Genomic DNA, 72089 nt, shown 5'->3' on the forward strand with positions numbered 1-72089 from the left:
TTCCTGTCATGTGAAAAGCTTTGTAGTTGTGTTGATCTTGGGAGGAGGTTCATCCTCTGATTCTTTCTCATAGAGTTGTCTTGTATAGCCAAACCATTGATTGACTGTAATATTATTTTCAATTTGCTTTTTCCTTGGTTGAAGTTCCTGCCAAAAAAGCTTTGGGTTATTCTTGCTTAGATATATTAACTCCTCGCCTTGTTTGCATGAACTCATCTTTTTTCCTTTTTAAAATCTGCTTATATAACTTTACATTCATCTTCCCTTCGCTTACCTTTTTCAAGGTTTCCCTTGCCATTTTGCATTCCGCATCAAACCAAACATTTACTAGAAAACAATTTGATTCAGGTTTCCTACTTTTTTCTCTTTTGCACTTCTCAAATGTACCCTGAATTATATTTATTAACTCATGGCTATTGAAGCTTTGGGAACCACTCTTCCCCTTCTGAATTGATCTCTCCAACATGTAGTGCAATTTTCTTGTGTTAGAAGAATATTGCCCCTTGATATCGATTGTCGAGAACATTGGGTTTCTTCTAACCAAGATAACTCTATATAAATTGGGTTATGGTATGATTTTAAGTCCCACATATGCTCTCCAACCTTAACTTCATCTATCCTTTCTATTAAGCTTTGTGAACAAATAACGTAGTCAATAACACTTGCCCCATTGTATGTGTTGCAAGTGAACTTCCCAGGCCTTTTCCATCTATCTAGACCATTGCAGATAATTAAGTTGAAAGCACCACACAACGTGAACAACTCCTCTCCAAAATGATTGCCAACTTTGTCATCTTCTGAACATCTCAACCATTAGGGATTCTCCTCTTCAATGAGCTAGATAGGATTGTGATCCTCTTTGCAACAAAAAAAACTAACTTATTGATTTGCTATTCTAGCATTGAAATCTCTCACCAAAATTATAACATTGGAATCTCCCACTAAAAAACTTTGGTGTGTGTAAATATTCACTCTTAATATTTTTAAATAATTCCACTTCTTGGTATGGTTAGGTTTATCTTTCTTAAAAAACAAGGAAACTTGGGTGGTGGGAAGAAAAGGGTAGCGGTCCCACTTAGACGGCAAGTACTTGTCACAGATTAGTTGTGATAGCGTCAACCTTACAAGCTTATTCAACCAATCTAGTCTCTATCCATTTAGTGGGTAGGCAGGAAAATTGTTTTTAAAAAATAAATGGAAACCACATACTTGCAATCTCATGGATGGGTTTCATGGATCCGACGGCCGTAATTTCAAGTATCTGCGTATGCGCTAACAGCTATACACTGCTTTGCGCTTTCCAGTGATAAAAAGGGGATAACAGGTGCTCAGTTGGAACGCTATCGTCCATTGCCTTCTTTCATAAAAGGCAAACCCCCTTGTGGGAGGGGAGTTGTTTTAGTAAATTAGATTGAGATCTCTGGTACCAACCTGCTCAAACAGGCAGGTAAAATAGGTGTTTTTTCTTAAAAAGTATTTTACATTCTGTTCAGATTGAGATCTGCCGAAACAGCCCACTAGAAAAATGAGTCGTGAAAAGAAAATTCTCTTCAGTTTTGGCTCATGTTAAATAAATATTCATTACTCAATCTGCAATAGAAAAAACAACAACTTTATTGCCCCTGGCTGATTTGCTATAACATTTGTAAGATCCGTTGCATAAATTGCAAGTCAAGAGTTATTTTACCCTTGTATTTGTTCTGAATCTGTTGAAAGGAGTTTTCCCTCGTTCTGCATTAATTATGGTAATAATTTCAAAGTGCAAGGAGATGAGTTTCGTCCTTCCATTTGCATTGTATCTGCATTGTCCATTGCAAAATTTGGAACACAAAGGTTGGCTTTATTTTAATTGCTTCCATGTGCAAAGAACTCAGGGAAATGCAATTTTTTTTTCCTATCACAATATTCATCTTCTGCTTATTTTAGTAAATGGATGGTATGTGAACGAAATTGTGCAGGATGAGGATGGGATTATGGCAATTAGGCAGATTGGTAAGGCGGAGTGCATCTCAGGTGGAAAACAAGGGTAGATGTTCAAGCATCGCCCGAAGGTCTTACTCTGATGAGGCCTCCTTGAAGAAAACAGCCCTGTATGACTTTCATGTTCAAAATGGGGGCAAAATGGTACCTTTTGCAGGGTGGAGTATGCCCATCCAGTATAAGGACTCCATAATGGACTCCACTGTTAACTGTAGGACTAATGGAAGCCTCTTTGATGTGTCTCATATGTGTGGATTAAGCCTAAAGGGAAAAGATTGCGTTCCTTTCCTTGAAAAGCTCGTGGTTGCGGATGTAGCTGGGCTTTCTCCTGGAACTGGAACTCTCACTGTTTTCACCAATGAGAAAGGAGGAGCCATTGATGATTCCATCGTTACTAAAGTGAAGGATGACCATATTTATATAGTGGTGAATGCAGGCTGCAGGGATAAGGATCTGGCACATATTGAGCCCCATATGAAGGCTTTTAAGAATCGTGGAGGTGACGTTGATTGGCATATACACGATGATCGATCTCTTTTAGCTCTCCAGGTCAGTATTTTGCATTTGCACAGCTTTCTTCCATTTTCATGGGGATTAATTTTCTAGATTCTAGATTTCATGATTGATCCATGATGTAGCTATACCCTGATGCTATGCTTGGGATAGGATGTCTAGTTCCTGTACAATGCGTACACAGTAGAGTGCGACACAACTGCTAATTTGTTATCTACGGCTTTAGATATCATTAAAAGCACCAATTTCTCATCAGGCATTTCTTGTGAATTATAACATGTTTCTGTTAACTGTTTTAAGCGAGGATAACCGACCTTTGTTGTTGTCCGTGATTCTTAACCCCTTGTAGCTTCTTGTTTATGATATTAAAATAGTCATTTTGTGTAGATTATAACTGATTAGACTAAGCCTATTAAACATATATGAACATGTATTATATTTTTACTTTCTATTTTTTCTTTTTCTTTTAGTACACTTTGTAATTTATCCTTATATCTTTTGGGTGGCTTTGTCTAAATTGATCTCTTGCCTACTTTATTGTAGATTTGAGCAGCTTTGATTACTCTCCTAGAATTTTGTACTCTGCATATAGTAATACAAATAAGTGTAATGAGTGTACAACACGTACAGTTCCAGCAATTCTTTTCCACTTGAATATGTGTCTTTGTTTATTCATTTGTATGCGAGTCTCTTCCATTACTGGTGTTGTGCTCATATCAATGGGTATTCAACCTTTAAGGTTAGAACATAGGACCTCTTTAGAGCTTTGACATTCCGAACTCCTTTGGGATTTGCTTTCTACCTGGAATCTTTTATCAAGCTCTTCTCGAGTGATTTGTGTGATAAAGAGAGTAGCCAACTGGAAACTTCCCAAAGAAATTTCTTTTTAAGCTGTGGGACAATGCTTGTAAATTAAAATTTGTCCCTGGGGGATTTTAAGGGGACTAGAGCCAAAGTTATTAGAACTGGCATTGGCCAAGAGTCAGATAAGGACTCAACTGAAACTGGTTGCAAAACTGAGTTGAATAAACAGGTGACTAAAAATATCTAAATTATGCAAATTTTTAAATATATGAATATATTCACGTTTTTCAATGTAAATCCATGCCATTAGATACCAAATAGGCAAAGTTTGCATGTTTATATAACATGCAAATCCTTTTTCTTATTGCCTATCTTTTCAGGTTTTGGGCATAATGGTGCACAGGTGGCACCTAAATTTTTGAAGGGACAATCCACATCAGAAGTGAGCGAAATGTGAAAATTCCACAACCGGAATCCCTACTGCAGCAACTGATGATATTATTCCTATTTGTTAAATTCCTTTAAACAAATTACTTGTTGTTTCCTACGGCAAATATCGTAATACATACACTACAACCTTCACTTAATTAAATATTATGCGAAAACAAGAGACTGAGCAAGAAAGAAAATACAACACAATTGACACTGTTATTTTTGGACAAATGTCCCCGGAAAAACCCAATGCGGGAAAACTGGTGCAACAAATCTGAGGGTTTATTATTATTAAGCAATAGCAAGTTCTGAATACATCTCTGCATACCTCTCCAGTTATTCAGTTACAGAGAGAAATACTGACATAAAGATTTGTGAGATTACTTCACACAATTACTGAGAAAAAATCTTGACTCATTCAGACTTTGGATGAAGTGCCTCTGGCAGGCCCTACGCTGCCTCTGCGCAGTCCTCACGCAGTCTCTGCGTCAACCTCTCTAGGCATTGCATCACCCAGTTTGCTGATCGATTTGTTGCCTAGAGTCTCCGCTCTCAGCCTCCCGGTCTCACACCTCGACTCCCGACTTCTGAAATTGACTCCCCCCAGCAAAATCTTGAACTCTCTCTCAACCTCTGCACTGCCTCTGCGTGGCCCTTCATGGGCCTCTGCATCTGGTCTACTGGATCACTCTTTGCCTCTCTCTGCTGATGATTCTCTGGGTGAGAAAATCTCTCTCTCCGGATGCTATCCCTACCTCTCAACTGCAAGAAATCTCCTCCATCAGAACTTCCTTTTGAGAACTTCTCACTTCAGAAATTCGATCTCTTGATCTCTCGGTGTGTTTTCCAAATGACCCCAAGCTTTCTTAAATAATCTTTTCGTTGACATTCAACGACCCAGATTAAAAGCTAAGTAATGGCTAAGATTATTTTAGCTTGATCCTCGTCTTCTTCTAGAAGTTACACCCACAACTAGATTAATACCCATTAATATTTTTAATTTCCTAAGTTTAGACTTAGGGTCCCATTAAAAAATATTAATTATTTTAATAAAATCGTTTATGGGTGGAATTTCCCAAAACGCTTTCTGGGCTTTTTGGAATACATGTTCCCAAGACTCCTTGCAAAATTGGAGGCCTAGAGCACATCCGATGCTACCACAAATCAACACTCCCTCTTGGCGAGGAATGTGCTCTAGCAATATACGTTGCTGCATACTGCTCTGACTCTGAAGCATCGTCCTTTGCGTTGTTGATGTCTGACATGTTGTCCACCAACTACTACGTTGCTGCTGTAACTGTACCGCTGTTGACACTGCCACTATCAACACTGCATCCGTACTACAACTCCCTCTCAGGTGTTGCATCTGCGCTGCTGCTAGCACTGCCATTGCCAATTGTCACTGCACTGTAAACTGTGTTGTTGCTAGCAATGGAGAAACATCCAAAATTACTGAACTATCTGTATTCAGTATGATACCACGTGAATGTTGGAGTCTGACTGCTGCTAGTCTCTACATTGACCCTTTGAAACTACTGTGTTGCTGCTGACCTCTGCTCTGTGCCATCTGCACTAATGTCAACTCTGCTCTGCGTTGTTCAGTCTCTGGTGCTCCTAGCCACTGCAATTGTCTCCCCGACACTCCTCGGCACCATTTGACACTAGTCCATCCTGCTACTTTTGATCTGGGCTCCCGTAGCAAGGTATTGATCCAAGAGGTGGACTCCTCAAGGATCCTACCCATCTGTAGCTCTTTCGAATTACAGTTCTAAATCATCCCACCTCTCTCCTGGAGGTATCTCAACTGTCATGGCGAACTCCTCTTCTTCGATCTTCGCGGGCGCAGCCTTTAGATCGTGTTTCTCATCCTTGTCCTTCTTCTTGAGAGGACACTGTGTAGCGTAGTGACCCATCTCACCACACTTGAAACACTTGATCTTCGAGACGTCCTTCTTACGTCTCCGCTGCTCCTGTTGTCCCTTCGATGCAAGGGCTGCATTCTCCTCCTCCTCCTTGGGCTTTGACCCACTGCTGCTGTTGCTTTTGTCAAGTTTGACCTTGACTAAGTCTCTCCTCAACTCCTCTTGTTTTAGAGCTGCCCACATCTCATCCCAATTTGGCAATGCTGCTTTGCCCAGGATACTCTGGACAAAGACTTGCCACTCATCTGAGACAAAATTGAGGGCCAGTCTAACCAACTCTGAATCCTGAGGTGTATGCCCTGCAACAAACAACTCATCATGGGGTTTCCTTCAACTTTGTGAGGAATGGATCCACACCCTCCCCCTTTTGCATCTGAGCAGATCTTAGCTTCTGCCCCAAGTACATCTTCCGCTGTTCAGAAGATCCCTGATATAACATGGCCAAAGCATCCCACATCTCTTTAACAGTCCCTCTCCTAGCAACGTGACACACCACGTGATCCTTGACTCCATCCAGGATCATCCTCTTGGCCTTTGTCGTCTCATCTCGATATTTTTGCAGCAGATTAGGATTTGCAGGGACAACCACCACGTTGTTGACGTATGTCTTGAGGGCATGCTCGTCTAGAAGGAATGACATTCTAGCCTTCTAGATGACATAGTTGGATGCTCCGTCCAACCTATCCTGATCCCTCAAGCCACTGGTTGCCATTGCCACAAATGTCAAAAATTACCTCTCTGCTTCTCACTGTTGCTGCTCAGCCAATGAGAAAACGAACTTCGCGGCAGGAAGTCTGCTGAGGACAAATTCCCTCACTGTGCTTCTCTTCTCTCTTATGACGTCTTTCAGCTCAACAATCTGCCTGTTGAAAATCTGCGTCCCACCAGCTCTCCTCACGCTGAGGCTTTTACGCTGCGCCCTCTGCCCCGACAAAAATTCGAACTGTGAGTCCTTCTCTTTGTCGACTCACTGGGAGAGAGACTACCTCGAATTTTTAGCCCTCCGGCTAAGAACTGCGCAAACCCTTTGTGGTTTCGAACTGCTCCCTCTTGCAATTTTTTCGAACTCCCTCTTCTGCTCAGCGCTGGATCTACTGGCTTTTCCCTTCTTGCTTCACCTGCACCTCTGATACCATGTGAAAATTCCACAACCGGAATCCCTACTGCAGCAACTGATGATATTACTCCTATTTGTTGAATTCCTTTAAACAAATTACTTGCTGTTTCTTGCAGAAAATATTGTAATACATACACTACAGCCTTCACTTAATTAAATATTATGCGAAAACAGGAGAATGAGCAAGAAAGAAAATACAACAAAATTGACACCGTTATTTTTGGACAAATGTCCCCGAAAAAACCAGTGTAGCAGATCTGAGAGTTTATTATTATTAAGCAGTACCAAGTTCTGAATACCTCTCCGGTTATTCAGTTACAGAGAGAAATACTGGTAGAAAGATTTGTGAGATTACCTCACATAATCATTGAGAAAAAATCTCGGCTGATCCAGACTCTGGATGAAGTGCCTCTGGCAGGCCCTACGCTGCCTCTGTGCAGCCTTGACGCAGTCCATGCGTCAACCTCTCTAGGCACTGCATCACCCAGTTTGTTGATCGATTTGCTGCCTAGAGTCTCTGCTCTCAGCCTCCCGGTCTCACACCCCGGCTCCTGACTTCTGAAACTGACTCTCCCCAACAAAATCTTAGACTCTTTCTCACCCTCTACACTGCCTCTTCGTGGCCCTGCGTCAGCCTTTGCGTTTGGGCTGCTGGAGCACTCTCTGCCTCTCTCTGCTGATGATTCTCCAACTGAGAAAACCTCTTTCTTTTTGGATGCTATCCCTACCCCTCAACTGCAAGAAATCTCCTCGATCAGAACTTCCTCATGAGAATTTCTCACTTCAGAAATTCAATCTCTTGATCTCTTGGTGTGTTTTCCAAATGACCTTCAAGCTTCCTTAAATAATCTTCTCGTTGACATTCAACGACCCAGATTAAAAGCTAATCAATGGCTAAGATCATCTTAGCTTGATCCTCGTCTTCTTCTAGAAGCTACACCCACAATTAGATTAATACCCATTAATATTTTTAATTTTCTAAGTTTAGGCTTAGGGTCCCATTAAAAAATATTAATTATTTTAATAAAATCGTTTATTGGAATTTCCCAAAATGCTTTCTAGGTTCTTTGGAATACATGTGCCCAAGCCTCCCTGCAAAATTTGAAGCCTAGAGCACATCCGATGCTGCCCAAAATCAACACGAAATTGTGGAACTGGTTAGTTTGGGACAAAACTAGCCTACTTGTCCTATTTGGCCCCTTTTTGGAGTGAACTGGTCTAGATTGATTTCTGATAACACTAGAAGCTCCCAAAATTTATCTGCGTCATAAATTGCCTTTTTTTACAAATTTTGGCCCTTGATTTTTTGAATTGCTTTCATTTTTCTGCATTGACAAATATTCTTAAACTTAGTTGAAAAATGTATTTGTTCATGCATTTCCTAAGTCTTACTGGCTCCTTGTAAAACTTCTAGTGATTTGGGAGACTCCTGGAACTTTAGCCTTGCCCAGAATCTCAGCCAAACCAATGTAGGACTATTAACGCCTCTTGCTAGACACCCTTGTTAGTCAACAACAACAACATGTCCAAAAACAAAGAGTGTTCTAGATTGAAATAAAGCATGATATAATGAGTATGTTCCAAGTTCCAACAACTCATCACAACTCAAGAACAAGCCCAACCTAAACATTAAACCCATTGTTCATCATAAATTCATGCCGGACGCTAAAATATTGATGCTTAAGTTTGATGGGGCTCTCAATAGAGAGAAGCTCAACTTTCGAATATGCAATATGGAAGCTTATTTGAAGACGCAATGGAACTTGACAGAGGCCAACAAAATTATGGTCGTTGAAGCTCACATGGAGGATCAATCCCTCACATGGTGGCAAATCCACCTTCAACAACTAACAACGAACAATTAACCTTTGGTAGGTACATGGGAGAACTTCGAGGATGTTGTTCATAGGTGATTCTAATAGTTAGGGTACAAGGATATATGCACAAAGCATCCAATATTTCATAATATCATCAAACAAAATTTCCTTCGAGCTAGAGAGAATTTACTTTGAAGACATTCTCCATGTTAAGTTGATACTCTGACTTATTGCCAAAGTCACTGAAACCAGAATTGTCCGAAACATTGGGTTGACGAACCAGTCTACTAAAAATATATAAAAATATACGATTTTTTTCAAAAAACTGTATATATACGCCAATGTAAACCCAAGCCATTAGACATTAGATATGCAAAGTTTGCTCATTTATATGATATTCAAAGCCTTTTTTTCTTTTCTTTTGGTTGACTTTTTCATGACTTTGGGCATGAAGACAAATGGGTGGGATTCGGTTTTTTGAGGGCCATTCCAAATTAGGACCAGCTGAATTGGCCAAACTGGTCGAATGGATTGAATTGGTTAGTTTAGGATGAAACTAACCTAACAATTTTGTTCAACAACCTATTTGACCCCTCTCTAGTGTAAACCAGTGTAGGTCGCTTGATTTTCATATATGACTTCAGCGTTGGAAGGAACTAGAACTTTTTCTTGTTAGCTCAAAGGAGCATGGGTTTCAATGCCACCTCTAGAATTTTGCATTTATTATTGATGGGTGCATATCACACTAATGCCATTATGGACAAGGGAAATTAAAATAATTTGGCATCATTATTACATTTCATAAGTGAGAGAGAATGATCAAATGGAACCACCTACAAACCCTAAAACTTGCAATAAATGGAGAAATATAACACTAGAGTAGTGCATTCCTTACAGAGAAAAGATGCCCTAGCATGCGCTAGAGAAAGAAACCTACAGTAATAGTCAAGATAACCTCAAAACAACAATGCTTTAGATGATCACAAGTGCGCCAGAGAGAGTGCACAAATATGCTAAGGAGAAAGATAAACAATGCGCAAAGAAATGCCAACCACAAGAGAATGCCAAAGATATAGGTGCTCTTAGGCACAAAACACTTAATAAGAGAGATCAAGAAGATCGCAAGATGACTTTACAAATGACTCTTGAATGTGTATGTATACACAAGTTAGTAGTTACGGTGGCCCCTCTAAGAGGGTTTATGTGCCCACATATAAGTTGACTAGGTCAGCCTTTAACCATAAGCTAGTATCACAATAAATGAACATAAGCTATTAGGCATAAAACACTTTTATGAGAGATCAAAAAGGTCGCAAGATGACTTTACAAATGACTCTTGAATGTGTATGTATACACAACTTAAGAGTTAGGGTGTCCTCTCTACGAGGGTTAATGTGACCACATATAAGTTGCTAGGTTGACCTTTAACCATAAGCTAGTATTACAGTAAATGAACATAAGTTGGTCTTAGCTACATATATTAATGATATAATATGGGTCCACCATAGCTACATGTGAAGATTACACCATTCTCAACACCCCCCCTTAAGCTGAATAATATGTTAGTGGTTTTATGGGTACCCAACTAAATAGAGTTGACCTTGGCTGATATACTGAAGTGAATGGGCTTATGAATACCCAACTAGCATACAATAGAGAGAGCCTGAATACTGAGAGTGGATTTATGGACCCAACTCAAATACAACTGAGAGTGGGCTTAATAGTTTATGGATACCTAGCGTGAATACAACTGATCGAATACATCTGACAGTAAGTGAATGGATACCCAACTTGAATATAAGTTGGCCTTGACCAAGATACATAAATGAGTGGTTTTATAGATACCGAGCTCAAATAGGGTTGACCCTGTTCACAACATCCCTCCATTTGAATAGGAGACCTTGGAGAGAAGGCATTACATCACAACTTCTCCACTTAATACTAAAAGTGGTCCTTGTAGGAAAGATATAATCTCCCTCAAATGTCATCTCTCGCACACCAACATGGTTACAAAGTTGGTAAAGGTGACCTTTGAATTATAGAAAAAAATCTATTGAAATATGCTGGTTAACTAAAGGTACAGAGAGTGTCAATAGTTGCGCGGAGAGGTGCTCTCCAGCCCAGTATGGAAGAGATTTTGTAATGTCCTGTCCTGTCCTGTCCTATCCTGTTATGTAAACTTTTTGACTCGGTCAGATTACATAAAAATAAAATAAAAAAAGAAGAGGTGCAAATCTCTGCATAATTAAAATTATAAAAATAAAAAAGTATAATAAATAATCATAATTTTAACAATAAAATTATAAAGTTAAATTAAACCATCAGACTCTGGTTTTGACAACCCATGGTTTTTCCCATGGTATTCTTCTCTAATGTAGCCTATTTAAAGGCATAAAATTCCGAAAGAATTTTCCAATGAGAATAATTTGAGTCTTTGAAATTTCTCCTGCCGTAATGATTTTCTTTAAAAAACTATATATGGTTTGGTCTACATTGTAAAATTATTTAAATAATGAAAATAATTGGAGCCTTTGATATTTTATCTTAGAATTATTATAATAGAGTCTATGTTATGTATATAACATTAAAAGTTCAAATTAAATATAATAATTAGCCTAGATCCATCTTAGAGGGATCAAATTTCTTGAGGTGCAAACATCTTTTAGAATAAAAAGAGTTTTGATCCCTCTCGGCGCTTGGTAGTGGATCTAGGCTGGTTATCCTTGAGATTCAAACAAACGAATAGATCCACTGTAATAGTTTGAGACTCATCTGTGGAAGAATCATTTATAAAAATTAGCGGGACAGATCCTGCAGACCTTCAAATAAAAATCATCAAAGATAGAATTTGTACTTGAAGGATCATATAGACAATACTAGAATATGGGCCCTTGTATTGGATCTAAAAAACTTGAAATGTGAGGTTGAGGAAGTCATATATTGAATATCTGGATTTTGGAAGAAGGCATTTAGCCATTTGTATTCACAAACCCTTGCTCTGAAGAAAGGCAGTGTTGTATAAAAGATCCCTGTTGCAAATTGTTAACCTTGCAATTCTCTAATTATCTGAAGACAAACCGTACAATATTTGGAGGCATGCTCCTCCTTATGATATGTAGGTTTCTTCGGCATCTGATCTGTCCAAATTTTCATAAGTAGCCCCCTGTAATTGGGAAAACATCCACTTTGAGTCCATTACAGAGAAAGATTGTGCAAATAACTCTGCAAAAGTCACATTGATTAAACCCAGGTAAGTAAGAAATATTACTAGCTCCTTTCAAAAAATCTGTAGTGCGCTGAATCTGCACTAGGATAGTGCAACCACAGAGAGAGAGAATTTTATGCAAATGAACAAGAAATATAACGCTGGATTTGAAAGACAGGTTAAACCTAAAAAGAGGGGATGATCCAGAAGTCCTAGTTCCACAGCCCATGGGGCAATGCCACTAGCCAAAAGTCTGTCAATCAATTGCTTAGAAAATCAGATCTGGAAATCATGGTTCCGTAACCCTTAGGGAAATGCCACTAGCCCAAAATCAGATCTGGAAATCCTAGTTCCACAACTCTTAGGGCAATGCCACTAGCCAAAGTTCTCTGATCTGCTTTATTATGTGCAAAAGTGCTGAGGGTATACGAGATTCTAGGCTGATATAGTGCCAGGGCACAATTTTGAGGGAGAAATCTGCTTAACGGCACACTAAATCAGCACTAGAAAAACACTGAAATAATGGATGGTCCAGAAAAACTAGTGTAGCAGCCCATAGGTGGTGCAACCAGTCAAAAAAGTTCCTGATCTGTCCAAGAAAATCCCCGAAATAAAACAACAGTGAAGTTCTAATACTGGGTGCTTCAATATTTTGCAACAAAATGCATAAAACATGCTAAAAAAAACCCTAAATGAGGTGCCCAACTTAAGTCAACAAGATTGCCATGAAACAGACCAAATACTTGGTAAGTTTTGCAAAATATTATTGTGGAAAATTCTGTTCCCTGTGAAAAAACAGCTGAGAAACCCTAATCAGCGGTAAAAAGGGTGAGGGAGGTTCACACTTGCCCTAATATGATAACATGTTGAGATCCATAACAGAGAGAGAAGGATTAAATGGACCACCAACAAACCCTAAAACCAGCAATAATTAGAGAAAATAACACCTGGGCAACACACTCCTTAGGTAAGATAGATAAGATAATTTGTTATTTTATTAACATTAAATGGTCAATGGGACTACTAAGTACATTAATATCAATACATTGTAAGGGCCAATCCTATATAAAATCCAAAAATAGATCTATCTAAGATCGAAAATCTAATAACTATACAAGAAATGTTGTTGGAATATTTGAAGTAATACATGCATTGCTAAATGGCTAGATACCAAATAAGCACAAAACTCTTTGAAGTGATGCCCTAGAGGAGAGTACACGGGGGAAGGAGAAGCTTCAATGTTCTTTTGTACTTGTCGCTTGAAGAATAGTAAGAAATGCGGCTTTGTAGGTTCTCCACCTTAGTAAATGTGTCTCTCCTAATGTTTGAGGTCGAAAGGAAAAGATCATGATAGAAGACTATCCAAAAGAGCTGATTTGCGATGTGTCTCATCATCTTAAGGGAGGTTCCTGCTATTGCTATTTGGATGTCGAGGATTTTTTGTAGGAAGGATGTCTATCCTGAATCATGAATCAAAGACTTTGCGTGGGTCTTGTTGGTGGGGACTCAGGAGGGCAAGAGTCCCCACGGGGTCTCACTAGTCTAGACCATGCTAGTTGGAAACTTTGCACGGATCTAGTTTGTGGGGAGGGTAGGAGGCCCCTAGGTGTCTCAGTAGTCTTGATCATGCTAGAATGGTTCTATTGTCCACTTGTTCTCAATGCCTTCACTGCTAGGATCACCGAAAAAGGGATGTGATCTTTCAAATAGTGTTTGGTCAGGAGGGTGGTCGAAGCATGGAGGATCGAAGAGACAATGTTTCCCTCATGAACAAGTTTAAGTGCTATTGGTTCATGTATTGAAAGAAGATGAAGAGATAGCTTTGAAACTTCTTGAAGAGGTAGTAGAAATGCCCTTATCTTGTAGTAGATAGGACACCACGGAATAAAGAGCTCCTCCATCCGTGTCTCTTGCATAGGACATAGTTGCCTATCCCTCTATGGAATTTGATGCTCAACCTATGTGAACCCACTCCAAACTAATATAGAGAGATTATGAGTGCATACTTCTAATGCTATAGTGTGTAAGGGGGTTGAACAATAAGGCTATCTCTCAACTCGAAGAAGTGCTCTGTGTGGAAGGCCATCTTGGGCTTCAACCCCTTTGGTGGGTTGAGACAAGTGACCTAGATGTATTTCTTGCAGATGTCATATTTGATAATCTTCTTCATCTCTTGCTTATTAGTGAGAGATGTCCAGTTGCACCCAAAAAATATTTGAAAGATGGTGGTTCATTGAGATTTCAATTGATTGGAGAAGGCCTGAAACCTCATAAAACTAATAATCATGAAATTGTCTAATAGGTTTGTTTGATCCACACCCTTATAGGATCACTAAGCTATGTATGGATATTGGTTGCTATCGATTGCCAAATCAACAAAACATTGGATATGATGCAGAAAGAGACCAATTTGAAAATGGTCTTGAGTCAGAAAGGATGGGTTGCAACTTTGCTCGAATGATGGCATCGAGATTTGTCCTTTTTCCCTTCATGTTATAATAGGGAATGAGGGTTTGTACGGTCTAGTCTAACTCAAGCAAACTACGTTGCCACACCTTTGAACCATAAAGAACCATGGGACAAATGTTAGAATCCCTGAGATCCATCTTGGATGATGTGTCCTAGAAATGGGTTTGAAACATTGCCATCTAATGAGAGAAAGGGACCCATGACCTTCATTGATTTGGTGTTGGAGTGCCTTTATAAATCCAAATCTAGGCCCTAAAAACTAGACTCCCAAGAACATATATGATGTGGTGATCTCAATCTCCCTACATGGAAAAAAGAAATAGAAGTTTGTGAGGATATTTTTTGAGATGTTGGAGATTATCACCTTAGCGTTATCCAAGTTGACTGTTCATTGTGGAAGACATCAAATTGGATAGCGCTTTTAATTGCCTTTGCAATCCCTCTAGGGTAGTAGCCAAGGGGATCACATCATTTGTGAAGATGAGGATGGAGATCAAAACGTGGGGGCAACCTTACTTCAACCTAATGGTGCTCTAAATAAAACTAGAGAATACACGTGGTATTGAGATGGTTGAGGATAGAGTCATAAAGGAGCATGATGAGAGTGATAAGGGTCTCATATATGATAATGTCTCGAACTTATTGAAAAAGGGCATCCCTTAGAATTGAGTCAAAAGCTTTCCAAAATATTCAAAGTAACAAAAGAATCAAGACTACTGAAGAGTGGTATCTGTCTTGCACAGTGATGGCTTTGAGAGTGAGGATATGGTCAATTATCTAATTCCCAATATGGAAAGTTGTTTTCCCCATGGCTTTCAAGTTACGTCTCTTTGGCTCTTGTGATAGTAGTAGCATAGAGCTTGAATAATGTGTGTCCTACCATGATCATCTCATAGTTGTTTGTAAGAGATGCCCTAGCACAACTGTGATCGAGAGAGAAACCTGCAACAACAAACAATATAACTTTAAACAAAAATGCTAGAGTTGATCACAAGTGTTCTAGAGAGAGTGCACAAATATGCCAAGGAGAAAGATAATCAATGCACAAAGAAATGCCAATTACAAGAGAATGCCAAAGATATCATTATAGATCTCTTGCTTTGATGGTGTCCAAGAAAGAGAAACAAGACTGATGACTTGGCACAAATTATAGGGCTCTCAACAAGGTCATTGCTAAGCACCTTTACCCTTTGCCTTGGGTTGATGATCTTATTGATCAATTCAAAGGGGCTAAGTACTTCACTAGGTTGGACCTCTCTTGATTTTCACTAGATTTGGAGGGATTGTATGGATGTATAGAAGACAACTTTCAAGACCAAGTTTTGTCTCTATGAGTGATTGGTTATGCCCTTCAATCCCAACGCCCCTGCTAACTTCATTGATTCATTGACTATATATTTTTCCAACATCTAAGTAGTTTGTAGTTGTTTACTTAGATGACGTGCTAGTGTTTTTTTTTTAATAACAAAAATGAGTTCTCTTTGCATTAAATCTGTGCCCAGTTGCGACAAGTACCCAGGATAATTACATTGCCATGCTACTCAAGGACATCTGGGATGTCAAACTGTATCTAATTACCCTTACTCACTTTACAACAAAAACCCATAGCCTATCAATACTCTTATTTGCCGAGTATGTGAAAATTTCACCATTGAAATTCTATTGCAGCAACTGGAATTAATTCTTCTAACTGTAAATTACTTTAACAATTTATTGCTACGACAACAATGAATTAATCACACTGCAATCTTTACAAATAAAAAATACTGCGAAAGATAAACTGGAAATTGAGAAAATACTGCCACACACAAAAAAATATAACACCGTTATTTTGGACAAAAGTCCCTGGAAAAACCCAACTTGGGAAAACCGGTGCAACAACTGAGGGTTTTTATTATTAAGCAGCAGTGAGAAATTTTGAATACAACTAGATGCCGAAATCTGACAATCTTACAGATAAAATATTGACAAAAATATTATGAGGAATTTTCCTCACCCCACAAGCAATCCAGACTCTGACTGCCAGCTCCAAGTGAGCCGTCCAAACTGGCCTGTGCCGACCCTGTCACCTTAGCGCAGAATTGGAATACACACTGCTTGGAACAACTGCTACTCAAGCTGTCCTGTCTGCTGCTAACTGAGAAACTGCCTCTTTGACACTCTGGAAATTCTTCTCAGTTTCTGGAATTGAAAATAAGCTTCTCTCCAACAAAATCGAATTGCCCTCTAGAGACCTCTACGCAGCCCTTGCGTTAGCCTCTCTGTGGCTATCTTTGCCTCTCTGCAAGCTATTCTCCGAAACTGGAAAACTTCCTCCGAACTCATTGCTTCTGCCCCTCTCTGCCTTTGCTTCCCTTCTCTGGATTGAACTCTTCTGGCAAAATGTTGTTGTTCTATGGAAAAATCGCATTGCCCAAGGAAATCGATCTCAAGTATGTTCCTCCATCTACCCATCAACTTCTTCTTATAATCTCATTGTGGGACTCCAATGGCCAAGATTAAAACTTAATCAATGGTTGAGATTATTTCCTAGTCGATCCGTGTGAGTTTCTAGAGAAATCTCACCTTCCTTAATTAATTCTGTTAATTAATCATTTTCCCTAAGTTAGACTTAGGAAAAATTTAATTATTGATTAATTAACTTAATTAAGGCATCTCTAGGTGGATTTTCCTGAAACCTTTTCTGGGTTATGGAGTCCTAGTGTTTCTTAGCCTCTCTGACAACTGTCGAGACTAGAACACCATCTGATGCTACAAAAACTAACACTCCCTCTTAGCGAGGAAGGTGTTTTGGTGCTAAACTGCTTCAACACTCTGTCTTTGCATCATCCTCCCATATGTGCTACTAATGTTTGGCCACTGTGATTGCCTGCCACTGCCCACCAACCACTGTGCAACTTTGATGTTGCATCTTTGTGGTTGTTGACACTGCTATATTGCTGTCACTTTGCATCTACACTGCAACTCCCTCTCATCTGTTGCTGCTGCTATTACAACTATTGCAATTGAGAAGTATCCGAAATACTGAATCAACTATTTCTCTGTGCTGCATCTGTTTCCGGAGCATCTGACTGCGACTAGCCTCTGCACTGTCCACTGAGGACTTGGCGCTATTGTCGACTCTGCACTAAGCCTCTTGCTCTGCTACCAACACTATAACTGCACCCCTCAACACCTGACTGCAACTAGTTTGCAACTGTCAGTCTAGAATCTGACTGCATCAACTGGCACTGATCCATCCTGCTATTGAATACTGTGGGCCCCTGTAGCAAGTTAATGTTCCATGAGAAAGACACCTCAATGGACCTTGCCCAAACCTTTGTGCAACTTTGGGACTATAACTCCATATCGCCCCACCTCACCCCTTGGAGGTATAGCTGCAAACATGGCAAAATCTTTCTCCAGCTTGGAGGAAAACTTGTCTATTTGTGCAGATGCTACCGCCTGGTCCTGCTTCTCCTGCTTGTCCTTCATTTGAGGACACTGAGTACTGTAGTAGCCAAACTCGCCACACCTGAAGCACTTGGCCTTAGATAGGTCCTTCTTTTTCTTTTTCTCCCCTGTCCCTGATTGGGACCCTTTGATGCAAGGGCCACATTCTCTTCCTCCTCACCTTTCGATCCCTTAATGTTGCTTCCGCTGATGGAGGCCTTCACTAGTGCTCACCTCATCTCCCCCTGCTGCAGGTCTGATCACATCCTATCCCACCTAGGTAGAGTATCTCGTCCCAAGATGCCTTGGACGGAGATCTCCCAATCCTTTGAGACACTGTTCAGTGCCGAACATACAAGCTTTGTGTTTTGAGGTGCCTCCCCCAACTGCTGCAAGCTGATCTCAATTTTCTTGAATTCTAATGAGAAAGGGATCAATGCCTTCACCCTTGAGGTTTCTCAGCTTCTCTTTTAGGAACATCTTCCGTTGCTCGGAAGGATTCTGATATAGCTAAGCAAGAGCATCCCACATCTCCTTGGTAGTGTTCTTGCCGGATATATGTGAAACTATATGGTCCCAAACTCCATCCAAGATCATTTGCTTCGCCTTTTCCATCTCTTTCTTGTACTCTTTCAGCTGATCTGCATTGGTCGGTACTGCCACAACCTTCTCTGCAAAGGTCTTCCGGCCATGTTCATCTAGCAAGAAAGACATCCTGGCCTTCTAGATGACATAGTTGGAGGCTCCCTCCAACCTACCTTGATCTTTAAGCCCAGTTGTGGCCATCTCTGGAACTAGAACAAAAATATCCCTCTTTTACCTGTTTGATTGCTAAATCTACTATTCGAACTCCCTTTTGGAGTGAGAAAATCTGCTTGCAGCTACTGTAGACCGCCGCTGGAAATTTGGATTTCTAAACTAGAAACCCTCTGAGAGAAATTCCCTTTGTGTGTGTGCTTCCTCTTCCATCCGACGCAGATTCAACTATTGCAAGCTGCTGCAAAACCCCTTCTACTCCCAAACAAGGAATCTGCTCAATGAAGATCTGAGCTACTGCTGCTCCCTTTGCCTGCTGGAATCACTCAACCTGGCAAGCCAAATTTTTCTGCCAACCTGCACTGAAAAATCAAATTGCCTAGCAATTTGCATTGCCTAGCTAGGCACTGTGCAAACCCTAGAAAATTCGTCCTGTTGCTCCCTCTAAACAACGAATTTTCTTCTTCTGCTTCTGAGCTTCCCTGTCTGATCAAAATCGCTCTGATACCATGTGAAAATTTCACCACTAAAATTCTATTATAGCAACTGGAATTAATTCTTTTAACTGTAAATTAATTTAGTAGTTTATTGCTACAATAACAATGAATTAATCACATTTCAATCTTCACAAAGAAAAAATATTGTGGAAGATAACTAGAAATTGAGAAAATTTTAGCACGCACAAAAATATAACATCGTTATTTTTGGACAAAGGTCCTCGGAACAACTGAACTTGGGAAAACTAGTGGAGCAGTTAAGGGTTTTTATTATTAAGCAGTTGTGAGAAATTCTGAGTACAACTGGATGCCGAAATCTAGCAATCCTACAAAGAAAATACTGGCAAAAATATTATGAGGAATTTTCCTCACCCCATAAGCAATCTGGGCTTTGACTGCCAACTCCAAGCGAGCTGTCCAAAGTTCCAAACTGGCCAGCGTAGACCTTGTGTCAACCTAGCGCATAACTGGAAAACTTACTGCTTGGAATCGCTGCTACTCAAGTTGTCTTGTCTATTGCTGACTGAGAAACTGCCTCTCTAGCACTCTGGAAATTCTTTCCGACCTTGGAACTGAAAACAACCTTCTCTCCAGCAAAATCGAATTGCCCTCTAGAGACTTCTGTGTGACCCTTGCATCGACCTCTCTGTGGCTATCTCTTCCTCTTTGCAAGCTACTCTTAGGAACTGGAAAACTTCCTTCGAACCCACTGCTTCTGCCCCTCTATGTCTTTGCTTCCCTTCTCTAGCTCGAATTCTTCCTACAGAATGCTGCTGCTCTCTGGAAAAATCGAACTACCCATGGAAATCGATCTCGAGTATGTTCCTCCATCTACCCATTGATTACTTCTTATAATCTTACTGTGGGACTTCAACGGCCAAGATTAAAACTTAATCAATGGCTGGGATTATTTCCTAGTCAGTCTGTGTGAGTTTCTAGAGAAATCTCACCTTCCTTAATTAATTATTGTTAATTATTATTGATTAATTAACTTAATTAAGTCATCTCTAGGTGGATTTTCCTGAAACCTTTTCTAGGTTATGGAATCCTAGTGTTTCTTAGCCTCTTTGACAACTGTTGAGACTAGAACACCATCTGATGCTACAAAAACTAACAAAGTAGAGTATATATGGCAAATTTCGAACAAAAACCATAGACACTTGAAACTAGACGTTACAGAGTTGATTAATCAGAAGGATTTGCTGGGTAGTTGAGGTCGAAACCCGAGGCGGTTTTGCTGCTGGGCTATCTGGCTGGGCACCCTGTAACTTGAGGTTCGAAATGATGCTGCAGAGTGCGTCAACCTCATCCTCTAAATGCGGAATTCATTGTTGCAGAGCCACAATTATGTTCAAGGTATTGCAATCAGAGTCCCTTTGTTGGTATAGCTTAACATGCAGGTCATAGAATTCGGAATTGATAGCTGCATGTTCTTTTTTGTCGTGGTCACATACACATGAGGCTAATGAGTCGAAAGTCAAAGAGCTGAATCCATGGGAAGTGCATACTGAAGCGGGAGTCGAGAGAGAAATGAAAGGCCAACTGAGGAAAGCAAAGAGTTAGGTCGGAGGTGGCCAAGAAAGAACTCAGTACTCGGAAAATTTCGGCAAGACGACCAAATAACACCAGTGGTGAGTGCAAGACTAAATATAGAGACAAAGCCCAGAGAAGAGGGGCAAATCATGCCTAATTGTGACTCCCCGCTGCTGACTGGGCTACGAACTGAGACCACAAAGCTATTAGAACTATTCCAAATTCTCGCAAAGCCAAGGGAAAAGAAAAGTGAGATGTTTATCTCAGACCTAGAGAGGGTAAGGTGCCAAATTACCCAACTGCAAGGGTGCTTAGTCCACGATTGGAGCTCATAGTGGAAGAAGGCTTGAAGAGTAGTTCGAAGCTCATCACTGAGCTTCCAAGTGCACACATGTCTGGGTGCCACTCTTGCTGCCGAAGCTTCCACTGCTAATTCCTCAGAGGAGAACAGAACTAGAACCCACTCTGCTCGCAAGGAGTGAATGCTATAATTCTTCCTCTCCCTAATTTATTCACATTGCAATCTGAGAGCCACATACGATCTTTCAATTACATATTATGAAATCTAGTGCCTCGAGATAGTGCAATCATCACAAAACAATCTGAGAAGACGCCTTCCTTGTATGCCATGAGCTTAGGATTAAGAGCAGGTCTAATCTTCACCAGTAAGATTAAATGAGGCATGCTTGGAAAGACATAACCTTGGCACACCATAAGATCTTGATTAAGGGTGAGTCTTATTTGCGCAGGAGCCATTAATTGTGGCATGCTTGCATGAGGCCAATGTTCAAATGATGCCACATTGGGCAGGTGTGAAGCATCCATTGTAGTCATTCTTGGATAAGTGGGATTAATACTTTGCATTAAGTTTTCATATGAAGCAAGAGGGTAGGTGGGGGGAGTTGGGATAGGGAGGGGGCTCAACGGATCATGGGAGGGAGGGGTAGGTCTATGGGGCATAATGGAGTCAACCATGGGCAACATTAGGGAGTGGAAACAAAAAGGTCTAGGGAGAATATGGGATTCAGCCATAGGCATCATTAGCAAATGGTGACATAACCATGGATACCATTTATTTTAGTTTGTCCTTCGCCCAAAAGACATGCCTTATTGGCTAGGAGATCCGCTTTTGAATTGAGATTTCTGAGAATGTGGAAGGAGGAGGTGCTCGAGAAAGATAGAAGAATACCTTTGATTTGATGGAACAACAGACTTAACATGTTATCTTTTAGAGGAGTGCCGCTTCTCAAGTGTCAAATAATAAGGAAAGAGTCTCCCTGGATGGTAATGTCTTGGACACCCCGGTTATGAGCTATTGTTAACCTTCAGTAGAGCCCATATATTTCTGCCTGGTTGTTGGATTTTCAATCAAGTCACCATGGAAATTTGTCCACAGTTATTCCTTCGGGATTTAGTAATATCCCTCCCCCTCCTGCTAGTTTTTAACTGAACTTGGTTTGATCATTTTCAACATGTCCCAATCCTCCACCAACACAATTGCATATCAAACTGAAGAAGTCATTCTTTTGCTAAACTTCTATCCAATTCCTAGGTTTTGTGATTGATGATGCAAGAGTTAACATATATTTGAGGAATTGGTTGATACCTACCAACATTACATATCTGCAGAGTTTATTGGGAGGCAGGAATTTCTACAGAAAATTCATTTTCCATTGCTCCCACTTTTCTTGCCCACTGAATTAGGCCAATAAGTAGAAGACTCTTTATTAGACTTCTGACACAGAATGAGCATTTCAAATATTAAAAGGATGCTCTCTATGTGGCCTTGGTGTTTGCTGTCCCAAACTTACAACAACTTTTTGAGATTGAGATAGGCACTTCCCAGAATGCCATAGCTATTGTTCTTAAGTCTGGAGGATGTCTAGTGGCATACCATTGATAGACCTTGCCCCAGGCCAAGATCAACTACAACACTTACAGAATGGGGTTTTATAGACTTTTTCAAGCACTTTAACCATGATTACTCTGCATCCTTGTTAAGGGGACTATCTTACACACAGATCATTAATCTCTTTAGCTTTTGATTCCCAATCTAAAAGTTAGGAATAAACACTACATTCAACGGCTCATCTAGTCATTAAACATAACAGGGTAGCTCCAGTAAAGTTCCTAATCTCCCCAGCAGACTCTTAGCCAAGGCCCTTTCCATTTTAGATATCAAATGTGCCGCCTATGAGGATTGGATATCCCAGTAGTATATAGACCCTTATTTTGGTCTGGTCATGGATTCCATCCAACAACTGAACGTGGTTATTCAAAGCCCTTTCTCTGACTACACAGATCATGATGGCTTTCTTTACAAGCTCAATCAATTGTGTGTTCCAACTATGTCAACTTGCCATCTTCATATCAACGAGGTCCAGTCTTCATTCTATGGAAGGACATTTGGTGTGCATAAACTTATGTTGCACCTGCAAAGGTACTTATCTTGGCTTTCCATGTGTAAAGAAGTGGAAGATTACATCCGGAGTTGTTCGAATTGTAGCCAAAACAAACCCGCCAACCTGAAGCTTGGGTGTACAAGTCTTTTCCAGTTCCCTTCATGGCTTGGGAATCTTCTAGCATGTTTGGAGCCATTTTGGATTACCATTGACCATCATTTCTGATTATTTCTTTAGATTTCATAATGATTTTTGAATTTCTTATGGAAGCCTTTAGGTTATCAGGATTAGTTCTCTGCACAAATTGATGGCCAAACTAAGGTAGTTTAACATAACCTTGGTGTATGCTCTCTGCATCTACCATTGATATAACGAACAATGGGATTAATACGTTGCATATTTTGCAACATAGTAACCCCAAAGCCCCCTATCCAAGACACTCTCCTTTTGAGCCTTGTTTTGGCTTTCAACCTCTTAGCCTTAGTTTTTCTCCCAAATCTATCCACATCCCACCAGCAGAAGTGGGAAGACAAAGCTTATTTTTTTTTTTCATGCAGAACCTGGCCAAGATCCATAGTTGTGTTCATGACATCCTTCAGTAGATATATGCCAAATACAAAGCACTACAGGATTGCAACAAGTTGCTGTGCATCTTCAAGTTGGTGATCGAGTTTAGTTGCATTTAGACAAGTGTTGCTTCAAAAAGAAATAGTCCTTGCACCATCATGCAACAAATGGGTCCTTGCACCTTCTATCACAGTTTGGCATCCGTGATGTGGTGAATGTCAACCAGTGGAAGCTATATGACATCAGACATCAAGTTGCCGTGCATCTTCAAGTTGGTGATAGAGTTTAGTTGCATTTGGACAAGCATTGCTTCAAAAATAAATAGTCCTTGCACCATCATGCAACAAATGGGTCCTTGCACCTTCTATCGCAGTTTGGCATCTGTGATGTGGTGAATGTCAACCACTGGAAGCTATATGACATCCAGTTGCTGTGCATCTTCAAGTTGGTGATCATGTTTAGTTGCATTTGGACAAGTATTGCTTCAAACTAAATAGTCCTTGCACCATCATGAAACAAATGGGTCCTTGCACCTTCTAACACAGTTTGGGATTCATGATGTGGGGAATGTCAACCAGTGAAAGCTATATGAAGTTATGAACCACCTCATTTGGAGGAATTGCTCCAGTCACACATCTGGAGGCCACAATTCCAGATTTTCTGCCTCCCTTTCTTGAAGATACTCTTCTTGATTTCTACAGTGGATCCACTAGGTAGTGTCACATCACCTTCTATTTGGTGCGCTGCAAAGGCACTTTGAGGGTAAGTCGCTGCTGCAATCAACATATAAGCAGCACTGTCCCCATCTTCAGTGGAAATTGGGGATGATTTCATCTAAGCAGGTAGGAATTGATGAGATTTAGTCTAGTAATATGAGCGAACATGTATTATATCCATACATGAGAAAATCACCTAAAAATCAGTGACATCGCAATGTCAAACCTCAAACAAAAAATTGGCCTGAGCAAGATACCAATTTTTTGAAAAAATTGGCACATCACGATCTTTCAAAAGAATCGAAAAAAATTGGCAAAAGGGGAAAAATTCAGCAAGCCAATTTTGATCCTCTTAAGTAATTCATTTGTCTTAACAACTGTTGGGGACTGAGAGGGAAGACATTTACCATCATCAACAACCGGTTGTTGGAGGCTCAAACCATGGTTCTCATTGCCATCAAATTTTTTCTGGAGCAGGGATCAAGGTCATTGCAGAAATAATTTTGACAATGTACTTTATTGCATTCCAAGGCTTACCCTGCTTGTTTATATTGATTTTATCATCCATTATCCTTTGTAATTCATGAATTTGTTTCTTCGTCAATCTTTAGACAATTTCTAATGCCCTAGGAGGTGACAATCCTGTAGCACTGATTTGAGGAGTATGGGAAAGGGTCATGTTTGGGTTAATGGGAAGAGTTTACGGAGGTACTGGCCATCTTACTTTGCACTCAAGACTTGTAGTGCTGTATGTGATTATTGAGGAGCTTATAATCAAAATAAATTTTTAAGCCACTGCAAAAGACCCTCACAATGTTGGTCAATCTCTTAATCCTCTCCTTTGATGTGGATATGTTGATTTTTCTACAACTAGTAGTCGTTTATGCATTATTTTGAGAAAATACTACATATATTATACAAAATACAAATATGTACAAACAAAGAAGCAATTACCTTACTGCAGCCACCCTGCATGTTAGAGCTGTGAAGAAAAGGCCACACTGTTGGGAGGTTTACAAATTTTTTCGATCTTTACTTTGTTGATGGATATTATTTAATTTTCTTTGACAACTATTCTTCCTGATGTTGGTCAATATGTTTATTTCAAGTCAAGAAGTCCTTCAAATGCCAACAATTTATTCTCAAACTTGTATATTATTTTAATTCCCTTTATTCCAAACAGCTGCTGTGGCAGTATGATGCTATGACTGTCTATAAGGTGAAGTCAGTTGAATGATCAAGTAAAATAACATCCATGAACTATCTTGTTTATCACTAGATCTTATAAAGTCCTGAACAAACTATTTATGTAGTTTCTCAACATCCACTCAGAAGGAAATGGGGGTCAGAAATAATATAGTTGAAACTTGAGGCAGTCTAACAACAAGGGCTTATAAAAATAACAGTTTTATGTTGATTCATGATGACTAGCAAAAAGTGATATTTCTTCTGCATGTTTGTGCAGCATATGTTGCAATGAAGATTTAAATTTTGATTGGAGGGTTGGATGGGAGTTATTGAATTAGTGAACATGGATATATTCTAGAACACCATCTATGTCAAAGGAAAATTTAGAGACATAATTGTCTTGCACACTTTAAGTGACCACCACCTTCACCTTTTCCAACACTACTGTTCAACAGGAAGATACCAAAGCAATACCATATACATATACATTCATCCTCGTGGACGTAGGTTTTAAATTGCAACTGCTTTGTGTTTGTATTCATGGGATGGCTCAGATACTTCCAGTGTAATCCTTGAGAACCATAAAGGGCTTATGAACATAGCTAAAAGGACAAAATTTTCCAAGTACTGGGCTGTTGACTATCCACCTACATGGTACTCCTCTCCTCTCAATGACCCTATGCAAATGCCAAATGGTACACCATGATTTTGACTTATGATGATGAGATAAATTTATGTATTTGATGACATTTTGTATTGGCTGTCCACTTTTGAGTCCTTAATTGGACAGCCATCAGGGTTCAGTATTCAGTATCGACTATGGTGTATCATTTTTGATTTGGCATCCACTACATCATATATATCGGTGTGTTTTCCATATTTATGTGCCAATGTGTTTATTTGATATTGTTCTTGGTTTATATGTTTAAAAAATTGAAAATAATGAATTTATCTTGTATTTTTTATTCCTTGCATGGTTTGCTGATTTTTTTTGCTGAAGTTGCAGATAAGTATTCTTGATGCTTGCTGTTTTTTTTGCCGATGCCATTTTTTTCAACAATGATTATATCTGTACATTTCTATTTTGTACTGTAGCACACTTTGTTTTTTAGCCTTGTCTCTGTTGGGTGACTCAGTCAGTTTTGTACTCTATATAATAATATATAATAATACAAATGACTGTAGTTACTGTACAGTGCATGTACAGTTCCTCCCCATAGTTTTGACTATATCTATAATAATATTACTGTACACCATGTGTACAATTCTGGCAATTCTCTTATACTTGAATACTTGTGGCAATTCTCTTATACTTGAATACTTGTCATTGTTTATTACTTGTTCACTTGTTCTTCCATTGCTGGTGTTATACTCATACAATAAGATCTTCATATTGATTGCTGTTCTGTCTGTCTCTATGCTTGTGCATGATGGAGTCTCATCTCTGTAATAGATGCATGGGTAAATGCAATGCAGTTGGTTATTTATGATTTCAATTACGATGCAAAGAATATCTTTACAAGGCATTTTATGTGGTTTGTTGCATCTTCTAATCAACTTAACTGTGTGTATGTCATCTTCTGTATTAGTAGCTGTGTACATGGCTAACTGCAAAGTAGTTGGTTGTATATGATTAAAAGGATTATATTGATATGTTAGAAAGTTTCACAGGTTTCTAAGATATGTTTTTGGTTTGCATCTTGCTCTTCTTGATTGTTTGACATGCTTGATTATTTTTGATGTTTTGTGCTTTATTGAAGTTGTTTGTTTGCCTTTGATAGGAGAGAGAACTGACGATGAAATTTTCTTTTAATGCAGGGTCCTCTTGCTGCCCCAACACTTCAGAAACTGACTAAAGAAGATTTGAGCAAATTATACTTCAGTGGTTTTCGAATGATTGATATCAATGGATCCCCGTGCTATATTACCAGAACAGGGTAAGCGAAAGATATATCTGTTATACCATTTAGTTGAGTCAATAATTTTACTGTTTAATATGGAATTGGAACTTCTGAACAGTAAATGAATTAAACTTCATAAAGGTGTGTGGATAAGTTTAGAGTCCAAGTGTGTTATTTGTGCAAAACTGAAACAAAATTGAAGTTTGAACCATTTAGCATGGCCTCAGCAGAAAATAGTTCAGTTTGATCCTAAAACCAAACTATAGTTTTAGGATTGTAGGTTTTAGAAAGGTGAAATTTGCCAAATATTAATATGTTAGCATGTGCCATCAAGAGTCAAGAGACTTCATCCATAAGAAATGCATTCTAGTTTGTTGAAGTTCACTAAACTTATGGCATTAGCTGCACAAAGCAAGCAAGCTCTAGATGGCTAAATTAGAAGCATCATTTAAAAAATTTGCTAGGTGGGGAGTGATAAAAAGGGTTTCAAATACAATCTACCGTGAATGTCAAAAGTGGCATTTCAAAAGTTTGTTAGAAGGTTGGGTGTGATGAGAAATGTTTCACATAAAATCTCCATGAATTTTCTAGAGTGGGAAGAACAGAAGGAAAGAAAAAAGCTTTGGGAAAAGGAACAAATAAGAGGGTATGGGTCTCAGGGTCAGGCAGAAAACTGCACTTGGCATGTTTCACGAGATGCACATGGTAGGTGTAGTTGGTCTGAAATAAGCTAATAGGTGTAATTTTGGCTAAGCATAACCTTGCCAAAGACTAGAAGGATTGTATCAAAATTCCAATAGACGAACTTGAAGCTAGTATCCGAAAGGAAATCTCTAATGTAGTGACAATTGGAAGTAAGGAAGTGGTGGATTAGATAGGTACAACAAAAGTGTGGAATTTGGAAGAACACAAGTTTGAATGAAAAGTTGATCATAGAGTTAATGGTGTACACCATGAAGTCCAGAGGTGAATTATGGTGTAATATGCAGGCCACCATAGCCACCTCTTACAATGAATCGAGATCTAGAAATGTGGATATGCATTGGAGATTTAACCAATTAAACCCCAGATTTATTAGTATAAATATGATCCATGCATGGCAACAAATCTTATAAACTACATGAAGAATGGCAACTCTACAATAGGCTAGTGTGTCGTACATGTAATAGTGGTCAGTGAGCTGTAAACTAGAAGTTGGTCTTTGATCTGTAAGTTCTTTTTAGGATAGTCTGAGTATTGTTATATTAGTTGTAATTTACATGAAGAATGACAACTCTACAATGGGCTAGTGCGTCGTACATGTAATAGTGGTCAGTGAATTGTAAACTAGAAGTTGGTCTTTGATCTGTAAGATCTTTTTAGGGATAGTTTGAATATTGTTATATTAGTTGTAAGTTTTGCTATATATATATATGATCCAATTTAAAGATTTCAGATTTGGTATCAAAGCTGATGGAAGCCTAATCTGCAAAACATCCAATATTTTGGACATGGTATCACACTAGAGCTATTCATTCTCTCACATGGTATCGGAACCTGCAGTGAAGATCTTGGGTGAGCAAGGCAGATCCAATGGAAACAAATTTTCGAGTTTGAGCATGAAATATTAGAAAGTATAAGAATGTTAGTGTAGCTGACATGTAGTAAGGCTAATTGAAGAGAGTACGCAACAAATGGAATCAAGAGAAATGGCGTCTTCGATTGTCATACCAATCACTGAGAGTCAAGGCAAAGCCTGGTCGTAAAAATTATGGTATCCAGAAATATATGAGGCAAAATATGTTGATGAGATAGAAGCTGTTGAAACTGGTTATAGGTCAAGATCAACCTCTAATAGGCAAAACAAAACTAGAGAAGTATGAGTTAAGGATTAAGGATGCGATGGTGATTTTGGGACCATCAGTTGTAGACCATATAATCCCTCAGATTCCAAGTGTGAATGGTGCATGCAAGATTTGGGTTCTGTTGACCACTCTGCGTCAACTACCCCATAGCAGTGCACATTTTCGCAAGAAGATTCCATCATGCTTGAGCATTCAGATCATCTTGGATTCATCATCATCAGTCGACAGTTTGTCAGAGTTGTAAACCCATTCAGCAAAAGTTTATAATGTAAATGATCCTAGTAAGATCGCTTATGTATGTAACAACCTAGGTAAGCCTACCGTTTTGATGACGATTTCTATCATAGGAGGTTTTTTGTCTTACCGATTCATGTGTATTTCTAAACACAGATGATTGGTAGAGTTTTTCCCTCCACCCTCATCCCAAAGCTAGGGTGAATTTTGTCGTCAAGATTTTAGATAAGTCCTAGTGTTCTAGTCGAGTTTTCTGTAAAGTGATTTGGGAATAATTTTAGCTAATTGGATAAATTATTTTATTACAAATCACTGGGTCTACTAGATCATATTTGAGTCACAGAATTGGGTAAATAATGAGGGTCTATAACGAACGGGTTTCCCCCCTTCATGTATTAAAATGTAATATCTTGATGTAAAAAATATCTTAGTGCATGGTCCCTCATAGTTAGACACCATGGCTAAAATATTTGAGGGTTGGAAAAATTATTAATCCCCTCATGAGTCAATTAATTAAATTTTCTGGCAAAAATTAATTAAAATCCTAAGCCAGAAATTTAATTAATTTTATGTCCTAGGAAAAATTAATTCTCCAAAAGGTAAAATTCGTGGGTCTCAGAGAAATTAATTTTTGGAGGTCCCCGACCAAGGGAATATTGAAAATTTCAAGAGATTTTGGACCCTTGGGCCTTGGTAGTTAAGTCAAAGTCAATTTTTTGAGGAAATCAACTCAAAATAATTAATTTTGAGTTGATTAAAATTCAATTAAATGAAAAATTCGAATTTCCTTAAAAAAAATAATTTCGACAGAAGAGATTAAAAGATAATTAAATCTTTTTCAATGGTCGAGATTACTTTGACGAGGATCAAACCAACTAGCCATTGGAGAATTTATTTATAAATTAGAGGTCATTTGTCACATCAGATGATCCGATCATTGAGTCGTGTACTAGCTTTTGAAGTTCTCTTGTAATCTTTTTTATGGAATAATACAACGCAAAATCTTTGGGGTTTTATTTGATGGCAGTGTTCCTCTTTGGTGTTTTATGGTAACATTGTTTTTTATATTCTATTGATTTTATTTGATAAGTTGTTAGTTAATAACTTTATAGAGTAATCTATTGCACAGGTATCTTGCTTAGATTATTGGGTTTGAGGTAGCATTATAATTTGATTTGATTAGCAGGTATTTCTAATATTTGAAAATTTAATCGCTATTTTGTATCTTTATTGATTTAACAACTTAAATTCTAAGTGTGCAGAAATCATTCGTATTCAGAAATTGAGCGTTTGGGGAAGTCTTTGGTTGGACCAGGCGACTCCCGAGACATAAAATTTGGAGAGCGTTCCTGATTAAAATCCTAGGATTATCTGACGAATTTCTTCTTGCAGGGATTTTTTGGGCTAGTACCTAAATTAATTTTTTTATTTATCTTTAATAATTTGTGCTAAATAGTTAGATCTGGCTAGCAAGAGCTTGAAATCTACAAATCTGGGAGTGGAGTCGGACTCATACTCCTCGGATCTGTAATTTAATTGTATAGTCTTTGTAGAATAATTTTGATTTTCTAACCTTTGAGGTTTTGGATTTTGTTTTAAATTTTATGTTTTAGGGTTTTTAACATACTTGTAAATATTTATGAAAAATAGTTTGTATATGTTTTATTTTTAAAATTAATTTAAATATAATTTTCAGTACTTTTTTTTTTTTTTTTTATATTCTGCTAATATACTTGTAAATTACTTGTAAATTATTTATAAATATTTTTCTAAATTTTGTAAATAGATTTTGAATATTTATCTAAGCCTTCTAAAATAATTCTTGTATGTATATTTTTTTATGGTTGTCTCTCACTTGTTTCTTTGCAGATTTGAAGGAGAGGGTTTTTCTCTTTTTTTAATAAATCTTACCTGCTTGTAGATTGACTGAGCATTAAAAAAGGAAAATTGATTTTTTTTTTGGCCAAACCCTCTCACTACCTAAGTGGCTAGGTTTCCTAAAGCATTATTCTTTGAGATATAAAATTTAAAATCCTCTCTTCAGGCCGCAAGATTTTATTTCCTTGTTGAAGCTGCAATCATTGGAGTAAAACTATTTCTGAGATTTGAACATTTGTGGCTCATAATTTCCATTAAAATTTTTCTGAGGAAGCCACGAGGGTTTTGGGATTAGTCCTCTGTTCTGCAAGTTCTTAGAGGCTCGGTTTCTCTTCATTGTTAAATTTGTTAACCTTTGAACTCTGTTGCGGAGAATAACCATTGTTATGACAGGCATTTTCATCAATGTTTTGCAAGAAATTTATCATTTAACACTTAAGAATTTCAGATTTATTTTGAAGGAAACCATCTTCATATTTCTAAGAGTCAAAAATCAAATTTAATTTCCTGGAAGGTCATTTGATCAAGGGCCTATCTCCCTATGCCACTAGCTTAGCAGGAGTCTCGTCTTTTTTCTGAGCTTAAATCCCTCAGGGGTTTGAGGAAATTAAATATTCATCCAAGAAAAAAAATTCAAATTAAATTCTTTCACTTCTGTAGACGTCATGGTAAATCTGAAACGACATCTTTGTCTTTAAATATTTGAGAAATCGATCATTCAGAGGTTTGGGAATCTTATTGTTTAATTTCTGCAATTTTAATTCTCTAAGCTGAAAGGTTTCCTCATTTCCCTTTGTGGGTTTCCTCTTTAAAACTAGACACAAATATATTTTGGAGCATATGTCCCCTTTTGGCAGAAAATCGATTTGCTTCGGGAAAGAATTTCACTATTATAAGGATTGTAAATCATTATTGAATTTTTTCCCCTCTTTAACATTTTGGGAAAAGGGTATTTAAATTTTATTTATAAACCCCTTTTCAAAAGTTTAAAACCCTTGCTCAATTTTATTTTCTTAAGCGTCTAATAGTTTAAACGAAATACATTCTGGAAGAAAGAGTAAATTACTTCGAAGGAAAATCGATTTCCTATTTATTAAAAGAAATATTCACATTTTAATCTTTTTTAAAGTCATTTTAAAGATATTTCTTTCATTAATACTTTTGAGGAGAGGATATTTGTTATTAAAGTTGTTTATTTTATAAATCCTCCTAAAAGGTTTTCTTTAAACTCTTTATTTTGTCTAAAGGGGTTTCCTTTGCAATTTTTTTTTATAAAAAAGGGAATTGTGGGCTTGCTTTATAATTGCGAGTTGATTTGAATGCCATAATCACTTGGAGGTATAAGTTTCTTTCTTGCAATTTTTCCTAATTCGCTTTACTACTCGTATTCCTGGTAGTGTTGATCGGTTAAACTAACTTTATTCTTGCAGCACTGCTTATTTAACAACTTGAAACTTTGCATGTTTGTGCAAGTGATATAATATATTTTGAGCATTGTTCATTAGGCACTGGTCTATATCTGTTAATTTTGCTATTGTCTTAATATCTTTAATTGAATCCATCTTGTTAAGACATACTTTGCTCATTTAATAAACACACTTGCTAAATAATCCTTAATTCAAGTTATTGAAAGAAGTAATTTCCTTGCCCTTATTCTCCTAGGACTTCTTGCTCCAACAAGTTTCCCCTCATCATCATTTTTAGGGACTACCCCACTTGACTTAGCTAGGAGAGAGTCTAAACAGAGTGGGTAGGGATCGGAGTGACAGCCCCTACTCTGAGCGTTGCGCCTTAAGTGTACACTTTGGGCGACAACAGGTTTCTTTGATGAACTTGTGTGAAACCCCAAATGAAGCTCAAGTATTGTATTTATGGAATGAACTGTACCGTTTGTAAATGTCCAAAGGTGATTGTGGTATTGACTAAACAATTGTAAACAACTGAGATTCAGGATGTGGGAGATAGATTGCCACATGTTGGAGATAAGGTAGAAGAGAAGGACCTTGTAACTCGGAAGATTCATGGGTTGACACAGTGATTTCGATCATTTATGATTGGTCTAATTGTAACTCTAGGACAATGAGTGCTCTCTCATTTGATAAGTTCAGAGGTATGTTACTTTGAGAAGTGCAAAGCCTATCAAAGTATATTCCATCCTCAGGTAAAATGGGTACACATGAAACACACTGAGATGAAATAACTATCTATGAATAACTATTAAAGAAAGGCGTTGAACCCCATTCTCTCAGTGTGCTTCAGATTCACTCATTTTTCGTGAAGATGGACTATACTTTAATGGTCCGAAACGTTGAATAATAAAAAGTTACATGGGTTTTCCAAGAACTTTCAAATATCATACTGTGAAAGATGAATCAACAAGAACAGAATCATTAAAGATATAAATGGTGTGGAAATGAGCAAACATTTTGTGCTCGGACGGAGAAGAAGAATAGTGGACGGAAGCAAAAGTATCAAGAGAGCACTTTACAGTTGCTGAAGAATTTGAAGATTTCTTAGGTGAGTTTGTGCTTTTATTGTGGAAAGCTATTCACAAAGGACAATGGCAAGCAGAAAAAATGTCAATTTCAAGGAAAACAAAAGAGACTTTGGATGAAATGAGGAAAGGAAAAATTCTGATAAGCAGGAGAAGGATAATGTTTTCATGACATCTGTAGTAGCTAGGGAATCTTCTGATGACGCTTGGTATATAGATTCTAGAACAAGGACACACAAGCCTTACAAGGAGTGGTTTGAAACTCTAAAGTTTCAAGGTGACCCAGTGAAGTTGGGAGATGAGAGTACATGTAAGTTGTGAGAGAAGAGCATGTACAACTGTTGATGTATGATGGGGAGGGGAAATGGATATAGGATGTCCTGTATGTCTTTGGATAAAAGTGCCAGTTATCAGTCAACTAGGTAACCAATATTATGGATGAGTTTGACAAGAATAGGTGCACAATCAAGGATAAAGATTATAAGTACAAGGTAGTGGATGAGTTTGACAAGGATAGATGCACAATCAAGGATAAAGATGATAGGTACAAGGTAGTGGCGGAAGGATCTAAAAGAATGGATGGTACAAATTTGCATCAAGACCAACCAAACTCAGAACAATGGATACATCAAGGTGACCCATTGAAGCTGGGAGGTGATGGTACATGTAATTCCAAAAGGTAAGGGCATGTACAAGTGTTAATGCATGATGGGAAGGGGAAGTGGATTTAGGTTGTACTCTATGTCATTGGATAAAAGAGCCTGTTATCAATCAACCAGATAACAAAGATTAATGATGATTTTTGACAAGGATAGGTACACAATCAAGGATCAAGATGATGAGTACAAGGCAGTGGTGGAAGTATCTAAACATATGTATGGTACAAATGTTGCAGCAAGACCAATGGAACCTAGAGCGATGGATACATTAGTAGGTTCTGAAAGTAACCTGTGGCACTTGAGGTATGGATGCTTAAATTTTCAGTGTCTAAATTTCTTATATAACTTGGTGATGGTATATGGTGTATTGGTACATAAGCCTAGTGAGGTATGAGTTGTGTATTTTGGGTAATCAAACCAGAGAAGAGTTCCTGAAAGGAAATAGTCGCATGCCAAGAATCCATTGGAACTTTTGTACACAGATTTGTGTGGGTCTATAAGAACACACACTTTTGGAAGAGCTATGTACTTTATGATCCTTGTAGATGATTATAGTGGAAATAAATCAGAAGCCTTACATTTCTGGGGTATCGAGTGGAAGTTGTGAGACAAAGTGGCAAAAAGATCAGGACACTAAGATGGAGTGGTAGTGGGGAGTGTAAGTCGGGGTTTTAGAACTGCTGTAAGGATCAAGGGATCCAAAGGCATGTCACTACTGCATATGCATTGGAGCAGAATGGTGTAGTAGAGTGAAAGTATTGAGAGATTATTGATATGGCCTGGAGTATGTTGAGATAAAATACATTTGAAAGGAGTTTTGGGAAGACATTTACTACTCTACAATTTACCTAATTGATAGAATTCTGATGAAGGTTGTGAAACATAACATCCGAAGCCTACTGTAAAGTATTTAAAGGATATCAGGAGTAAAATGTTTGCTTATTTGTTGGAAGAAAGACATTCCAAGTTAGAAAATGGATTGTAGAATTGGTACCTTTGTGGATAAGGTGACAAGTCTAAATCCTACAGATTGTGGCATATTGACGATCAAAAGCTGATTAAAAGCTGTGTTGCCAGATTTGATGCAAGAATGGTCTCTGAACCTGAACAAGCTTCTGATGATGAAGATAAGCAAGCTATGAGATATTTTGAATATGTAGACAAACTTGAAGTGATTGATGACTTTGAAAGTTTGATGAAGCAAAAGAACAATTTAGTTATGGAAGTGGGTAAGGCAATGTAAGTAAATCCACTAAGAGAAGATGCAGTGGTATTAGAGAACTCTAGAAGATCCACAAGTTTCAGAACCCAAATTGAATGAAGAGAGGACCTGAAGACAGAAACAGAGAGTCAAGAATTCACAAACCAGGAGAAGCATGCATAATCTGAGTTGACTACAATTTTTTCCTTGATGACTACAAATGTTGACTATAGATGGACCAGACACGTGATGAACCATATGAGAACCCTGAGTGGCAGGCAGCACGACAACAGAGACTAAATTGGTACAAGGAATGGAACATGGGAATGTGCTGAAGGAAAGAATTCTATTGGGATGTAAATGGGTATTCAAGACTAAGTATAAATTGAATGGACAACCACAAGCAAGGCTGTTAGCAAATGAAAGTGTATTGAAGAAGGAACAAATAACAAAGAGACATTTACCCCTGTAGCAAAGATGGATACAATCCAATCAATATTGGTATTGGCAGCTTAGTATGGCTAGCTTATCCTCTAGATGGATGTGAAAAGTGCATATTGAATGACTCCATAGACGAAGAGGTGTATATGGAACAACCAGAAGGATTTGTTTAACGAGGAACAAGACATTTGGTGTGTCAACGAAGGAAGTTGTTATATGGTCTAAAGTAAATTCTATGAGATTGATATGAGTATTGCAAGAAATCAGGTTCAGAAGAAGCCCTTATGACTAGAACTTGTATGGAAAGGTCATGAAGAAAGGTGAGATCTTGATTGTTATCTTGTATGTAGATGACTTCATTGTGAAAGACAGTTGTGAGAAAGTGACTGTAGAATTGGTCTATTTTGATGAAGACATTTGATATGACAATGCTGGGAGTTCTACATTATAATATGGTCTTGGAACTGCGGTAGAGACCAGAGAAAATCTTTCTATGTTGGATGAAGTATGCATATGACTTGTTCAAATTTTTGGTATGAATCAAAGGTGAGCCACTGCAAAGCAATGAATCAGATTATGAGACAGATACATTTGTCGGACATTGGGTTCAGCGCTCCCCATGTGTTTTGTGACATGGACTAACCGCTTCTCGTGGATCCTAACTCTGGCGATTGTAGCAGAGACTAATGCCTGCGGGCTTTGGTCTAATGACAATCATGATTCCAGCCCATGTCACTGCATTCACTGATTTTCAAGCAAAAAAATAAAAAATCGCTGAATTTGAAGGAGAGGAGAATTAATTCAAAACAAATTCGTCCAACTCAAAATCAAATTTTGTTTTGAATTCCAACTCGATTTCTGGGCGAATAAATTTAGCGAGTTTGGGGTCGATGCGTGTTGAAGTTCAACTATGGCATTGATATTCGGCAAAGGTGTCAAGGCAGTCTAATTTATAGCAGTTACAAACTTACAGGCGTACAAACTTACATTATAAATATATTTGGTTACAGACTTACGTGTGGACTTACATATAGATTTACATAGTTTGGCTAATATATTTTTATTTTCATTTTCATTTTCATTTTATATATATGTTATAAATTTTTTAGTATCTCGAATTTAATGTCGAATTTTATTCCAAAAATATTTGCTGTCGAATTTTTATCGAACTTCAAAGTCGTCAAACTTGAATTTGAATTCGAATCAGGTGACATAAATTTCCAACAACATAGGCAGTCTAAGTTATAGCAGTTACAAACTTACAGGCATACAAACTTACATTACATTATACATATATTTGGTTACAAACTTACGTGCGGAATTACATATAGATTTACATAGTTTGGCTAATATATTTTCATTTTCATTGTATATATATTTTATTTATTATAATTTTTTTAGTGTCTTGAATTTAATGTCGAATTTTATTCCAAAAATTTTTGCTGTCGAATTTTTGTCGAACTTCAAAGTCGTCGAACTTGAATTCGAATTCGAACCAGATGACATAGATTCCAACAACATAGGCAGTCTAAGTTATAGCAATTACAAACTTACATTATACATATATTTGGTTACAAACTTACGTGCAGAATTACATATAGATTTACATAGTTTGGCTAATATATTTTCATTTTCTATATATATATATATATATAATATAAATTTTTAGTATCTCGAATTTAATGTCGAATTTTATTCCAAAAATTTTTGCTGTTGAATTTTTGTCGAACTTCACAAAGTCGTCGAACTTGAATTTGATTTCGAACCAGGTGACATAGATTCCAACAACATTAAGGGAGGCATAATTTATGGCTTGGAGTATTATAAGATTGAGAAGTTTGAATTAATTGGAATTGCATATTTCAATTGGGCTGGATGCTTAGTTACATGGGAACCGCTCTTGACATGTAGAGAACCCATTCTAGTTGTTTCTGCGTTCTCAAGAGCTTTGGAATGGGAGTGAAACGTTCCTATTTCTTGCGGAATGACAATGAAAGTGAAGAGGCGTTCCTGGCATGTGGAATGCTATGATCAGGGAATGCGGGAACAGTGTTTTCAACGTTCCCAACTGTGGGAATGTCTTATTAATTTGGCACCGCCACAACCTTGATGTCTATAGAGATCAGATTCTTGTATTTTCCTTTTGCCTTGAATATATTTGTTACCTTACCAGACATGCAGTGTCTCCCATGCGTGATTGCCCAAAACTTGCTTGCATGCTTACCAAACCTGGCTTGCATCTCCCGTCTTCCAAAACTTGCTTGCGTGCTTACGAGAGAATCCTTATTTGAAGTATTAAATAGCCCATTATATTCAAGCTTGGCTCACTTAGATGCAATAATGATTAGTCACTAATGACTAGTTGTTTTCACTAGACTTTATGTTGTGATTGTCAAGTGGTTCATCGACCCATGTCCTGGGCACCTTACCCACAGGTACCCAGGCTTTAGAGAAGTATATTGGCACCTACAAGTGAAGGGTTGAGAGCTTCGGGTCTTTGAGCAGCAGTAGTACATCATACATGACATTGGGCACCTCTTGCACTCAGGACGTTCTACCACTTTCCACTACATTTGATGATTCTTCAGGATGATACACCTGGACCCAACATGCCCCAGGTCGACCTTAGCACCATATGAGAGGTGGTGGCTGATTCAGGGCCCAGATGAGGATGGCCTCACCTTCAGAGGCTTGGGAGGGCTAGTAGCACTTGGAAAGCCCTCAATGTTGGGGCAAAGATGGACAATATGAGTAGTTGGAGACCCATGAGACCACTTTATGGTGCCCCAATTGGATTTTGGGGACCACAGAGGGATATTGATGGAAATTTGAGGGCCAACCCTCAAATTGTGATTTTTAGAGGCTTCTTCATATTTGGCACTTAATAGCCTCAATGCTTGGCATTTGGAGCTCTTCTCATGCACGACATCAGTCCTAGAGGGCTAACGGCTCACACATGTGGGCTTGTCTTTCACTTTTGGTCTAAAGCTAGTAGGTTGACTTGTAACCCAAGGCATTGTTGTGATTTAACTCGTATCTAGGGTCTTTTAGGCTAAAATTATAAATCATCCTCATATAAATAGCGAAGAGGATCATTTGTAAATCATCATCATCTCTTGGACTATTTCGGTCCTCCTTATGAGAATTTTGGTGTCTTGTATCTTGGAAAGGTGTGATCTATGGAGTACTTTGTCTATTGGAGCTGTTTTCTTGGCTTTGGAGAAGTTGTCTTGGATCAATAATGGAATGTTCATGCATTTTCATCTTGTAAGTGTACCTTGTTCTTGATAAATCTTTGAATTTTATGTCTAATGTATGGAATGCATTGATAATCTAGGGTTTTTCTATTGTGCCCTAATTTGTTGAATATCAATTGTATAGAATCTAGATATCATCATTGTATGCATTACTCATATTGGAAATGTGAATGGCATTCCCCTTGGTGAATCTTGATTATAGCTCTCCCAAGTGACTTTGATCCCTCACAAAGGCAATAGTTAGGGTTTTGTTGCTAGGGCATCAAAATATCCTTATTCCTTTACAAGATCTAGCTAATCTTAAGCATCCATAGACTCCATCAACCCAAGGACTAGGCACTGGCCTTGTCTAGTTGGTGATCAAGTAATCTTTTATGTTGAGAAATCTAGGGCTAGCAAGTGTAGGTGATTTCTTTTACTTTGATAACTGCTCGTGATGTATTTTTACTTAACTTGATTATCTTCTTCTTTCTTTCACTTGATTATTATTAGTATTCTCTTCATCAACAACCACCAAACCATTAAAGAAAAATGAGACAAAGGACACAAGATATAAGCGATCAATTGGGGCCAAAACTTCTCCAACTAAGAGGAAAACCCACAAGAATTCTTCTCTTTATAGAATCTTCAATTGACGAATTCCAAGACCTATGACCCTTGATCAAGACCCTCCAAGACCAAGTCAAACATTTCTTCCTCAACGAGATTTCCTTCTAGCAACTACTACAATTTCGACCTCCCAGCAGATTCTTTGCAACTTTGACCTGCTAGCAAATTCTTTTGCAACTTTGACCTGCCCAACAAATTCTTCTAGAATTTCAACCCAACAATTTCTTCCTAGCATTTCAACTTTCCCAGCAACACTTTGACTTCCTAGCAATACTTTGACTTGCCCAGCAACACTTCGACTCCCCCAGCAACACTTCGACTTGCCCAGCAGCACTTCGACTCCCCCAACAACACTTGGACTTGCCCAACAGCTCTTCGACTTCCCCAGCAACACTTGGACTTGCCCAACAACACTTCGACTTGCCCAACAATAGTAGAAACCCTAACACGAGAGAGAGAGAGAGAGAGAGAGAGAGAGAGAGAGACCCAAAACTTTGATCTTGCTTTTCTTCTCCTTTTTCGTCCTTTTCCAACTTTTGTCTTGAGGAGATCGAACTTGCTTGAGTGAGTGTGCTAATGAGGTTGAGTTCCTTCTTATTTATATGCTTTTGAGGGGTACAAATTGCTACCTTTAGGCTGACTTGATGACAAGGTCTTGGAGGGTCTTTTGACTCTATTTTGACTTAAATAAAATTTTCTTTTCAATATGTAACATGCCGAAAAGGGTCTTTCATACATGACAATGACTCATTTGACTGGTAGACTTAATGACAAGCCCTAGAAGCACTCATTGGGTGCTTGACCTAAAAATAAATTTCCCTTGAGCATGAAACCCATGCCTTGTGAATAACAATAATTTTTTTTTTCTCATTACATCAAATACATAAAATCATGATTACATATGTCATTATGAATACCAAACCTAGTTACATATTTCAACAGTTTATTCATAAATTGAATTCTCTCTTTCTTTAATTCGACCCTCTTAAGGCCAAGCAACCCAACTAGGGCTTGGCTACGAAGAGAAATTTTAAGTCTTGGAGGGTCTCAACATTAAGGTTTGTAGTGGTTGCCTCAAAATCATTCCCCTTGATAGCCTTTCTTTCTATTCTCATCCATAATTTCTCTTCCCTAGTTGTTTGCCCTAGGATAAAACCCTAGTTTGATTATAGTTTCAACTTGAGGGCTTGTTGAAGGTTTCATGTGCCATTACCTTGCCAACAATCATTATTGGAAACCTTTTCTTGGCATCTTGACCTTAGGTCATCCCAACTCACAACATATCAATCAAACCCTAGGTCTTGCATTGTCTGAATTTGGCCTTTACTTAGGATGTGAATTGCCTTTTTCATAGTTTGAACCTCGTTCTTAAGCTGAGCCATCTCTAAGTGGGCTATTCTATCACCTTGAACCTCTAAACCTAGAATATCTCTTGTAGGTGACCTTATATTGGGATGACTCGTATTGTTGAAAATCCATAAAGAGTAGGTGATAGTAGCCTATGGTGACAGTGGGCCACTACCTTATTGTTGTCACTTGGTCTAGTGATTGGCTTATAGGGAAACCCTTCACAAGGCTGCTAGATCTTCCGACAATAAGGTACATCAACCATTTATACATTCAAGTGCTTTCATTTAATATTTAAAGCTTTCTATTATGGATAACATGTTGAAATTGGATTGTAGACCACTTTTGGTTGTGTACTTGTTCCCTTATTTCACCTTGGTGGTTATCATTTGCCCCTAGTCTAGTGTGGCCTTCCTTACAGTCTTTTTTCATTGTTTTTGGGGGGGGCAAAAATAGGAGGTTTTGATGATGTTAGCATTCCATGTTATTCATACTTGACACTTGTCATCATTCCCCTCATTTTGTTATCCCATCTTTTGATTGGTTGTTGTTAGTTGCTTGTATTGGTTCCCCATTGACTTCGTCCTATGAGAAGAAGAGGTCGGAAATACTTGAGGTTGAAGCAACTGTAAGAAAAGAAGAAAATCATGAGCCAAATATCAAATGCAAAAGAATGGCAAGGGATGTAAAGCAACCAAAAGCCAATGATAGCTTGAGATCTACCCTGTCTTATATAGCCACCCTTCCTTGAGAGCATCCATGCATAGCATGCCTATCAAAGTAAAGAAACTTTCAAAGAACATCTGGACCCTGATGAATTGATAAACCATCATTAAAGGGGGTTTATATCATCATTTTTACACAATAAATCAATCAAGCTTGTTAAACAAACTATATCAAGAAAGAAAAAGGCAAAAATGGGGGCTTGGAAGAAAAGGTGAGGGAAGGTAACTCAAGCATCTAAGCTCTCCCTCTATAGAGGTGCTCTTGGGCAATGGTTTTACATAACCTAGCATAAGACTATGGTGCCTTTCATGAATAGCTTCTGAAGGTCTTCAATATAGGCTTGGTGTCTTAGCATGTGGAAGATGATTTATTGCCCCTTTAGATGCTTGCTCGATGGAGTAAGTGATTTATGCCTTCTTTCCTAAGTCTAACTTAGGAAAAGTACAATAATTAAAGTCAATTAATTACTGTGGACTATTAAGTCATTTTAATGGATAAATAATTTAATTATTTAGTGACTTAGAAATGATTCAACCATTGCTCTCCAAGATTAGGTTAGGGATTTTGGCTTAATGAAGATTATAAAAAGAAGCCTAAGAAAGAGGTGAAGACAGAAGAGAAGAGACACAACAAGAGAGAAATTTTCATTAGTGTAAGTGGCTCAGTAGACTGAAGTATAGAGGAGCAAGACTACATGGAAATTCGAGGGCATATTCACGAGGCCAAATTGCTGGAGATTGTAGGGCCGAGTTGCTGAAGAGGGAGGGAGGTCAATTTTATTGGAGAAGTTGATTTGCCAGGGCCGAATTTGCTAAGGCAAAGTGGTAGCTCGAAGGGAAGGCACAGGGTTGATTTGTTGACAATTGTTGGGTTAGAATTCTTCAGGCCGAGTTCCTTCAGAAGTTGATTTCCAAGAGGCCGAATTCATCTAGTGGGGGCCAAGTTACAGGTTCCAGTAAATGTATTTTTCCTTGTAATTCTTTGTGGGTCGAAAACCCTGATTTTCCAGATTAATGAATGACAAAGAATTGTTATGGGTATTTATTTGTTGCAATATGTGATTGATCTCTCCTAATTTTTATTTTCCACTGCATATATTTCTAGAGGTTAAAATACCAGTGATTTTATTTTTTGACAATTCAAAATTTATTTGGGTTAATTAAATAAATTATCAGGAATAAATAATTGCCGTGAGAAAATAATTCTGGTCTTTTATTAAGAGATTTAACACAACACCTATCACTTGTACATATCATTTAAAAAGGTTAGCCTAGGAACTGTTCCTCCCGTTAGGGTTGGAAGCACCTACTAGGGTCACGTTATAACCCTCCCATACCAAAGTATGGTAACACGTATATAATCATAAGCTAGTAAAAGACATTTTAATATGATACATGTGTGAAGTACTTTGATGGCTTTGACATTGAATATGGTCCACATTGATGCTGTTATGGTTCTTGTACTCTAGATATTGATCTCATTTGATTCCTTGAGTATGTGTCAGATGGTTCTTTCAAGTGCAACCAAGATCCCTTGAGGGATGACATGATGCTTCAAAGCTGATGTCCAACCACCTTGTGGACGACAAATAGTACTTTGACAAAGGATGTTGGACACTTTTTGAGGAGTGTTGATATTGAGGTTGACTTGGCACAGTTGATGAGACCCTCCTTTTTCCTTAGAACCTTAGACATTGATGATCTAGGCTTGGATGTTTTGTAGAGATCAGGTGTGCCCTGGAGATGATAGGATGCGCCCAGGCTAGCAATGTACCTTCTTGATGGACATTTCTCCTCTTGATGATGATGATGATGACTTGGAACCCCTTTGGAGTTGGTTTTACACCTACCATAGCAATGTCATCCCCTAGCATGATGACATCACCCTTACGATGCATTTGATGATGACATGGGCTTTCTTGAGGATGATGTTGGGCTTGCGAGGTTTTCTTTTGGTGATGAGGCACCATTTTGATGAGGAAACATGACTTTTGGGATGAGACAAACCCCTTGGGTCATCCCTTGCACCTTTTAATGGAGATACATGCCTTTAGGAGATGATGTCACTCTTGGAAGCCTTTGTACTCTCGTGCATTAGAGAAGCAAAATTGAAGTTTTTCATGCATTTTTGACCATCTTAGAGTTGATGTCAAGGTTTTATTTGTTGTTTTGTGCCTTACTAACCATCAAATTTTTTGGAACTTTGTTGTGAGTTTACTATCTAATTTAGCTTTCATTTTTTGTAACTTTGTCGTTAGTTTACTCTCTAATTTAGCTTTCATTTTTTGTAGTTTATTCACTCTTTTTATGGCTATATTTTTTGCGGTTACAAATTATTGTTTTATTGCAATTTGTTGGTTCAAAACTCTAGTTTATAGCAGTCTTGAGTATTTCTTGATTTGGTGAGTTTCGAGAACCGATTTGAGACTTTTTAGGCCAACTTTATCCTTTAGATTGGCCCATAACTCCCTTGAACCCAAATTTGGAATTTACTTCATCCACCTCAAACCCTAATTTGTCATATCTCTATCTAGTGGATTTATATTGTAGGATCCTTAGGGGGTACTTAACTTAAGATCCTTGGGTTACTTGATCCTTAAGCCCTACCAAGGAAGCCTCCCTTGTGTTGGATTGTGTCCTTCACTAAAGAGAGGGGAGTAGTTGTTGAGGTGACAATGGTGACACTCTCGTGTGTTTCACATTGTCTAGGTCACCTAATGAGGCTTTGCACTAGGTGCTAGATTTTGCTGTGATAGGGCACATTATACAAAATATCCTTACAAAAGCATGAACTTTGTGACTCCTTCGAGAAGAACCTTTAAGGACACAAGAACTCTAGAATAATACCTTTTAGAGGAAATGAGACTTAATTATAGCCTAGGTGGGGCATCTAAAAGCCAAAAGACATGAATCTTAGTTACCATGACCTTAGAGTAACCCTTATGGGGTGCCTTTGATTCTTGGACTACCATGAACAATCACCTAGCATTAACAATCACCGAGCCCCTAAACTATAACTTCTATTTGTATTTAATAGAATCTTACCATATTATATATAGTTGGAATCATCTTAGAACAGGTTTTACAGTGATTACCTCCATAACATGACTTTAGATACCCTACAAGAGAATTTAATGGAAAAACATACGACTCCTATATTGGCTATGGGTTACGCTTAGGGGCACAACATGCTCTCCCCTCTTTGAATTGCTTTTTTCTTAAAACATAAGATGAGGTGGGGCAACACACTCTTCTTAGTCTTTAAATATGCATTCTTGTCACTTTTTTCAATTATTGATCCCTCTATCTGTGATAATCATTGGAGTTCATCTTTGATAATATCCTGTTGCATAATCATTGTGATGCCAATTTTTGTATTGGAAATGTGGATGTTGATATGCTCCATCCAATCATGATCTTTTTTTTTAGACATTGAAGCTTCCTTTGACTATCAATATAACAAAATTTTCATCACTTTAATACAAAGAGGGTAAGCTGCAATTGTATCCACCACTAGCATGAACAAGAGGGGACACAAAAATCAAGGTGGGCTAGATTAAGCTAAAGCACTTGAGAATATAGAGCTGTAAGAAACAAAATATCAAAGTTCAAGATGCCACAAGGCCTACAACTAGATACACTAGGAAGTAATCCCCACAAGTGTGGCTCATCATGATTAGCCAAGGTGGGTTCCAACCAGTTAATGTAGGTGAATCCTAAATCGACAACTCCCATTCATCTCTAACCTTAGAAGGTTTGTGATCCTTTGAGATAGCAAGGGCTATGGTCAGAAAATATTTTCCATGTGGAGTAGCAGTGAGAGGCACGCTATACACACTCCTACTTCTTTGACTAATTTGCCAACAAGGTGATGACTACTTTGTTGTGAATGAGGGGAGGAAGGCTGGAAGGGGTTGGGTGTCTCCCCACTGATTATGGAAGGTGTGACCTGTCAAAATTCCGTAAGTTGTTGCAGGTTGTCCATCTCCATTCTTATTGTCTACCATTCTAGTATGATTTGCTCCTACAGGACTTGGGAAAGACATTTTGACTTCCTAGCTGAATTGGAGTGATGGTGTGGCCTCTACTCTTTGGCTAATAACATTCTTGTTTGAATCTCATTTCAGATCTAAATTTGGTACAACAAAAGTTTTAGCCTCCTCAATATCTCTAGAGAGCTCTCGTGAACTTGAGGATCTTCCATCTTTATTAAACTTGACATCACGACTTACAATTGTCTTTCGCTACATCAAAATGTAAATTTGGTAGTCTTTGGAAGTCTTATTGTACCCTACAAAAATCCCTTTGGTATTTGACAGCTCAAATTCACGTCCTTTCTCATAATGAACATGAATAGAAATTGTACAACCAAAAACATGAAAGTCAAATAGTGCGGCTTCTAATTTGGAAACGCTTCCTGCAATGTTTGTTCCTTGAGAATATTGTGTGGAGACACCGGTTTAATATGCAAACCATTGTCTTGCATGTGTTAGCCCATAGTCATATTCTGGAGTCCATGTCATGAATCATGGCCTGAGCTTTCTCTATATTGGACTTGTTCTTTCATTCAAGATCTAAATTTGGCTAATAACATTCTTGTTGGAATCTTATTTTAGATCTAAATTTGGTACAATAGAGGTTTTATCCTCCTCAATATCTCTAGAAGGCTCTCGTGAACTTGAGGATCTTCCATCTTTATTAAACTTGACATCATGACTTACAATTGTCTTTCACTACGTCAAAATGTAAATTTGGTAGCCTTTGGAAGTATTATTGTACCCTACAAAAATCCCTTTGGTATTTGACGGCTCAAATTCACTTCCTTTTTCACAATAAACATGAATAGAAATTGGACAATCAAAAACATGAAAATGAGATACTTGCGGCTTCTAACCTGGAAAAGCTTCCTGCAATGTTTGTTCCTTAAGAATATTGTGTGAAAACACCAGTTTAATGTGCAAACCATTGTCTTGCATGCGTTAGCTCATAGTCACATTGTTAAGTCCATGTCATGAATCATGGCCTGAGTTTTCTCTATTGGACTTGTTCTTTTATTTGACAACTCCAATTTACTATGGTTTTAATGGTAACGAAAGCTCTTTTGTAATTCATGCTTTTATAGAATAAGAATCAACCTTTTTGGAGGTACTTTCTCTCCTTCATGGTCTAACCAAAGCATTTTGATCCTCTTTCCTTTCTGATTCTCAGCCAAGTCACTTAATTCATTAAATTTGCATTCGAATTTATATGCAACCACTCGAATCTGCTGGAGGAGTGTACTGTAGCTGCCTTCACCTGCCTTCACATTTAATAACAATCGGAAGAATTTCCACATGGCCTTCAGCATGGTTTATAGATTCAAGTGCCTACAGCTGTAGTTAATACCACCCAGCTGCCTACTCCACCTCCCAAGAAATTCCTGCCCTTCCCCGAGACATAACTCGAGCATGTTTGATGCTCTTTAATACTTGCATTATTCCAACTGTCTCCCAATGATGGTTTATTTATATGATCAATTACAGGACGTGACATATTTGATTGGATTGATCGATGATCAAGACTCCTTGTTCCAATGCAGCGCCAATATTGGCTTGAAAATCTGCCTCATGATTATTCTCCTGTTTTACATGGTAGAATTTAAATTCATCTAATTTGCTAAGAAGAATCATAATCCTTATAAGCATAGGAGAAGTTTCAAAGTCTATGAGGTGCCTATCCTGGAGGACCTTGAGCACTTTTGAATGACAACCATTGAATCACCAATAATGTTCAGATGCCTTATGCCTTTGGAGATAGCGATCTTCAGACCTTGCCAGAGTGATAAAGCTTCAGCTTGATTGTTTGTTGCTTTCCCCAATCCCCAGGCGAACCTTGTTTCAATTGTTCCATCGAGGTTATATAGCACACCTCCTGCTCCTGCCTCCCCGTTGTTTAATTTTTTATTGTCGAATCTTTTTCGAATTTAAAGGTTGTCGAATTCGTACACAAACCTGAACCAGGTGACTTAGTGCATGTATTGTGAGGCTTCCACCTTCCCACAAGAGAATTTGTTGGGGTCCAACATTGTCACTCATAACAGACAGGGCCTTTGCTTTCTGTCAAGAACATTTGCAGGATTTTGTTTTCTGCCAAAAGCATTTGCTGGCATCCACCTTCTTCTATTAGCATTTGTGGAGTCTGCCTTCCACCTACTGCATTTATGGGAGTCTGCTTTCTGCCAACGACATTTGCAAGGTGTCAGTCTTGTGCCAATAACGTTTATGGATGTCCATCTTCCACCAACATTGATGGGAGTACCCATGCTTTTGTGAAAAACCTAAATTGATTTTTCTGTCAGTTTTGTCAGAAAAGCGTTCAAATGCAGCCAAGTACCCATGCATTCTTGTTAGTATTATCACCATGGGGGACTTTTCACTGCTCTTTACCCTGCTATTGATGTCTCCAGGACGCTTAAATGGAATCCAATACAGCTTGTGATAAAAAAACATTCTTGTTTTGTTTCAATTTGCCTGATTAATAATACTTTGAGTACCCTTTTGTTTTGATTCTAGTTTTGACTCTCTCATACTGTCCATGTATTGTGACCCTCTGAATTCTTGGGACATTCGGCCTCCGTAGCCTCTCGTCCCATTCAGTGTTCATTGCTTTCCTCGTGTGCATAAGTATTTTCTCATAGTATGCTTTGCCTTGCTTGTGATTACCTTGTCAGTATTTGTGCCATCTATTATTTAATGCTTGGTCTTAAAAGCTGGCTATACTTATTCAAACCCCTTGCCAGTTCTTGTTTCCATGGTTTCATTCTTGATTTGTTGCTATTCTACAGACTCATTTTTGTAACATCATTGAATGCATTTGTCCAAAGTAGTGGGAGATTAAATTTCCATGCATCTATGTACTTGAGAGTTATTGGTATTTGACTTAAATCAAAATTTCTAGCTGTTCCATATTTGACAGCACTGCTTGAAAAGCTTTGCATGAAGTGATTGCAAAACAGAAATTAAGGGTTGAAATGGTCTTGGCAAGTTCTTTATCTTCAATGATCGTTTTCCTACTGCTCCCTTATATGCCTAATATATCATAAATGAGAACCCCACAGCTCATTGTAGGACACATTTATTACATTCTTGGCTGTTCCCATTTCCCATTCTTAGTAGTGTCTGGCAGCTTCTCCTTATTTTCCTATTCTTAGTAGTGTCGGGCAGTTTCTCCTTATTTCCCCATTAAATTAACACTCCATGTATTACTACAATAGTGCAAAATGTTCTTCCACTGCCATTATATGTATTATGATCGTTGTCCATAAGACACTGGTTGACCATTTACCTGTACTGGTCTTGCATGGGATGCTAGCTGCAGCTAATCTTCTTCTAGGCAATCTCCCACACTCAGTAACCATCTAACGAGTGCCTTGGTTAGTGTCACCATAGTTTTCATTCCTTGTTAACTATATTAAGCTGTGGGGCAGTCTTCCTCTACTGTTTCCAATGTTGTCTGCCAACATGTCATTTTGCTGGTCCCTCCTGTGGGTTGGTTCAATTTGTTGGAGTTATTATTTAAAGTTAGTAATTCATAGAGGATTCCATGATTACATGTGAAACACCAATAGTATGGCATACATTGCTAGATTTGTGTTCAGATCCTTTGGATAACAGTTGGTCGTTTCCTTGGCAGTTTGATCTAGAGGTGTGAAGGATTTTCATGCAGTCACAAGACATGGCCATCATAAAAAATAATGATAATATACTTTCTGTATTTTTTCAAGGATGCTGTATTAAACAAAAAAATATTTGTCGGGCAAGCTTTGAATTAGATTATTGCTACATTTTTAACTTCTCTTTCCTCTTCAGCCATTTGGACTTTGCATTTACAGGCCAGTTCCATGATATCTCAGTTCGGCTTAGAAAAATGAATGGGGTGGATGGAATTGGCAAGCAGAATATCCAAATGTTAATAGTAAATACTGACTCTTGAGTATTGACATAATTTTGCACTAGTTATATTTCATTATACTGAGTACAAAAATCAGATATATGTTATTTGCAAAAGGTCATGATTTCGGTTCTGATTGCTTCCTTACAACATTTTTAGGGAAAACGTATATAATTTTTGAGATTCCATGCATTTGTGCCATAATTTTAGGTTGGGATACATACTTTCAAGAGTTAAAAACATGTGTTCATGTTGTGGCTATAGTTTTGCAGCATCACTATATCTCACATTTAATTCAATTTTTTCTGTGTAACATTGAGAAAGTTTTCATTTTTGTCTTCTTGAAGAACACTGATATTGTTAAGCAGCTCAATTTTATCAGTATGCCCATTTGGTTGATGCAATATGGTTAAATCTTGTTTTAGTCCAGTAATTGTTGATTATATTTCTTTGTTGAATCAGGTATACAGGTGAAGACGGTTTTGAAATATCAGTTCCATCAGAGCATGCAGTGGATCTTACTAAGGCTATCTTAGATAGGGGAGAAGGAAAATTAAGGTTGACAGGTCTAGGTGCTCGTGATAGTTTGAGGCTTGAAGCTGGTCTTTGTCTATATGGAAATGACATGGAGCAGGACATAACACCTGTAGAGGCTGGCATTGCTTGGACCATTGGCAAGAGAAGACGGGCAGAGGGTGGATTTCTTGGTGCTGAGGTCATACTAAAACAGCTGGAGGAGGGTCCTGCAAGGCGCAGGGTTGGCATGATTTCTGGTGGTCCACCTCCAAGGAGTCACAGTGAGATAATGGATGCTTCAGGGAACCCTATTGGGGAGGTCACCAGTGGAGGATTTAGTCCTTGCCTCAAGAAGAACATAGCCATGGGTTATGTAAAGTCAGGAAACCATAAAACTGGGACAGAACTGAAGGTTTCGGTTCGTGGAAAAGCATATGATGCAACTGTCACTAAAATGCCATTTGTGCCAGCCAAGTACTACAAACCTACCTAAGCCCGTATATTCTTGTTGCAGCATATGGATTTTGGCCAGGTTATCTGCAAGTCTTATTTCTTTTTTGGAAATGCTAGGAATTGCCTTTCCCATGGTAAAGACAGAACTGGGAGTCTTTTCTGTGTAACTTTGCAGATTGTAGTCATATTTACTTTCTTTCTCTATGTGTGCGTATGCACATATTATTCTCAACAAGAAGCAACATCTCCTGTTCTGTAGCTGTAACGCATGCATTTATGCAGCAATAACATCCAGTTTCATTTGGGATTCTGTTTCTGGCAGATTACTCCAATTCTCCTTGTGATAGTGTGATGGATTAAGCTGTTTTGTTTACAGTCATAGGTGGAAATTTTTGGTTTGTTTGGGATGCAAGCTACAAGATGTGTTTCAACTTCAAAAAGATTAAACTGTCTTTGCATGGTAATTATTTCTGTTGGTATAGTAAGAGATGTAGGCTAAACTGCAGTGAAAAGAATTGTTGTCACTCATATTCTAAGCGTTAAGCAACATTTAGCTACAAAATTTCATTGGAAATCCAAATTTATTTGGTTTGGGTTGATTACCAAATAGACTTGCAAAACTATTCGGCTTTTCATTGAAAAGGATTTACTGCAGTTACATTGCCTGGATGGTACAGTTAGTTACATAGATTGATTGAAATTTGATCATATAAAGCAATCTCAAAACACAACCACACGCACATTTAAAATGTGCTTCTCATATCTATTAACAAAACAAAACAATAGTGGGAGTATAAATATAGGAGCATATTAATAAAAGGCAGCGTGCCACCAAGTAGCTATTCCAGACTAGCCTACAAAGTAACTGATTATTTTAGAGTTTGATTAAAAATATAGTATAAAGGCCATTTCATTTAAAAAACTGAAATTTTTAGAAAGAGTCATGTGCTGTAAGATAGTAGGCCATGCAGTTAGATCCAATTCACGTTTTACTATAGTGGACTTGATCAAGATTGGTGAGGGGTTGAGATATTTGTGGGGCTGATGTATTGGAACTAAGCTTTGCCCCTTTCAGATGAGCAGTACTAGTAGACTCAAGTTAGGTGTTTCCACAGCATCCATATTAAGGCGACGAGGCCATGGAAATGATTTTTTCCATTGTCTTTTTGACCATCATTATATGAATTGTAATTTAGGTGTGAAATTATGTGTCCTTTTGCTGGTCAACATTATTTAATTTGGTTAAGTTGCCAACATTTTTGGTCAACGTTTTACTATATAATTATTCATTTCATGGGAATTTGATTATCTGCCTGTCTGAGAGACCTGGATACTTAAGAATGGCCTACCACGGCAGGCTCATCAGGTGCACCAGCGAGGTCCAATAGATCTGTGTATGAATCTCCTCCCCACTCTGTTGGAGTCGTCCTAATACCCTCTGGTTATAAAGAAGTCCCAATGCCCTCTGATTTTAAAGAAGTCCCCTGTAAGGTTTTAGGCAAAACTTTCATGTGTCATTTTTGTCAATAGATCGATCTGTGTATGAATCTCCTTTCCACTGTGTTGAATGAGTTGTCCCAATGCCCCCTCTGGTTATAAAGAAGTGCTGTCCCCTCTGGTTATAAAGAAGTGCTCTGTAAGGTTTTAGGCAAAATTTTCTTGTGTCATTTTTGTCATTATCTCTAGTATTTATGGGGTAAGCTTCTTCAACTTTAAAGCCTTGGTTATTTCTGTAAAGTTTGCGCCACCTTAGCGAGCCCCCATCCCTAATTACCATGAACAGTAGAAAATGAGAGATTTGTGGTAAGCTCCTTCAACTTTAAAGCCTTGGTTATTTCTGTAAAGTTTGCACCAGGTTAGTGAGCCCCCACCCCTAATTACCATGAACAGTAGAAAATGAGAGATTTGTGCATATGAAATGATAACCAACAACTTGGTTTTGGTCATTTTTCCAATGTCATAATTTCAGGTATAGATGTTGAGACTCGTGGCTAGCCAAGAGAGCAACACACTATTAGACTAATTTCTAATTTGGCTGAATTAATCTTCATTCATTTCATGAGTTTAACTGATCTTGCTTGCAGTTGTGAGTACTGTTATGAACCCATAATATATCTTGCCCGAAAAGGGACTCTTTGATTGAGGAAACGATCGAAAGAATAAAATAGTTTAACAACTTCATACATTGGATACTCCCGTTGAAATTTCCGTCATATATTCGATTAAAAGTAAAAGGTACAAGGACCAATGATACAAAAGTGTTATGATCCTAGGTAGCGGAGGTACATGGGTATGCAGATATGACATTTTTAAAATTTGGATGTGAGGCAGTTTGTGGGGGAGGGTGCATCACACACAATGAAAACTGAAAATGCAAATCTAAGAACATGGAAATATGAAATTTACAATTAAATGTGAGATACTATGATAATGAATTTTATTTCATATTTTAGATTTTGTTTGGAGAGTAGTCCCTAGTCCTAGATCTTGTTATAAGTTAATGTCTTTTATAAAATATATATATGTTATGCGCTTTCATAATTTCTATAACAGTTGGGTAGATATCCATGGACAGGTGCTCTCCAACTCAACATGGTAGAGATGTTGTAATGTAATGCAATATAAACATTTTAACTCGGTCAAAATAAAATAAAAATAACAAAATAAAAATAACCATATAAAAATAAATTAATAATAAAAATATAGATATGAGAACCCATGGTATTCATGTGGAATATAGCCTATTTAAAGGGGGAAATTAAACCAATGTAGATCCATCTTAACTTTGTAAGAACCCATGGTATTCATGTGGAATATAGCCTATTTAAAGGGGGAAATTAAACCAATGTAGATCCATCTTAACTTTGTATCTACCAAGCGCCAAGAGGGATCAAATATGTTGTTATGGGGGACGTTTATGCTTCTAATAGATCTATGGACATCCGTGTAATAGGGGGGATGCACAGGGTGTTGTGCTTGTAACAGGGGGGTGCATAGGGGCGTTGTGCTTGTAACAGAGCTATGGACATGCCTATAATGGGGGGATGCATAGGGGTGTTGTCCTTGTAACATAGCTATGGACATCCTTGTAATGAGGGGATGCACATGAAACCTTGTCCCTGATTTTCCCCTTCATGGGCTTGGGTGTTGGTTTTTCAAGTTGGTATCAAAGCAAGTTTGACGCAAGGGAACCCGCAATTTGCGTGTAGTTGGTACTAGAGAATCCAAGTCGAAGCTTGAGAGTTGGCTAGTTGGCAGAGTTGAAGTTTGTGGTGGATGGCCAAGACTAGACAACAAAGTTACCAGATGGAAAACATTGGAGAAGAACCATAGGTGGTTGAGGAGATGCCCTCATGACATGGAGAGATAGGAGAGGCTAGCAAGTCTCCAAACATGTATTGGGATGGACTTCAAAGAGCGATATGACAAATAGATGGGTTGATTGAAGAGAATAACAAGCTAAAGGCTGAGGTTGAGGAATTGAGAAGTCAAACTAACTATACAGAGGCTAAAGTTGACCAGATGGGGTATGACATCAAAGACCTCTATGCAGTGAAAGATGGAGGCATTGAGCGAGTTGGCAAGTTGGAAAAGAACTCTGTCGGGATAAAGGATAAAGTCTTGATTTTGAAGAAGGTTGTTGGGTAGGGTTCATTTGACTACCTTGTTCATGTGAAAATGAAGAAGCCAATTTCGTATGATTGTACGAGGAACATGAAAATACTTGGAAACTTTGTTTGGGATATGGAGCAGTACCTAGATCGTTTGGGAGTCACTTACGCGGAAGCAAAGATCAACATTGTTGTGCCATTCTTGACGAAGGATGTGAAGATGTGGTGGAGAACTTGAGTGGAATAGGTTTCCCTTGGCAACGTTACTGAAGTCACCACATGGGAAATGATGAAAGAGGTAATGATGGCTCTTTTTAGCTCACAAGATGAGACATGGGATGCGAAAACCAAAGTGAAATATATTAAGCATATAAGAAGCATTTAGGACTATTTTCATGAGTATTCAAGCTTGATGTTGGAGCTTTTGAATATGGCAGAGAAAGACAAGGTGTTCAACTTTGTGATTGGTCTACAACCTTGGGCACGGGATGAAGTGAAGAGGCAAAAGATTTGGACTCTTGAGGAAGCATTCACAGTGCTGACAAACTTCTAAACTACCATGAGGGTAAGGCATAAGGAAAAGAGCAGGGTGAGAAGAAGAAGTCTGAAAAAGGGAAGGAGTTGTCTTCTAAGGAAGATGGATAGAAGACAGGCGAAAATCTGAAGGGAAAGATGCTGATGGCGTGTTGGTTATGTGATGAAGATCACACGATGAAGCAATGCCCGATGAGACAAAAGGTTACAACATTGGTGCAAGCGGAAGAAAAGGAGAAGGAACAAGCTTCTCACGGTTGTATTGGTGTTATGCAGGTTTTGGGAGTTGTTGCCGTGAAGGAGAGCACCCAAAACATGATTCGAAAAGACACAAGTTGTTGTATGTTGAGATGCATGTTGGTGAGAAATCGTTGTTGGTCATGTTGGGCACTAGGGATTCTCACAACTTTATGAGGGAGGAAGTTGCTGGGAGGTTGGGGCTGAGGTTCACTCCAACCCAAGCATCGATCAAGGCAGTAAATTCACAAGGAGATAGAGTACGTAGAGTTGCAGAAGATGTGCAGGTGAAGATTGGAGGTTGGCAAGGGAAGGTTGACTACACCACAATTCACTTGGATGATTATGAGGTTGTGTTTGGCATGGAATTTATGAAGCAGTACGAGGCTATGCCTATACCACACTTGGGAAAACTGCTCATGCATGATGGGATGGATGAATCAATAAGTGTTTCTATTGTTGGAGCCATGATAGGTGTGTGCAAGATAAGAACGACGAGTTTGGAGGTAGGACAACGCGATGATGAGGTTCATGAGAAGTTGGGTCGCACGGAGACCATGCTCATGGAACAAGCGAAATTGATTTCAACATTGTCCGATAGTGTTCTGCGGTTGACAGACAAACTAGAGACAATGGAGACTTGTGCGATGGAGTGCAAGGTTGCTAAGGTAGAGAGAGTTGATGCCCAGACTTCTACTGATCATAAAAGAGATGAGGGCCATGATTCATAAATGAGAAGATTGGAAGAAGGCTTGGATAAATGGATTGAAGCATTGGAATACGAGGATAGAGTTGGAGAGGTTGTTATGGACCAGGATGAGATCACAAAGGTAATCAAACATGCGCATGAGGATTCTCTCTTGATGAGCTTGATGCAGGAGAGCGACGGTAAGTTGTCTTATCCACCTTTGATGAGATATGTTATGGAAAGATATGGCAGATTCATGTCAAAGGGATCACTGCCTATGGTTAGGAAGGATGGCATTGTGTTTGGGAAAGGGAGCTCACATAACTTCCCCACCCCACTATCTTTCTGAGTTTCTAGAGGAGATGGGCTCGCCATCGTTTGCTTAGGATGGTGAGATCTCTTTGAAGGCAGATTGCTGCTGTAAGGCGCTCCATGATAAGCAGAGTTGGAAGATTTCTAGGAGACTCAAGATGCGATGAAGTGCTAGAGAAACAATTGATGATGACATGAGGATGTGCATTCTCATGGGTTGGATGCGACGGTTGGATTAGCTACCAAACCAGTGTGAGTCATGGGGACCGATAGTGTGTAGAGAAATGTTCGAATTAAGTTGGAGTATGGCAACAAATGATCACATGAATTGGAGACTTGAGAGATCTTCATATATGAAGTTCTGGTGAAGAGATCATGCAGCAAGAATGAATGTTGGAGCTGGTGACACTTCGTGATAGAGTGGACTTGGCAAAGAAGTTTTCCGGGTGAAGTTGTTTCCAAAGGTGACAACTGTTTTAGAGTGGGGGAATATGTTAGACCCTTGGGCTTGAGTGCGCTTGAAGGCATTCCCCAAATTGGTCTCACACATCTAATGACGACTTGACAATGTTGGTGGGGTTGCGCAACCACTTGTGCGACGAGATCACCAAGTTGGGTGCCTCATGATGGTGAGGGTGTTCATGCGATGTGCTTACTTGGACATGAAGGGAACACAATACATTCGCTGTTTGATTGTTGGATGTGCGATGGAGATCAGTGGACAAACGAGCTGTGTGCTTAGGCAGACTCACATGAAGGCATGCACCGGGCGCCGAATGCAAGATCGAATGAGCGTGTTGTGCACACAAGCTAGCTGGGTGAGCAGTCAGAACGAATGTTTGGGTACATTGGACGCACGGGCCAAGTGCATGCATAAGATAAACGAAAGTCGAGCATGCGGACCGTCGAGGATCGCGTGGGGAGCACCCCAACACGAGGATGTGTGCCTTGGGCGTGCCTGCACGAAGGCGAGGCGCTTAGCGCCATGCGAGGTCGTTGCGTGTTGTGCACGACAAGGTGTTGGGCAGGGCATGCTCGCGCTTGTACAATGTTATGTTGGCCCAACGATGGAGAAGGCATTGACCAAGGTGTGACTGCCCATAACATTTGGTTGAGACACATATAAATACAACAAAGGTTGAAACGAGTGGGGAAACCAAGAAAAGTCGAAAGACAAGAGAAGCAAAAAACAGAGGCACACAAGTCGTAACTAAGGAAGAGGCACAAGTTGTAGAAGAAGATGGGTGCCATGAGGCTCACCTAGCCAAGTCAAGAGGGTTGCATGAATTTTGGCAAGTGTATTTCTGAGGGTTGGATTTCTGGTTGGTTGTGTAGGTCATTAGACTGCACTAACATTGGTTTTTTGTGGGTCTTGGTCAAGGTGCAAGCTGCCAAGGTGTGCAAAACTTGGATAAAAGCAAAGTGTTTGGGAAGGTTGTGAATTTAGCCAACAACTGACCTGGTTGTTGTATATTGAATTTTGAAAAAAGGGGAGAGTTTCTATTGGGAGTTCCCCCTACCATGTAATATAAAAAGGTAAAGTTTGTAAAGATTGTTGTCTTGTACAAGTTTACCACTGTTGATGTTTTCTTCTCTTCATTGTACTATTGCTCTATTGTTAAGAGTAAATGAACTGTTGGGTAAGTTAAAGAAGAAGATTGTCTAAGTAAAGATAAACAAAGGGCTATTGTGTTGAAGTTGCTAGAAAACTTATTCTGCAAGTTGATGGTGGCTTCGCTAAAAGACACATAGGCTAGATGCGTAGTCTGGGAGTGAGTAATTTGTGTTCCTTACGACGAAACCTTGCCCGTGCCGCACACCCATGGTGGTCTTAAGTGGTCTGACCATTGATGGGGTCATGATAGTTTCCTCGTACTGTCGTACGTGGCAATGTCAATCAACAATATTGTGCTTCCTTGAAGATATTGCATTAGTAGGGTATTGAAGTTGTTGTATCTTGATGTGTTATGGGCTATGACTAGTATGTTGAAGGTGTAAGGTTTGGTATTTCTTCAAAACAAAATGACTCGCTTTATTGAATGAAGTTAAGTTATGGTTGCCATAATTGAATTCTATTTTCTAGACAGTCAATGTACCAAATAAGAAGTCATACATTGATGGAACGAGTTTAAAGTTTGAAGTGCAAAACTTGTTGAACAAAGATTAATTGACTATAAAGACATCTCATTGAAAGATCCCTTTTTGCTGAAGAATTGGGATTCTATGTAGATGTAGAAGAATGTTGAACTTGCAAGGAAAATCTAGGGTATGAAAGATTGGGCACTCCAAGGTTTTAGATAACTAGGGTTAGTAAACCCTAGCAAACAGAAAGGGTTTGGGTTTATGGAATTTTAATAGTCTAGGGTTTGAAGTTAAATACCCTAGCTAGTCATTTGTAAATCTTAAAGGCTTGGAGAAGGAAGCCTAGGGTTTATGGCAAAAATCCTGGGATCGAACATTTCTGCTGAAAGAAGAAACCCTAGAAAGGAATGACATCAAGATGATGATGTGGATAAAGCTAATAAAGCTGCCAATGGATGTAAGAGGACTAAAGATCAAGAGGGAGCTGACATTTTCTCAAAAAGATAAGTGATTTATATATCTCTTATTTGATTATTGTTGTTGTTGCTTTTACTAATAGTTAAATCTCTTGTCCTTGAAATCTTTGTTGTAAGTATTCTTCCTCGACCTCCTAAGTGAGGATTGCAGGTACATAATAAAGATTGCCAAGGCTCTAGAAACAGAGTAAAATGATGAAATAATAAGGTTTGTGACAAGAGAAATTGTATTAAGAGATATCGTCCTAGTTGGAATCTAGACTTAGAGGGAGTAGAATGCCTTATGATTGGATGGCATGAAATTCAACGATCACCTCAGCAAGAGGGAAGAAGACTATGAAGGGACACCTTGTCAGGATCATATTTCTTTATGAAAGAAGTGAACTACCTCAAGATGGTGAGGTACATGAAGAAGTCCTACACTTGTTAGTAGAAAATAAGCTTTGTACAAGCTGCTTAGAATTGATACCCTTAGATTGATGGATCAAGGTTGATCTTGCATGATTCGCTGACAAAAGCAAAAGAGCTCATGTGTCAAGAAGTTGCATTAATCAGAAGATTTTCTCTAGACGGAGAAGTCAAAGCTTCTCCAAGAAACCTTGCTCAGATTCAGAGGGAGTTGAGCTTAGATGAAGGATCTTGACTAGGTAGCTGATAATACCTATGACAAAAGGGAGCAAATCAGGATTGCTACGACAAACTCTGTTTAAGGAAGAATACCCAGGGAAGATGATGGATCAAGGAAATGAAAGAAGATCAGTTTATGGTGGATTCAAGGAATATAGCCCAACACATGTTGAAGTACCAACATGGTACGATTGGTCATGACAATTAGTTTAGCTGCAGGGCATGGAGTGCTGAAAGCAAAAGAAGTTTGTATATTGCTTTTGAATGAGATTCGATCACATGGATGAGTAGGAAGCAAGTCATCTATTGCACTCAAAGGCCAAGTATGTTGCAGTTTGATATGTGAGCTATGACGCAATATGATTATAGCTCGCATGACTAGTTGATTAGGTGCAGGTGACAACATGATGAGTCAGGTCACCTTTAGTTCCAGTATCTCTACATCCATAACATGGTACATAAGAGAGCGATAAGGCTTGAGAATATATCCACCGATGAGTAGATAGCTGATGTTTTGACAAAGGCATTGCCCAAGGAAAAGTTCATGTACTTCAGAGAGGCTCGAGAGGCATGGATGGACATTCTTCTGGTAGGGAGGATGGTCCGAGAGGCCCTGAGTGCTCAATAGGTAGGGTTGAGTGAGTGCTTCTCAAAGGAGACATGATCACACAATGAAAGGGTGTAGTGAGGTCTATCAATATATGGACCTAATCACACACCATAGAGGGTGTAGTGAGGTCCTTCACTATCTAAACCTGATCACTAACCAAGGAAGGGTTGAGTGAGATCTTGGACCCGATCACACACCAAGAAGGGTGTAGTGAGGTCCTTTTAGCATCTATATCCGATCACCAACCAGGGAAGGGTTGAGTGAGGTCTTGGCCCAGAGTGCTCACCAGGAAGGGTGAGTGAGTGCTAGCTAGTTGAGGTATCAACATCTTAGCGTAGGGAGAGGCTTTGGGATTTAAGGACTAATTGCTCTAGAGGAATGAGTCCTAATATGCTGATGACAATGCCATGGGTTTGATACCACCCCAGATATGGCCACTAGTAGATTCTGATGGTAGATAATGATGCTGGTATTGATGATGCTGATGTAGGTTAAGAGTGTTGACCTAGATGATGATGCTATTGATGAATTGAATCTTTCCTTAGAGAGATTATGTATACAAAGACCATTTGTACCCTAGCTAAGAGGGAGTGTTGAATTTTGCAGTTATGGTCAGTCTTCATAATATTTTCATTTGTACTTGTAATATTGGAAAATAAATTATATTTTTTGAGGCATGTTCTTCATGCTTGCAAGAAAAAGAAAAATATTTATTTTTGTATTCAAAAGAAAAATATTACAAGGCTCATTAAGAGTCAGAAAATCAAAATTTAAATTTGTATTTTGCCTCCACAAAGACCAAGTCGGCCCACCTAAGAGACGTGCCCCTTCGTATGGACAAATCACTATAAATAGAGCCTATTCACTCTCCTCCAAGACACGATTCATATCTATTATCTGAGGCAAGTAGTTTTCTGATCTGAGGCATGGAAGCTTGTTTTTCTGAGGCAAAGAGCTTGCTCCTTAAGGCATAAAAAGTTTGAAGTTTGAGGCATTGTATCCATGTGAAAGCATGTGGATTTGAGGCACTATATGTTTTTGGAACAATGCACATATGAGGTGCATACATCTTCTGTGGAATAATGCAGATATATCTCTATTTTGGACGAAAAAGATAAGGAGATTAAAGATGCAGTTCAGAAGCAAAGTACTCGCATTTTGTAGCTACAAAAGAGGCCAAATCTTGTGTGAAGTCTCTAGGTCCAGTACATAGAAATAAGGCATCAGTTTTGAAGCGTATATATGTGATACAAGTGCAAAGGGTCTGAGGATATTAGTGCATAACTGAGGCATCATCTCTATGGAATATGTCCGCGATACAATGCACATTATGAAGTAGAGATAAAGGACGTGCTTCAACCTCTTTTGAAGTTCCTATATCTTTGTTTCATAGTGCGAGTTTGAGGCTTGTAGGACAATTTGTGAACTTGTTGCAAAGATTATGTGAAAATAGTTATGAAGGGCTGACTTGGTCTTTGGTGGTTGGCTAGTTGACTTTGATGCATCTCTTGTTGCATTAATTCTCTAAGGAAAAGGTTGGTTGGGATTTTCCCCATTGAGGGTTTTACTAGGGTAATCTCTTATGCTCCTTTTTTGGATTCTTCTTCATGGTTCTTTTGTTATTGTATTGTTGATGTCTTTTGTATAATTCGCATGATGTAACCATGTTTTAAGAATGTGCCAAAAGATCAGTTAAAACATAATTTTTTTTATCACTATAGAAGATGTTGAGAAATCTAGGGCATTCAGAGTTAAAAGATTTCTTTGCTTGATAATTTCTTGTGATGTACTTTTACTTCTTAGCTTATAGTCTTTTTTTCATTATGTTATTATTGTGTTATCTTCATCAAGAAAATTACCAATATGCACAATAAAAGACAAGTGACACAATATGTAGGCTTCTCATCCAGGGCCAAAACCTCTCACCTCTTGAGAGGAAAACCCGATCAAAATTCTTCTTCTAGATCTTCAATTGATAAGTACCAAGACCATGACACAGACCCTTGACTCTAGTATCCTCTCAAGAACCTTGTCACTAACCTTGATGCTCTACCTCTTCCCTTCTCAACTTTCTGCTTGATCTTGAATTGCTCTCCTCAGCTCCTTATAGAGAAACTCGGTCTCTATACTTTACACTGCTTCTACTTGGCTTCCTCTAGAGAATCTCGGTCTCTAGGCTTTCACTGGTCTCTAGATAAACTCGGTCTCTAGATCTCGGTCACCCAAAATAATTCTTCTCTTCGCTGCCCCAGAAGAAACCTCCTTCGCTATACCTAGAAGAATCTCTCCTTCACAGATCCCAGAAGAATCCTCCGCTTTCCCAGAAGAATCCTATTTTCACACTGCCCAGAAGAAACCACCTTCTCTCTTCTTTGCACTTCCTTGAATCCTCTTTCTTCGCACTTCTCTTAGACTCCTTCGTACTTCTGTTTCCCTTCTACTTCGCGCTTCTGCTTATCGAAGTTAAGTCAAGTTGCTTGATTGAATGCGTGTCTTCAAGTGAGGCCGAGTTAGGCTATATATACACTTCTTCTCATGTCCTTTAGGCCGACTTGAAGAGTATAGATGACAAGTTCTTGGAGGCTACTTTACATAGAAAAGATTGACCTTTTACAAAGTATAACATGACTTCATTACATGACAATGACTCTAACATTTTATGATTAGATGACAAATAAATCCTAAAGACTCTCAATGTGAGTCTTGACTAAAAAAAAAATCCCTTGCTCATGAAACCCATGAAGCAAGTCAATAAAATAATTTTATTTTCCTATTTACATCTCATTACATAAAATCATATTTACATTTCATTATGAAGACTGAACCTAGTTACGGTTTGAAACAGAAGACTATGTAAAAATCAACATTGGGTACAACGTTCCACACTTGAGTGTAGGATAGATGCATCTAGGTGTGTTTCTACACACTTCAAGTTTTCGTCCCAAGTGCAATTGTGCACACCCTAGCTATTGTGGTGTGGTTGCATCGAGACAATGTAAAAGCCAAAAAGCACAATGGAACTAAACCAACAAAACCCAATGCTTAAGCAAAGAAAGCACTCCGAGAGGTTAGATCAATGAAAATATTCAAACCATACAAGAATGTGCATCTAAACTCTGTGATACACATTGATTCACCTCATTATTTCTATTGCTAGGATTACCCTTACTACATTTGGAACACAGGGTATGTAGTATGTATAAAATATGGAGTTGTCACCTTATAGTAATATACAATTTCATAAACTTGAACCTATTATTATTTTGATTCTTAACTGATCTTTTAACTTATGCTGTAGACAATAGGATTGAACTTCCTTGCATCCTTGTCTAGGCCATTTATTTGTACATAATGAAGGGCGTTGACATGCTTGGAGGTGAAATATTTGTGCATACACCATCTTATCAATCTAAAAAAGTGATCTCTATGGATACAAACACACATTTATCCAATTTGACTCTTCAAAATCAAACCTTTTGATTCTGGCTCGAGTATTTCCTCATAGAGAATGCGACACATTTTTGGACAACCAAGACATTAGTTATATTATTTTATTGTGTGAATAAAAGTTAATTATGCATATGGATTACATCCCCCACTGATATTTTATGTTAATTTTGCCAATGAGCTACAAATATTCACAACTTCAAGTTGAGTTCAAAAGAGGTTTGTCAGTGGGTATTGCGTCCGTTGATTTATAATCTTATGTAGATAATTGTTCTGTGGAGTGGAGAAAAGTTGAAATCAGACTACAATACCATTTTGACTTCCAAAATCCCTACCAAATTTTGAAATTCTTTCTAATACGAGAAATGATAAGAAAATGTGTTATTAACTATGTTTTATTTACCATTATTTTTAAGAAAGATAGGATATTTTAAAATTGTAAAAACTATGCCAAAATGCCAAACATAATGGATCCCATCATTAATTATTATTTTTATTATATATGAAAAGAGAGGAGGTGACTCTAAGAAAGTACATATATTTATCTTACAACTGATCGACCTGTGTGTTAGTAAGAGAACCACTACATTTATGGACAATCCCATTAGCATAAAGGTCATGGTACATTGGAATATTTATGTTTCCGAATTAGACAATTGGTGACCATGTATGTGTTATGTAAAAAATTAGTTAATTTTAGGGTTATTATTTAATTTTAGGTTTAATTAGATGAAAGGGCACGATCATAAGATCATGCCCTTTCCCCAAAGGGTGCCCATGGCAGTAGATAAGCCAGGAACCCCATTGTAAACCATCATCATCTGTGTATTCATTTTTAATAAGATATTTATATATATAATTTTGTTCTTCAAGAAGTCTCTGCACCATTTGGTATCGGAGCCACTGCTGCGCTTACTATCTCAATTGCATTCACTGCTCAATTCGCTGTCACTGCATTCCACCAATGAATCCTTGCTCACCCTTCGACGCCATCAACGCCAGCGATTCCTCTTTAATTTTTTTACTGTTGTCTGTTGGCCGATGCACCTTTTCCCAAACAGCTGTTGAGCCGCCGGTTCTTGCCAATCAATTCATCAGGTTAAATTGCCGGATCGACCTCTGATGTGTCACACTGAAACCGCGGTCAATTCTGTCATGGTAGCTGCGGTAACTTGGTGTGAGCCGTGGTCTCTTTTCTTAACATCGGGCATTGAACGGATCAACGGTCTCCTCCTTTTGCGGTGGACTGCGAAACATTCCCGGTGGACATGTATATTAACCAGCCGTGACCATTTACAGGGACGCGACTGTCCGCTTTAAAATTATATAACATACGCCTAAATGTTACATATATAATTATAACGTTTATGTATATATATTTATATATATAAGTTATATATAATACATAACTGTAATTTAATTATAAGTTATAAAGTTATATATAATATTATTTAAAATAATAATAATAATAATAATAAAAATTATTAAAATTTTAAACTGGCAGATAAATACATGCCCCCGCAAACCCGCTCAATGTTGACAATGACAATGGCGGATTTCTAAAAAAAATTGTTGGACTCGAAGCATAAGATACATAGCAACCACGATGAGGTCAGTAAAAGATTAGATGAATCCCAGATCAAGCTTGAGAGGTAGGCTAACGATATCAAAAATCAGGCTGACAAAATAAAAAATCTTCAGGATATGACAAATCGAATAGAAATAAAGATAGAAACCAACATGCCCAAACAGAAGTAGAAATTAGTGAGGCTTTAACAATGCTGAAACTTCTGTGTAAAAAGGCAAATTGTACACCCACACAACTACTAAAAGAAAATGAAGAAAATCAAGCGCACATCTCATCAGATTCAACAAAGTCAACAGAGTCTCATGAAAAAGTTGAATCCCAAAAAAATTAGCGACACCCCACCAAGAAGTGAGTAACGCAACCCTTACAAACGAGCAACTCTGGGATACCTTTACCAATCAACACCCCTTTTTTTCTCAACCATTAGCAACATACCAGCGAAGGGCAAAAGTCGAGATGCCTAAATTCGATGGAAATGAAAAATAACAATGTTGCATGGATAAATAAAGTAGAAGAATACTTTGAGATATATGACATCAATTACGATGACGAAAAGCTTAGGCACGCATCCTTGAAAATGGAAGGAGAAGCATATAATTGGTATATGTGGTGGAAAAAGACAACACCCGTCATTAGCTGGAGAAAATTTAAGAATGCATTTTTTAAAAGATTCCAAGGTGTAAAGGAAGAAGAGTTCTTTTCAAAACTCATCAAGTTACGACAAAAAGGAATTGTGGACGAATACACTCAAGAATGGGAGACCTTAGTAACACGAGTACCCAGGTTATCAAAATCTCGTCTAATTCAATCATACATCTCAGGACTCAAAACCTATTTACAAGTAGAACTTGAGATGCATGACATTACATCAATAGTAGTAGCAAGACGAAAACCAAAAAAAGCTGAAAAGAAATTCGAACCAATATTTTGGTAAAAAGCGGAAAAAACATATTCAAGACGAAGAATACCCCAATATGTGGACTCAAATAATACGAGGTATGTTCCACCACATCGCCGTGAAGATGAAAAATCTAATGTGGAAATGCAAAGGATAAAAGAGGGTAAATGAAAACGCTGTGGTGAGAAGTGAGACCCCAAACATAGATGTGCTAAAGGAAAAGAACCAAAGAACCTATATAATTGTGAAGCAACCAAAGATTCAAACAGTGAAGATTCTGACATAGAAGAAACAAAAGATACCCCAGAATTATCACCAGAATTAGATGACGGAAGTATTTCGCAAGTATCATTATCAACTATGACAGGTATATCACAACCTCTGACCTTAAAGTTAAAAGGACACATAAAGAAGAACAACGTAATGGTTCTCATCGACTCTGGTAGCACACACAATATTGTAGATTCAACCGTGGCAAAGAGACTCAATATTTTTTCATTTCGCTTACCAAACATGAAAGTGATGGTAGCTAACGGTAAGAAGATTTAAAAGGTGGGGAAATGCCATAAGGTTAAATTGCAGATTCAAGACTTCAGTTTAGAGTCTCTGTTTTTCACAATACCGTTAGGAGGAGTAGATGTAGTCTTAGGTATCCAGTGGTTACGAACTTTAGGTACTTATGCTGCTAACCACCCAAGTACAATTTATAAAATTCAAATGGGGAGGTCAGAAGTACAAATTACACGGATTCCAAGCACCAGAGAATCAAATTGTATCATCATCTCAGATGATGAAGATGAGTCGAAAAGGAGCACCCGCTTATGTAGTACAATGTCACCAGTTAGAAATGTTATATGCAAATATGACCAGTGAAGAGTCACGAGAGATACAAGATCTAATTAGGAAGCATGAAAAGTACTTCAAGACCTACCTATGAAGATGCCGCCTAATAGGAAAATTGAGCATATGATTGAAGTCAAGGCAAGATCAGACCCCGTCAACATCAAGTCATACCAATATCCACAACACCAAAAAACGGAAATTGCAAGATTAATACAAGACCTTTTAAAGTGTGGGACCTTGATCATCTTGGAATATCTGATCAAGTGGAAGAACTTACCTGAAGAAGACGTTTCTTGGGAGATTGAAGCATTTTGTCAACAACATCCATCGTTATGTATGCTTTGAGGACAAAGCATTCTTTCGAGAGGAAGGCAATGTTATGTAAAAAAATTAGTTAATTTTAGGGTTATTATTTAATTTTAGGTTTAATTAGACAAAAGGGCATGATCATAAGATCATGCCCTTTCCCTAAAGCGTGCCCATGGTGGTTTATGAGCCAGGAACCCCATTGTAAACAATCATCATCCGTGTATTCATTTTTAATAAGATATTTATATATATAATTCTGTTCATCAAGAAGTTTTGCACTTTAGTATGAAACCTAAAGTGACACAAATACACACTTATCTTACCCCGAAACCTCACACAATCACAAGAAGGTCATTTGAACTTGTAGGATAATGAAATTATTTGACTAGAGTATATAAAAGAAGATTACTAGTAAGTGTGTAGGCTAAAAAGTGAGGTTTAGAAGGTTTACATGTGTTGTAGGCAATGTGAATGCCATATCTATCTAAAACCAAAGTTATATATAGCTCCAAAATTATTGATATCATAGGATTTATGATGATTGGATAAAATACATGATTATTTCAAGAAAGTTGTCAGTGCAAGGACTTAATGAATTTAACCACATAACTGTTAGATTAAAATAAATGTAATTCTTGTACCCATCTTATCATCATATCTATCGTGGATAAGTATATTTACCCACTTGTAGGTCCATCTTATGCTGGTAGTAAGGCTACCTTTTGAAACAACCATGTAATATTATAAAGTTGACATAAACATCACCATTATATTCACAAATGTATATAAAAACACTCAAAACATGAAAGGTAATCTATTAAAATCAAAGTTTAGCCCTTGCAACTCAATTAAAATTCTTGATTTTCCAAGTAATTATTTTTTTATCCCATGCTTAACTATAACACAAGGTTAGATGAGGCCATGAAGCTTTTGTTGAAATTGTAACTAGGTTTGGTCTTCAAAATTATTGTACTTATATTAATTTAAAAATAAAAATAAAAATATTATTATTAAACATGTTCTTCATGCTTTATTTTTGATCACAAGAAAAAGTCAAAGGGCATTTTATTTGTGACCCTATAGAAAGAAGAAAAATGAATTTTTGTAAGCATCATTTGCTCCTCCATATTGCCAAATCAACCCTTCAGGATGACAAGTCGACTTGCCTAATAGTTGTGTCTCTTCACATGTGGAAACAACTACATATTGTCACTCATCCCTCATCATTTTGGCAAGTTACCAATTCGGGATCTTTTGTGGAATAGTTAGAGTTTTGAGGTACACCTATTTGAGTTTTGTAGCACACATAGTCCAAGCTATGAGGAAGGCAAGTCCCACTTTTGAGGAAGATAAGTTCGAGTTTTGAGGTACATATATGAATTCTAAGGCACACATCCAAAATTCTGAGGCACTTGCATCCAAATTTCCAGAGAGATTTCTCTGACATATGAATGAAATTATGAGGCACTCCATGACATTATATCTGTGGTTATTAGGCCAAAATAATGGACAAGGTCAGGCTTCTATTGAGGAAAAATATTTGGCTTCTTATGGATAGCTTTGTGGACTATCCAATGGACAAAATCATGGCATCCAATGAGTAGACTTATAACAAACTTCATGTGAACTGTTGCTTGATGGAGGGCTGACTTGGCACTTGTAGCCTTGGTTAGTTTGACTTGAATTTCCCCTATTGATGAAGGATCTCTAAGGAAAGGATTGACGGGTTTCCCCTTGTGGGTTTTTCCCTGGCTTGAAGCCTAATTTCTTGTATCTCTTGTCCTTGTGCTTTGAATTTTGTATAATGAATGAAGTAGAAACAAATTGAAAAGATACATACATAAACAATCACAAGCAATTACCATGATAAAAAAATCTCTATTGCTCTTGAATTTCAACAACTTTTTCACACACAGTAAATATTTTTAGATTTGATCATGCAAACAAGATTAAGAGATGAGTAAATATAATAAGATTAAAATCGAAGATGGATGTCTACTTAAGTTTAATTTTTATCAATGCCATTTTATCTTCTAGATCCTTCACTGAACAAAAACTAATAGAGTATGTTTTTTTTCAACAAAATAGTTGATTAGATGTGTTGTTATTATAGCTATCTAAATATCTAAATTAGATGAAGTTAACCACACACAAGAATCATAAATTTATAATATTATCAATGAAGTTCAAATATTTGCAAATCAAGTTGCTATGAAATTTTAGATAATGATATTTAAGTTAGAAACTTGATAATTTATGATGATGATGGTAATGATTAACGTCTACTAATACTTACATGGTTTACCAGACCTTAAGAAGGTAAGAGGTTAATTAAATTTTTTTAAGATTTTATTTCTTTGCTAAAAATAAGTGAGAGAAAAATTCACAGATCACCATAGTGTTGCTGAGTTAAAAGGTCAAGCAGGTTGGCAATATGCCAAATATTTTGAAAATTAGATTAAACATGAGTATAAGATGGACAATCTAAGAGAAAGTGCTTTTCATCTTCAACACTTTTAGGATCACATAGGCGACAAACTCTTTCATATCACGACATTTTGGGAATTGACCAACACCCAATTTCACTATGAAGCTCATGAAAATTAGTTCTTATCTTGGCAATGTTCGTTTTCTTCTTAACGCTATAAAGGTAGTTTTGGTTTTCATGATTGGGGTTGATCACCTCCTTATAATATCATAGTTTCCTTTTCTCCTCTAGCTCTTTATTTCTCCACAATTTCTCCTTAAATTTGGAAGTCATAATATTTTTAATATCATATGGATTTTGAAACGTGATCTCCTCCTTTATTCCCCAATGGTCCAATGAAGGCTGGGCATCCTTATGCCACTCTCACTTGAGCCGAGTGTTGGGGTTTTGGCTAGAGTTAGAAGCAATTCTAGGAAACCTCTTATCATCCATGTTGTGTAACTTCTTATACAGAAGATACCTAGTCATAGCCATTCTTTCAATAGAGGAAAGGCTTGCTTCAATCATGAGGATACGGTAGGGAGTATTTCCTTTAATCTTGAGGTTGTAGGTTATAAATCACTTTTGGATTTGTTCAATCTTCATTTATGATTCTCTAGATATACTACAATCTTAAAGCTCACATCCATATGAAATAACATAGTGATGAGAGTCAAAGAGTTTTTTTATTATTATCCCAAATCTAAGGATCCGTTGAATTGCAATTGTTTTCAAGCCCATAGTAAGCTTGGATGTTGATTCCAAGATATTTGTGTGAAGGAACTTCCCCCAAGGCGTTGTTGTCATGAATGAAATTATCATAGGTGATATTTCAGATTTAATTAGCATGGCCACTTTAATTGGTATTAACACTCATATCCATCTTAGAGTAGACATATTATAGGATTTTGAGTTCCTTTACAAGAGCATAATGGATCCTTGTGAAAAGAACATTGTTTTTATCATAAAGGAGAAAAGTTATGACCATATCAGTGACTGTGGGGTCAACATAACCTGCGTCTTCCAAACACTCCTCTAACTTATCAATGTTTATGCCCAAAAAGATAGGGGATAATTGACACCCTTGCTTGAATCCAATATTGCATTTAGTTTCTTCCGACCAACCTTTAGTGGTCCTAGGATTGACAATAACATTCTCATATAACTTTGTCACAACAACCCTTAAATTGAGACGAACTATTATCTCTTCTGGCCTCTTTTGGAGCTTTCTTCTACAAATGGTGTCCAAAGCTTTTCTAAAGTCAACAAAACAACATAAGAGATCAATTTTATTATTGCATCATTCCTCATTCCTATGCAATTAACCTAATAGTAGAAATATGGTCCACGGTTGAATGATATATCCTAAATCCAGTTTGGTCTTTAGCTCTTTTACCATGGATTTCAAGCCAAAGGCTAATCTTCTTTTCCAAAATAAGCCCATACAACTTGAATAAAATGTGGCTAATAATAATGGTCTTGTAATTAGAGGGAATGCTTCTATCCCCTTACAAATAGGCACAATAAGGCTCTATGTCCAAGGCTTATGAAATCCTTGTTTCACTGCCAAATTAAAGAGCTTGTGTATGTGCGAGATAATGATACATTCTCTCATTTTAAAACTTTCAACTTGGTAGCCTTCAATGTCCTTAGCTTTCCCATTAGAAATCTACTTAAACTCAAACTTGATGTATTCCAAAGAAATATATCATCCTCTATAGTGGGAATTCAGAATGGTGTCCATAGCATTAAGGGATTCATAAAGGTTTTTAAGGTAAATATTCCAATTCTTCTAGGGAATTAAACGATTTTCCTTAGTCTTACAAACAAGAAATTTCATTCAAAACTTCATAGGGTCATACTTAGAGAGGTGCAACAACTACTCGTTCTTTCTACTTACATAGCATATTTTCTTTAATTCAATAAGAATTTTGTACATATTTACCTGATCAAGTTTTAAGGTTTCATTAGGAGAATCCCTAATCACTTTTCTAGCAGATTTACAATCATTATCATATCAGAGGTTGGTAGTTCTATTATTCTTTTTAGATGATACCTTGATACAGAACTTGGTAATGATAACAAATAAGGTTGTAGTAAAATTATGATAGAGGTTTTCAATGTTATCCTTATAAGTTAAGATGCGTTAATCCTTTAAGAAGAGATTCATTTTACCCTTGTCAAAAAGCAGGTGGCTTTGACTCTCACAATTCTCATGCATGTGCTTGTTTTTCTTGTCAAAGTTTAGATTTAAGGTATCAGAGTCAGGCTCATGGTTATTTAAGAGGTTAAATTTTAGAATTTGGTTGGAAACAGGGATATCAAATTCACATAATCCATGACACTATTTCTAAGCTCATAAATACAAGTCATCTGGTTGGATTTTGGCCACTTGGTTAGGCCATTGCAAATGATAAGGTCTCAAGAACTATAAAGTTTGATGAAATTTGTACCAAATAAATTCTCGGTTAGGTTTTCAAAGTTTCTTTTGAATCTACTAACTAAATCAAGGTCCTTAGCTA

The 72089-nt window shown here is 38.0% G+C and overlaps 1 protein-coding gene across 2 annotated transcripts; it reads left to right on the forward strand.

Moving 5' to 3' along the window:
• Positions 1–1224: 1224 nt before the first annotated feature.
• On the forward strand, positions 1225–51148 carry LOC149250245 (Glycine cleavage T-protein family). Of its 2 annotated transcripts, none has more exons than XM_089458988.1 (4): positions 1225–1443; positions 1959–2529; positions 27169–27287; positions 50332–51148. In XM_089458988.1, the coding sequence occupies exons 2-4, from the start codon at positions 1960–1962 to the stop codon at positions 50876–50878; spliced, it is 1236 nt and encodes a 411-aa protein (XP_089315114.1). In that variant the 5' UTR covers positions 1225–1443; position 1959; the 3' UTR covers positions 50879–51148. The 2 variants fall into 2 exon arrangements, with proteins under 2 accessions (XP_089315114.1, XP_089315113.1); XM_089458987.1 differs by having other exon boundaries at positions 1226–1447.
• The last annotated feature ends 20941 nt before the right edge of the window (positions 51149–72089 follow it).

Source organism: Pinus tabuliformis, chromosome 7 (genome assembly GCF_031772625.1).
Source record: "Pinus tabuliformis cultivar Carrire ecotype Pingquan chromosome 7, CPIR1, whole genome shotgun sequence".
Taxonomy (NCBI): Eukaryota; Viridiplantae; Streptophyta; class Pinopsida; order Pinales; family Pinaceae; genus Pinus; species Pinus tabuliformis.

Bases quoted from the DNA above. Each gene is read 5' to 3' on its own strand.
- LOC149250245 (XM_089458988.1), top strand. From the start codon at position 1,960: ATGAGGATGGGATTATGGCAATTAGGCAGATTGGTAAGGCGGAGTGCA. The intron at 2,530-27,168 runs GTCAGTATTTTG...CTTTTAATGCAG, and splicing joins GATCTCTTTTAGCTCTCCAG to GGTCCTCTTGCTGCCCCAAC. The intron at 27,288-50,331 runs GTAAGCGAAAGA...TTGTTGAATCAG, and splicing joins TGCTATATTACCAGAACAGG to GTATACAGGTGAAGACGGTT.